Source organism: Erithacus rubecula (assembly GCF_903797595.1).
Source record: "Erithacus rubecula genome assembly, chromosome: 5".
Taxonomy (NCBI): Eukaryota; Metazoa; Chordata; class Aves; order Passeriformes; family Muscicapidae; genus Erithacus; species Erithacus rubecula.
In genome coordinates this window covers 12,914,683-12,975,630 of record NC_136687.1, presented here as the reverse complement: position 1 = coordinate 12,975,630, position 60,948 = coordinate 12,914,683, and the positions used below count along the sequence as shown (strand labels likewise).

At 39.0% G+C, this 60,948-nt stretch overlaps 1 protein-coding gene across 2 annotated transcripts; it reads left to right on the top strand.

The window, feature by feature from the left end:
- The first annotated feature begins 8,148 nt into the window (after positions 1 to 8,148).
- Positions 8,149 to 10,278, top strand: LOC306802842 (uncharacterized protein). 2 transcript variants are annotated; one of them, XM_079307453.1, is made up of 4 exons: positions 8,149 to 8,511; positions 8,960 to 9,030; positions 9,819 to 10,057; positions 10,238 to 10,278. In XM_079307453.1, the coding sequence occupies exons 1-3, from the start codon at positions 8,192 to 8,194 to the stop codon at positions 10,052 to 10,054; spliced, it is 627 nt and encodes a 208-aa protein (XP_079163579.1). In that variant the 5' UTR covers positions 8,149 to 8,191; the 3' UTR covers positions 10,055 to 10,057; positions 10,238 to 10,278. The 2 variants fall into 2 exon arrangements, with proteins under 2 accessions (XP_079163579.1, XP_079163578.1); XM_079307452.1 differs by having other exon boundaries at positions 9,363 to 10,057.
- Positions 10,279 to 60,948: the final 50,670 nt, after the last annotated feature.

Genomic DNA, 60,948 nt, shown 5'->3' with positions numbered 1-60,948 from the left:
TAAAGTGCACATGTGGTAAGAGCAGCCTGATTTCTCTCTGCATTGCTTCAGTTTCACACAGATGCATACCAAAATGATTCCTACTCATCTGGTTTTTTGGCAGCCATAAAATCTAACTCCTGTTCTGTTCTCATGGTTTCTGAGTCTGTGGAAGGTGTCTGGCCCTGTGCTCACCCCTGCAGTGCACAGAAGATCCCTGTCCTGACAGGGGCAGCCTGGCTGCCCAGCACTGGCTCTGGACACGTCTCTGTGAATTCCAGGGACACATATCACAGCCTTATCTCCTGGATTAGGGACAGAAATTCCTCCTCTGTTTCCAAATACTGGCATTGTGCCAAATTCCTGGATGCCTAAAATTAAGCCTCCATGCCATATCTAAACAAGGACTTAGGTACCCAGAGTGGACCTTAGAAGGAATTCAGGCACCTGGGTACAAAACAGTCACAACAGAGTTGTGAAGTGCTGCTCCTCATCTATTTTCCAAGATGAGAGGAGCTCAAGGCCCAGAGATACCTTATTTTCTCAAGATCTTCAAGAACCTAAAGCTGGGTTTGCAGTGCCAATATACTTGTTCCAGAGCTGGCATAAGTGGATATGACAGAACCTAACTCAAGTCTTAGAAACCCTAACTTAGCAATTTTATATTTGAGTAAAACAGTTCCATTTTCAATGGTGTTGGTGGCTTGCAGCACCAAATCTGCTGATGGCCAGCACCCACGGGGAGAAGGACATGAACTCTGATGCTGTGTTCTTATTCCTTTCTTGAAGTAACTAAATTTATAATCTCATTTACATTGTCAATTAATCAGTGCATGTTAAACAAAGGTATTTTAATGTACAGAAAAAGTCTTTACTTTTAAAGCTACCTAAATGTAGCTATTGAATTCCAGCATCTTTCAGGCTATATTGTTAAGCTATATTATATTTGAAATGCAAAGAGGCAATGTGCATAGAAAAACTCTCTGCAGCAAGTTATGCCTGGTTGACTTTCACATTGACTTGATGTTTGCTCATTCAGCATTAGAGAGGTATTTGGGCCAAGGCTGTAATAGGTGAAGAATCAGAACAGGAGGAGATTTTGCGTCAGTGTGTGGGCTGTGAATGCAACAAGGAGGTGATTAAATAGACACTGGCAGCAGAAGATAAAGTTAGCAATTATGAGGCCATTTCCAGGAACAGGCTGCCCAGAATAAAATTATTTTGCTAAAAATCAGCAGGTAAAAGTAAAAAAAGTCTTTCAAAGAGGTCGACTCTTGTGAAAAGATTGGGTTTTCTTTCCTTTTCCTTTAAAGCTGCAAACTACATGGTTGCACAGTTTCCTTTTGCACACATCTTGGTGATTATGTTTAATATTCTTGCCCCTCTTTGCAAAGCCAGTAGGGCTCATGTAGCACGTTAGCTGGAGAGTGATACTGTCTGTTTGCAGTGCTAAGGCATCAGGAAAAGGAGACTGTAAACTTTTTACACCATCTCACCCTGGTGCTGTGAGCTCAGCATGAAGGGGCAGTACCTACAGTGTGGATCCTTACTGTGCTTCACCATGCATAGGGAGAGGGGCAGCAACATCACCAGATGCTCTGCTTAGTGCCAGTTCTGATGTGAAATCATTAGGAACTGGGCAAAGATCACAGGATTCTTCCCTACAGGCTTCCAGATTCATGACAGATGACAACTCTTTTCAGATGTTCCTGACATGATTGACTTTAAAATGCATTTCTGAGAAGTGAAGACCAAATCCTGTAAACTGTGCACATAAGTCATCCAGCCCCCTGCCCTTTGTTACAGAATTATGCATGCACCATTGTCATATTGCAGAAGTCATTTTATATTGATCAACAGGAAGTATTAAATATGCATTTATACATGCTGAGAGCACCTCAGGTGTAGACAAAATTATGTTATGAGACATAAAAGCATGAATTTCCACTGTAAGAAGACTGATTTGAAAACTCAGCTTCCTTTAAATATTGTTACCTGTGCAGCTGACTTGCTGTCCTTACACATATTCACTGAGATTTAAACAGCAGATATTTTTGGAGATTTCAGGAGCAGCTGAGCTTTCAAGATGAATTTAGTAAAAGAAAATATCTGAAAGATATCTGTTCTGTTCAAGATCTCACATTTTTGTTTAGATCTCATAAATATAGGCACTTCATAAATTAGTCTTTAAGTGCTCCCCTCTGTAACCAAGCCCATCCCTCAGAATACAGAGAATCAAAAAAGGTGAATATCCCTGAAGCTGCTCTCAGCTAAATACATCACTAATGATGGTGTGATTTCACAGCATTTGAAGTCAGTGGGGAGAATTACAGTCATCTGGTCTCTTCTGCCCTCTGTGTAAGCAGGCCCTAGCATTTTGTCAGTACTCCCCCCATTTCCCTGACAGATTGACCTTCGGTGTCTAGCCTCGATTTTCTTCCATCACTGCAGGTAACACAACACAATTTCTATAAGAGTCACCATAGAGACAGATCACCACTAAATCCAGAGCCTCATCCCTGCAGTCAAACCTTGATACATCAAACTTGAACACTGAATCTGGAAGCTTTAACTTCTGCAATGAGGGGATTGACAAAACTAGCCTGGAGCTAAGCAGAAATAAGATTACTGAGGTACAAGGTTTTACTCAATGTTAAAGAGATAGCACAAGTAAGCTCTATCCTGTGCACAAGTAAAGCAGTGGAAGGGTTTTGCTTCTGTGATTTTTTTTTTAAGGAAAAAAATATTCTTATACATCTATGCTGTGAGGCATAGGACACCACAGAGCCAATGATCCTGATCCAGGAAAAATTGTGTGGACAGCTGTATGATCTGTGCACACTGCTTTGTCTTTAGTAGAATTGCCACTGTGTTGGAGCACATGCTATGGCATAATAACTACATAATAGCCCAAACACCTACAAGCAGAGTGCAGTATGTGGTTAGAGGACCCATGTTCTCCAATGAGTGGTTTTGCACACAGAGACTCGAGGTATTTTACAGTTATACCAAGTAAACAATGCAGTAGATTTGAGTGCTGAGGGTTTTTTTCTGTGTGAAAAAGTTCAAAGATATTTCATACAGACTTATTCTTATTCTGACAAAATATACAAAAGAACAAATGGTTCAATCTTTTCCACTAAATACAGCTTCAGGCATATAATTAGCAATCTAGAGAGGATGATTGCAAGTGAGCGGGCATAAAAAGTTACACTGTTATCATAGATGAAGTTATAATATTTCATTATCATTCCATGATGCATGAATTAATTGATATTTATTCACAGAGGTGCATTGGAAAAAGTAGTAACTTTTATGATAATTATACCTATTTTTCAATCTGGAGGGGGAAAAAATGCTTTAAATACTATGAGTTATGAGACAGACCTTCAAAGAGGAGCTAAGTGCTTGTACCTACAGAAATACTGCAGTTATGTGCATTTCTTTCATATATTCATGGTTCCCATAGCTATGCCTATGTATATATGCATTGTGTTTATGGCACATAACAACGTATATGAGAATTTGAACATACATCTTGAGGAAAAAATAAGGGGTTTAAGTGTTTTTTAAATGAGTAATAATTCTTCTACCCACTAGTGAAATACTCTCACCCGTCAAGTGAAATGAGAAGAGTTATTTGGCATCTTTGAAGGTTACACAGATCTTAAACAGGATGGAAAAGCATACCTGTTTGTGTGGGTTTCTCTCTAAGGATTATGTTGCTGCATCCTACAGGCTTAACATCAATCCTGAGGTTTAAACTTTTAAATTCTTAATCACTGGAAGCAAATAGCAGGTTGAACTAAGCCATGAAGTTTGGTGTATTTTTCAACTGTTTTGTAAGCCTGGATTGGTTTTGTGATTGGATGGACAATGGTGGCAGACAGGAGTGATACCGAAATAATGAGAAAAAGGACTAATGTAGATATAGTAGTAGTCATGCTAAGGCTTAGAAAACTGCAGTTTTCGGACAGGCCCTGAGAACCTACCTTGTGAAACAATAGTGAAAAGAATTAGTAGAGCATATAGAACATTTAGAACTGTGAAAACAATAATCAAAGGATTTAGTAGGGCATATAGGACATCTAGAAACTTTCAAGATAAGGCTAAAGTATAATAATAATAAATAAAGGGTTCTGGTGGTGGGCAAACATACAAGGGGGATTAAGGGGGGTAGCCTATAGTTCTAAGTAGACAAGCATGCAGAATTTATAACTTTTAGGAATGATACCTGCAAGATTTATGTATCTGTATTGTTTTGAAGAATGTGTATTTCTGCACGTAGACCACTTTGTAAAAAGGTATAAAAACCTGATGGAAAAAGGGAGCTGTGGGATCCTGACTTTGGACGCTAGTCCGCAGGTTCCCCGGGCCCTGAATAAAGCACCGCATAAACTGACTCTGTTAGTTTGTGTTCTGTTTGGGGCATCGGGCAACAGTTTTCTGGCGACCCAGATGGGACTCCGGAGGTGGCTGGGGCGGTTCGTGGGCTGATCCACTCCACGCCGGCACCAGGTGATTTCTGGGGAGAACATCAACCCGTGCCCGACCCCGCGCCTGACGGACGACCTGGAGGTAAGCCCGAAGGTGCTTTATTCTTTTATTGAGGGGAAGGGGGGCCTGCCGATTAAGTCGGAACGGCGATTCCGCACGGGGGTCACAGACGTCTTAAGGTTGTGGAAAAGCCTAGGCGCTGACCGTCAGACGCGGCAGTGACTGCGCAGGTTCAGCACTTGCCACTCGCGGCGACGAGAAAGGCAAGATTAGTGGATTGGTGGAAAAGGGTGTGAGTGTTGTGTGTGGTGTGCAGTGTGGCAAGGTTTGTGGAAAGGGTGTGAGTGTTGTGTGGTGTATATTAAAAAAAAAAAAAAAAAAAAAAAAAAAAAAAAAAAAAAAAAAAAAAAAGGTGAAATGATGTCTTTAAAAACGTTTAGAACTATGGCAAGTTCTGGGATAGAAATCCCGGACGATTCGCCTTTGGGCTGTTTATTACAACATTGGAATGTGGGGAATTTTGGTCAAGAACTAAGTAAAAGGAAATTGATTGATTTCTGTAATTATGTATGGCCTTTATATGAACCCGATGGTATGCAATGGCCTAGGAACGGTACACTGAATCCTGACATTATTACACCTCTGATGCATTTTCTGCAAAGTAATGAAAAATGGGATGAAATACCGTATCTAGACCTCTTTTATTATTTGAAAGATAAACCGGAGTGGCAAAAGGAGTGTGGGATCATGGTTTTGAAAACATTAAAGCAGAATTGTGATGGATGTAAGGGTTGGCAGAAAGAGAAGGAATGCTCGGTTAGGTTTTCGAAACCTGAGGAGGATGTTTCTTTGCTGATAGCCCCTAGTGCCCCTCCGGTGGAGGAACGTGGAGAAAGTATGCCAGAGGTAGAAAGGGGGGATCGGGAAGCAAAAATAGAAACCACTGATATACCTCGGACCCCCTTATGTGAAAGAACTCGGAGAGGGCGGTGGGAGGTGGAAAGGAAGAAAAAGGAAGAAGGTGCTCATTTAATGGTTCCGCTCCGTGAAGCTGTCGGGCCGCAGGGGGAACGGGTCATAGTGAAAGTTCCCTTCTCTCCGAATGATTTACTAATTTGGAAACAATCAGCGGGGGCGTATCGGGAGGATCCTGAACGAACTGCGCGGGTGGTAAAAATGGTAATTAAGACTCAGAACCCAGATTGGAATGATTTACAAGTTTTGTTAGACACAATAATGGATTCTACTGAAAAGGAAATGGTGTTTAAAGCTATGACAGAGAAAGCACGAAAAATGATTAGGTTGCGGCTTGTGGATGGTACAGTAAATGATTTGGTACCTAGGGAAGATCCGGAGTGGGATCCCAACTCGACGGGCGGGTCTCAGAGACTTAAAGCTTATCAGGATTTGTTAACAGAAGGAATACGGAATGGAATACCAAAAACTTTGAATTGGTCTAAGTTGTATTCGGTCAGGCAGGAAAAGAATGAGTCTCCGTCAACCTTTTTAGAGCGGCTTAAGGAGACAGCTCGTAAATACACTAATTTAAAAGTTGAAGGGGAATCGGGAAAATTACAGCTAGCATTAATTTTTATGGGGCAGTCTCAGGAAGATATTAGAAAGAAATTACAAAAACTGGAGGGAGAGGATACTCGGAATTTAGATAAACTGTTGGAAGTTGCGTGGAAGGTATATAATAATAGGGAAAAAGAAACGGCCAGGAAACAGCAGGCTACTATGTTGGCAGTGTTACAGCAAGCGGCTGGAAATAATATGAGAGGGGGGAGTCGTGGACGTGGACGAGGAGGGGGAAGGGGAATAGCAAAAGGGGGAATGCCAATGGGTGCGGGAGGACTTATGGGTCAATTTAATATGGGAAGAGGGAGAATACAACTAGGGATAGATCAATGTGCTCTATGTAAAAATAGAGGACATTGGAAAAATGAGTGTCCTCTCAACCAAGGCATGGGTTTTGGGGGAGGAATTATAGCCAGCGGGAATGGAAATCAGGGATTGATGAATAATACAGGTGCTTTCCCGGGAAATCCCCAAGGTGTCGCCCAAGCCCTCATGATGGGGAATTACCAAAATCAGAGCTGACTAGACCAGGATTTAAAGGTAATAATGGAAGTAGATGGGGAACCATTAGAATTTAGAGTAGATACGGGGGCATCATATTCAGCTGTTAACACTAAGCTAGGACCTTTGAGTGATTCTACTATCCAAGTGGTGGGGGTTACGGGACAAGTTGAGGAACGAACATTTTTGCGGCCATTAGATATAAAATTTGGGGGGAAAGAATTTGATCATCAATTTTTATATATGCCAAATAGCCCAGAATCGCTATTCGGGAGGGATCTATTGTCAATGTTAGAGGCAAAGATAATATTTGAAAAAGGTAGAGTAAGATTGGAATTTCCTGAGGAGAATATTGCTAAGTTGTTTGTAGTAAAAGAAGTTGAAGCAGCAGAAATACCACAAGAAATAGAACAAGCTGTAGTACCATGGGTATGGGAAACAGGAGTACCTGGAAAATCAAAAGCAGCACAACCGGTTGTAATAGAACTAAAGGAAGGAGCCTCCCCAGTAAGGGTAAGACAATATCCTTTGAAATTGGAAGCACGAATAGGAATAGCACCCATGATTGAACAATTTCTTAGCTTGGGAATTTTACAGGAATGTGAGTCAGAATTCAATACTCCGATATTCCCAGTCAGAAAGCCAAATGGTAAGTATAGATTAGTTCAAGATTTAAGAGCAATTAATAACATCACTAAAGATATACACCCAGTAGTAGCTAATCCGTATACATTGTTGACAGCTGTGTCGGAAAGGTTTAAGTGGTTCACAGTGATTGATTTGAAAGATGCATTTTTCTGTATCCCCTTGGCACTTGAAAGTAGGAAATACTTTGCCTTTGAGTGGGAGAACCCAAACACGGGACGCAAGAAGCAGCTCACCTGGACGCGTCTACCACAAGGATTCAAAAACTCACCAACTATTTTTGGAAATCAATTGGCTCGAGAGTTAGAAGAATGGAAGACGACTCAGGTAAAAGAATCACCTTTCTTATATGTTCTCCTACAATATGTTGATGACATCTTTATAGCCTCCACAGAAAAGGATGTTTGCCTCAGACTCACTATTAAATTACTTAATATGCTGGGACAAGCTGGATACCGAGTATCGAAAGAAAAAGCTCAGCTGGTAAGAACCCAAGTAATTTACCTAGGCTGCGAAATTTCACAAGGGGTGCGAAAGTTGGGGGTTAATCGAATACAAGCAATTTGCACCATACCCACACCACGAAATCCACAAGAGTTAAGATCCTTTTTGGGCATGGTAGGGTGGTGCCGCTTGTGGATCCCAGAATTTGGACTAAAAGCAAAACCCCTGTATGAGGCAGCCAAAAGCCCTGTGTTTCAGTGGGGACAAACTCAAGAAAAAGCATTCCAGAGACTGAAACAAGCCTTAAAGGAAGCCCCAGCACTAGGATTGCCAGATCTTACAAAACCTTTTCAACTATACGTAAATGAGAGACAGAGACTGGCAATAGGGGTGCTCACACAAAAACTGGGCTCATGGAAGCGCCCGGTGGGGTACTTCTCAAAGCAGCTAGACACTGTAAGTGCCGGATGGCCAGGTTGTCTTAGAGCTGTGGCAGCAACAGTGCTTCTAATTCGGGAAGCCAAAAAAATTGACTCTGGGGAAAAGGATGGAAGTATTTGTTCCCCACATGGTCATTGCGGTTTTGGAACAAAAAGGGGGGCATTGGCTCTCATCAAGCCGCATGTTACAATACCAGGCACTTCTCCGAGAACAAGATGACATTGAATTAAAAATAACTAATCATCTCAACCCAGCAGAATTTCTTAGGAGCAGCAGCCAGGAAGAAGGAGGCGAATTGACACATGACTGCGTAAAAATCATTGAACAGGTGTATGCCAGCCGGAAGGACCTGAAAGACGAGCCTTTGGAGAATCCGGAATGGGAACTGTTTACAGATGGATCCAGCTTTGTGGAAAACGGAACCAGGTATGCGGGATATGCAGTAGTGACTTTGACACAAATAATAGAAGCTCAAGCTTTAACCCCGGAAACTTCAGCCCAGAAAGCCGAGATACATGCTCTGGTGAGAGCCTTAGAATTGAGTCAAGGGAAAAGAGTAAACATTTGGACTGATTCAAAATACGCCTTTGGAGTAATACATGTACATGGAGCACTATGGAAAGAAAGAGGACTGTTGAATTCTCAAGGATCAGAAATTAAGCACAAAGAACAAATATTAGCACTATTAGAAGCAGTGCATAAACCTCAGGCAGTGGCAGTGATGCATGTAAAAGGACATCAAAAGGAAGAGGGAAAAGCGTTCCAAGGAAACCAGTTGGCTGACAGAGTTGCCAAACAGGTTGCCCGAGAGGTATGGACACAATTAGCTTTATTGCCAGTGCGAATTAACCCTGCAACTTCTTTTCTTGAGCAGAAACCATGGTATACACATGAAGATGAGAAGCTTGCTCAATTTCTCCAGGCCCAGAAGAATGAAAAAGGATGGTATGTCACAGCTGTAGGTCAGGTTCTACTGCCGACAAAAGTAATGAAAACAATTTTAGAAATCGAACATAACAAGTGCCATTGGGGAGCAGACGCATTGGTACAATTTTTAAAACATGAGGTGATTTCCAACCAGATGTTAACAATGGCAAAACGGATTAACGCCACGTGTCCTGTCTGTATTAAAAATAACCCAGTGACACGAAGGCAAGTACAACTAGGAAAGTTACAAGTAGGGCCGCAACCAGGAGACTATTGGCAAATAGATTTCTCAGAGCTACCAAAAGCACAAGGGTACCGTTATTTACTGGTGTATGTGTGTACTTTTTCAGGGTGGCCGGAAGCTTTCCCGTGCAGGACTAACCAGGCAAAGGAAGTAATTAAAACCTTACTACGAGAAATCATTCCTAGATTTGGGATCCCATTAGGAATGTCCTCAGATAGGGGACCTCACTTTGTAGCTGGAGTAGTCCAAGAGGTAGCCAGAGTATTAGGGATAGCCTGGGATCTCCATACGCCCTGGAGACCACAATCTAGTGGCCAGGTAGAACGGATGAATCAAACATTAAAAGGGCAGATTAAGAAAATTTGTCAGGAAGCAAAGATACAGTGGCCCCAGGCACTACCTCTAGCCTTGCTAAGAATCAGGATTAAACCCAGAGAAAAGATAGGAGTAAGTCCATACGAAATTTTGTATGGCAAGCCATATCATGCTGCAACTTACAAAGGGGACCCTCACTTAGTAGGAGATCAAGTATTGTTAAGTTACATTTTGTCTTTAAATAAAGTCCTTACAGCGCTGCGGGGAGCATTGCAGTGGAACCGGCCTCTGCCCTTGGAAAATCCTGTCCATGACATCCAGCCAGGAGATCAAGTATATGTAAAGAACTGGAATACAGAACCCTTGAAAGAAGTATGGGGCGGTCCTCACCAAGTGATCATGACTACCTACACGGCAGTGAAAGTCCAAGGGATCGACAACTGGATTCACTACACTCGAATCAAAAAGGTCCCGTCAAGATGAGAAGTACAGCCTCTGTCTGCAACAAAGCTGGTGTTCAGGGCAAGGACTTAGTTCTTTTAACATTAGTCTGTATAATGCAGGTGGGAGAAGCATTTGTTAAAATTACAGTTCCGGAGCCAGATGTAATGGTGCCAGAAGGTGCGGGAATAAATTTAACCTGTTTGTTTTCTGACAACCAGAGAGCTGGATTAAAAGAAGTAAAGGTAGCCTGGAGACAAATCACCACAGACGAAGTATTTACAGAAGGAATCGTGACATTTTGGGATATGGAACAGCAAAGAGGTAACACCACATTGACAATATCTCATATGCAAGCTGATCAGGTAGGACAATTCTCATGCATTGTGTGGATTAGAGAAAACTTTAATTATGGGGACATAAATGTAGGTATTTTAAAGGAAAATAAAACCCGAAGGGGGTACTCGGTGCAGGTAATACCAGTCAGTGCACGAGTAAATATGTGGAATGGATTGAGAGATACAAGCCTGGCACTACAGAGAAACCAGGAACAACAAAATTTAGTAGTAGGGTTAATTCGAGATTTTGGACAAATACAAAATGTATCAAAAATAACGGCATGTTTACCTCTGCCACAAGCTGCAGGGGAACCAATCCCTTGGGGAGTGATTCCAGTAGGAAATTTACCCCTAATAAAAAGAGGTAAAAATGGAAGTTGTGAATTAAAATTACGAAATAAAATCGAAATTGAAGTAAAATGGGAAAAGGTTGGAGAAACATTAAGAATATTAACCTATAAGGATTGTCTAATTAGCCATGGAAGGTTAGGACAAATTAGGGATTGGAAAATTCAATTAGCGACAGGGGGAAAAGTAAAACCTGAAGATGCTAAGTGGGAATGTTCTCTACCACATTGGCAAAAAAAAAAAATACCTAAAAATGAAAGCTATTATGAAATGATATGCCAGAACTCATCCCGGCAGGAATCCTCGTGGGACAGTTGAAAAACGGTATGGGGCCCCAGCATATTAGAACATTATAGTTACATTGGACAAGTTAATTGGTGTGTCCAATGGACGGAAAGCAGAAATGCCACTCACACAGAAGTATCTCAAACCAGCACATCTACAAAAACTTTGAGCGCCACAAAAGAAAATTGGAACTGCACCCAAATTCTCACCTGTGACACTCCAGAGAATCAAATTAGTTTGGCACCGGTCAGAATGCTTATAAAATAGGGTTGTAAGTGTAGAAAACTTAACCATACAATTCCAGGAAGTGCTTTCCCGCAGGACCAGAAGGGTAAAACTTTGAGCTGTAAGGATACAACTATCAGGAGTCCAGGAAATTTAGTATGGATTATGGGACATGGACAATGGACAACACATTTGCCATTAGACGGGCCTGTAACACAAATTACCTTAGGGGTTCCCACATTATGTCCTTTTTGGAAACAGTCTAAATTAACGAAGAAAGAGATGCAGTCACGAGCAAAGAGAGAAACAAATAAAGTAGCAGAAAAACTAAAACAGGGAAATAAAGATGAATGGCATGAACCCTCATCAGGAGTTAAATTTGGGTGGGTATTAAAATCCTTGTTTGCACCAATTTCTACATATAGAAACCGGGAGATGCTGTACAAATTGCTAGGACAAACTGAGAGGCTAGCTACAGTTACAAAGAAAGAATTTAAGGATCTAAATTTACAATTGCAGGCAACAACAAGAATGACAATCCAAAATAGAATGGCATTAAATTTGCTTTTATTAAAAAAACATGGAGTCTGTGGATACCTCCAAGGAAAGGTTGATCATTGCTGCATACATATCCCAAATGTCACAGAAGAAGTAGAAAAGGACATAAGTCAATTGGAACAAATTGAAACAAAAGTGCATGAAGTCCAGGAAGAAGCTGAACATAACTGGGTAGGAGCACTGTTTAGCTCCCTAAAAATCCAAGTCTCTGGTTGGATATCATCAATTGTACAATATGTAATAATGATTGTATTAATTATTGTAGTATGTATGATTATGTATAGATGTCTTTTAGGAGTGATTGCCAAAGAGGGAACTAATACTCGACGTGTCATAAGAGCACTGACCCGGAAAGAAGTAATCCTGCCAACTCAAAAAGAAGACTCACCGTTCTACATAGAAACCACAACTTGAAGAATTGAGCATCCTTGCAGAAAATCTGAAGAATGCTCAAAAGGGGGGAGTTGATACCGAAATAATGAGAAAAAGGACTAATGTAGATATAGTAGTAGTCATGCTAAGGCTTAGAAAACTGCAGTTTTCGGACAGGCCCTGAGAACCTACCTTGTGAAACAATAGTGAAAAGAATTAGTAGAGCATATAGAACATTTAGAACTGTGAAAACAATAATCAAAGGATTTAGTAGGGCATATAGGACATCTAGAAACTTTCAAGATAAGGCTAAAGTATAATAATAATAAATAAAGGGTTCTGGTGGTGGGCAAACATACAAGGGGGATTAAGGGGGGTAGCCTATAGTTCTAAGTAGACAAGCATGCAGAATTTATAACTTTTAGGAATGATACCTGCAAGATTTATGTATCTGTATTGTTTTGAAAAATGTGTATTTCTGCACGTAGACCACTTTGTAAAAAGGTATAAAAACCTGATGGAAAAAGGGAGCTGTGGGATCCTGACTTTGGACGCTAGTCCGCAGGTTCCCCGGGCCCTGAATAAAGCACCGCATAAACTGACTCTGTTAGTTTGTGTTCTGTTTGGGGCATCGGGCAACAGGAGTATGTAGAAAGAGTTATAGAAAATATTTGAGCAGTTTTTGCCCTACACACAGGGCAAAATTAATCTAAAATAGGTGGATTTGGTGCTGTGCTTTCTTTGCTTGCTGAGAGTAGAAGCTGCTCCTCCCATATGCAACAGAAATTTCTGACATGGCCATGAAACCTCAGAGACACCAGAACACACCAGGAAATCAAAGAAAGGCTGGATCATATCGGGTCAGCCGGAATCAAGGTGAATAAAGAATTTGAAGAGAGGATGCCAAAACAGAAAAGGAGGATTTCATAAGTATAGGAGGCAAAAGGAGTGACTCTGAATATGGTGGAAACCCAGGGAAGTAGAATGCTGGCAAAATCTAGGAAGGAGATAGCTAAGAAGAATTATACACATGTAGAAACATCCAAGTACAACAAGTTTCAAGTAGAAACTGCAGAGGATTTCTTTGCAGATTCATCTGGTCAAATGAAGAACTGCAGAACAGAAACACAAGCTTGTCTTTCAGGGCCACTTGCAAGATGCTAAAGCTGGGTCCAAGAAGGACCCTTCAGTCCAAGATTACTATGCTAAAAGTAATGGAAAGAACAGCTTGTAAAGGAGACTAGACAATAACAAACTGTGCTGTCTTCTTGGAGCCAAGTCTCATGACATCATTCTGGGAAGGCATTTTGAGGTTGGCAGGAAAATTTTCACTGGTGAAATTGCACATTGGCACAAATGACACTTCTGTACGTGATAACACGTGAGGAGATTGAATGAACTGGGTAGTGAGGCAATTCACTGTGATCCTTTAGCCCTGGAGACTCTCCAGTTGAATAGCTGCTTGCTGATGTTTGATATAAAAAATGATGCCCACAGTGGAAGAAGCATGAAAAATGTTCAGTGTCCATTGCATTATGGAAGAAGCTTTCTGCTAAGGAAGAGGCTGGATTATAAAAATGGAAAACCTCCAAAAGTTTGAAGGTTCAGAGAGGACAAGAGGAAGACAAATAGTATTCATTTTATGCCATATCAAGACAAAGGCCCCAAAATTAAGCAAACTCTCAAGGGACAGAACAAAATACATCCTTCATACATCAATATATCTCTACATTAATATCAGGATTCTGTGTAATAATCAGAAAGAATCTGAATTGCTTGTTTAGAACCATATACCTGGTTTAGTCACTGGTACTAAAACAGCAAGATGTGACTGGAATTTTAAAACTGCAAGTACTGTTTTATGTGGCAAGAATGTTGTGGGGAAAAGGGAAGGAAAATTATCATGACCTTTCCATAACTTCCTGATAGACAAATAATCATGAATACCTGTAGAACAAATTTCAAGTACCATGAAGTGAAGTAGTAGAATCTGACACAGATCACTCTAGATCACACTATGGAATTACACAAGAGGATCTGTAAGATTCTTTCTATAATTGAGTGTGAAAAAAAAGCACACTGTGGTGAGGGGGCAATTTCACTTAGGTGTGATAAATTGTCAACTTTGACATTGCTGATGTGTCTTTGGGAATTTTTAATTTTAAAGATGAACATTCTGTAATACAAAAAGTAAGATAAAATTGCAATAATTATAAATTTGAAAGCTGAGGCATACTGAGTGCCAAGTGGCTGACTTTGTTGCCTTTGTCCTGTGTAAACAGAACAAACTCTGTGTATTTGCTATCTTAATGGACCAATTTGCTATATGGGAAATATGAGCTGGCTCAGCTTGATTTCAACTGAGCCTGCAAGAACCTCTGAAAGAAAGAAAACTCGGAATATAGAGTGCCAATCAATGTATGAGAGAAATAATCAAAAAACTCCCTAGCTGTCAGATAGACATATTCAGACTAGAATAAAGATTCTTAGTTCAAACATGAACAGATATTGGGACAATTTATCAGATCTAAAGTCTGGTAGTTCAGTGGGAGTGTGTGGTGTGGTGGTGTCAGAGTAATTGGGCAATTTTTTCCAAGAAACATCCCTTATTTTTTGTATAGTTAGTGAGTCTGAATGAGAAGTTAATTCAGGAAAATCCTGTGGACTAGGTTATGCAGGGAGCTGAGGCAAATGTTTACAACATTGAAATCCTATTTTTTTTGTAAAATTTAGGAAGCATAATGTCAGACCCCACAGGGTCACTGCAACTCAGTCCTCATTATCCCAGTGTCTCTGGAGCACTAGACTTCTTGCATGCTTTAAAAAACAACTGTCTCAAAGTTTTGGTTTAATTCTAATGGTTGTTGTTGTACAAAGATGAACTTTATACAATGTATGGTCTTGTACCAATGTGACAGAATTCTTGGCTAACATAAATTTCACTTCTCTTTTACAGAAGTCCTGCTCTTACTTCTAATATTTTCCTTGGTCTCTTCACTCATTACATTTAAGTGCATTCTGTGTGGCAGGGTAGAGGTATGATTTGTTTGTTTGGAGGCAGGTGCACTTTGTTCAAGTGTTGACTGTATACTTGTATGTTGATTTGGTTGATGAAGATAACATAGTTTTTGTTTAAAACAAAGTGAACTTGGGATTGAAATCTTTCTCGGAGCCTTTAAATATGCTAGTAAAGTTATATGTATGCTTTTCTTTCAGCTCACCTGAGACAGCTGCTGTTTTGGGATCAGCAGTTTGTAACTCTCTATCATGGGGCACACTGAAGGCTCCTGTCCTGCTCATCCCACTGGTCCATCTCACCTCCTTAGGAGGCAGCGGTTCTGTCAACACAAGCAACTGTCCCAAGGGAATTCAGAACAAAGAAAATGTTCAAGTTTTGATGTCATGTGATGGTGATTTGACTCAAAGGAAAGTCTCACACTGTATCCCCAGCCCAACTGAGGGGTGCACTGCCAGAGCAAGCATGTCCCTTGGAGAAGAGCACTGCTGACAGTTTCTTGGCTGTGTGCATCCATACTCCTCAAAACCCTAGTAATCTTATGTTTATGTTAAACACATGATACATTGAATACATTCTGGCATTGAATGGATTAAATTAATTGTAATTCTGAGACCTGCTTAGTTTCAGGATGGTCAAATTGAAGTGGTTTTTTTTGTATCAATGCAGGATCTTATTCAAATTCACTTGGAGATCCAGGAGCAGGTCTTTCTTCTCAGAACTAAACAACATCTTTATGGTGCTAAGTAGATGTTCAGCAAGAGGCACTGTTACCTGTGCTGTAGCTCATTGCTGCCATAAATTGTAGTACCTGTTATTAATCAAGTCCATTTAATCTGCAAGATATTGAAGACAGTGTCTACAGAGATGCCTATTTTTTTTACTGGGTAGGTTGACATCTTTTATATCCATTTTCAGCTCAAGATAGAATATTCTTTGAACTAAGTCTTCAGAGCTGCAGAAAAATGCAGCCAACGTCTTGACAGCTTGTATTGTTACTCTGTACTGCATTCCTTATTACCTTGCAGGTTTTTACCTATGCATATCAATCAGCAAGGAAACAGAAATGAGAAATACATCAGGTAATCATCAGAAAACATCCATCAAAAAAGACTATCAAGAACAACTAAAGTATCCTGATAGACCCCTGTCTAACAAATATATTTGTTTAACTTCTTTAAAAAAAAAGCTCAAGTGATAATGATTTCAGTTTCTCAAGTTCCTGCAGTTGTTAATTATCCTTTATGTCATAAAGTCTTACCTAACACTGACAGTCTGTTGGTCAGAGCATAGTGCTAACACCAAGGTTGTGGGTTCACTCCTGGTATGGGTCATTCACTTAAGAGCTGGACTCAATGATCCTTGTGTGTCCCTTCCAACTCAGAATAATCTGTGAACATTTAACCTGAACTTTTTTTCTTCAGAGATACTTTCATGCAGCAGCCCATTCACAACTAACATAAGGAAAGGATTATTGTCTCCTTGCAGAGTTATTTTACATATTTAAACACTACTGCACTTCGCTCTAGATTCCTCAAGACTTAAAAATTCTGTTTCTTAAAACCCTTTCTCATTGGTCATACCTCAACTCCAACTCACTGCTTTCCTCTTCTCTTTCTCTCCCTTTCTTGGGCCATAAGAAAGACAGTTTTATCAATGCTGAGTAGCACAGAAAGATTCATTTCTATATGATGTTTTCCTGAGTACCTTATACACCCCAATGATGTTGCTTTTTAGCAGTATTATGGCGTTTTGGGTTTATGACTCACTGTTCTTGCCAGGTCCTCCTCTCCCAAACTACTTCCTGGCCAGTTCTTCCTCATTATGCATTTGTGCAGTTCATAATCTTTTGTAAAATATATAACTTTGTACTTGTCCTTATTGAATTGAGTCCCATTTTTTTCAGAACATATCTTCAATTTATCAAGATCATTTTGCACTTTCATCCTGTTCTTCAATCTCATTACAGCCTGGATGATTCTGGATCACCTGCAGATTTAATAAACTCATATTCTATTCCTTCATCCAGACATAAGTGAAAATATTGGCTAGGCTCAGGACAAACTGGGTGAAATCTACTTAGACATCCTTCTACTCTGACATTAAATTAAAAACAGCTTTGTATCCACCCTGTAGCAGTTTCACTTAGTTTTCTTAACTTGCTTATGAAAGTTTTATGTGAAGCTATATCAAAAGGCTTTGTAAGATATATGGCTTCTAAGGTTCCTTCCTTATCCTTCAACCAGTTAAAACAATTTTACATTATTTCTTCTTGCATGATTCAAATAGACATGGGTTTCTCATCCTGGGAAAAAATAGTCAGTCTATAAAATCCTGGAAGCTGGGTAGAAAGTATAAAATGAATGATCATTCACTGTCTGATAAGGCAAACAAATGTCCTTTGATAAGGTTTCCAGGCCATGGCTGAATTCCACAGCTCTCCCAGCTGGGTTCTTGTGTCTCCATCTCAGGGATTATTATCCCTCATCTCCTTCTTGAACAGGATCAACATTGTGCTAATAATTTTCTCTATAGGTTGGTGATAAATACAATTTGATATATCACAAAGGACTAATGAAATGCTGCAGATTTCTTCACTTCATTCCAATACAGTAAATATACTCCTTAAGCTAGAAGGTTATTTATTTACAGAAGAGTTTCTGAGCCATTGATGTTTACCAGGCACTAAAGAACTGTTTTCTGGTCTGCACCATCTCTGATTGAAGAGATTTGCTTGGGTTCCCATGAGAGCCACATAGCCTAGATGAAGACTAACAAGCAGCAGTGTGAGCAGGCTACAGGCAGTGCCTGATTTGAATCAGAAGTGGCTTTCTCAGAGCACATGCATATCTCATCGTGGAGAAAAAGTGTGGGAGCTACAGGGGAATGAAGTCTTTCTGTATCTCAGGATCAACTGAGTGAGGAGAAAAAACATCTGTAGAGAGAGGTTTCAATGGTATTTTCATAAAAACTGAGGGAAGGTTTATAGGAAGAATCAAATATGAGTTCATGTGTTGAGGGCAAAAAACACAGACCAGTTGCTCATCTAAGGGCTATTAATTTATATTTCTGACTTATTCAAAATAATCAAGGGAAAAAAAAAACATTTTTAAGAGAAAGCTTTCACTAAAATAGAAGCTAATGGGATGCTCCATCAAAGCTCCCATCAAAGATGAAGTTTTAAGTGGAGTTTCATTTCAACTTTCACATTTCCAGTGTTTCCCACTGCACAGAGACAGGAGAACTATTTACAATCTGCCACCACTCAACAACCACATAATACTGTGTTAACCTCATTGCTCAACTTTTGGGATTTTTGGGGTTTTATTTTTTTGTTGTTGTTTTGTTTTGTTTTGTTTTCATTTCATTTGGTTTGGTTTGGTTTTATTGTTGTTTTTGCTTTTGGTTGTTTTTATTTTAAATTTTAAATAAAGTCTTTTAGGGAAATTATCTTATGATCTGTTTTGTGTGAATACATCATACAATGTTGGCCAGGCTCAGCTACAGCTTCTAGGTGCTGCAGAGAACAAGTAGATTGCAAGCACAGATGCAGTATCACCTTCATGACTAATTAATATTCCACCAACAAGACTCCTTTCTGTTTTGATTTATAATCTTTTATCATATTCATGCCTTAAAGTCAGCCTTGAATATACAAAGCTTTGTAGGAAAACACAATATGCTTTATTCTCTTCTGTTGGTTATAAGTACAAAGTGTGGGGCCCTAGAGAAACACTGAAAAGTCTGCAAAGCATTCTGAAGGAAAAAGGAAGGATTGCTTTTCTAAGACATTATTTATTCATTAAATTAAGCATGTTAATCAATAAACTGAGATAATTTTCTTATGGTCCACCTGAGTTATTTAGACTATTCCTTTATATTTCCTTTATAAGAATTTTGATACCTTGTTATTCTGAAATATTCAAGTAACCTGAGACTAAGAATAATAGCTCTTTATTTATTCATTTTCTCTGTCAGTCTCATATTCTCATTAGATTCTTGTTACCTATGCCAGGACAAAAATATTCTAATTTATCTGTTTTTCTTTTCTCTGGTAATGAATTAACAGTGATGGGAACCATAGCAACTGAAGCAAAAACTTCATTAAGCAAGAACAATTTTTCAGTTTACACTGTACAACGTGAAATTGCTTTCAGTAACAAAGCCTTCCACAGAACAATTATAACTAAAACAAAGAAAGCAGGAAAGCAGTTAAGCTGAACCCTGTGCAGAGGAGTCTGTATTTCAAGCTGTGAAATGCTGACCAGGTTTCCATCTTAGGAATATTGCCCAAAGATATCCACTAACTGTCAAAAAGCTCCCCAAAACTTCAGAGGTTTCAAGAAAACATTTGGTAACCTTCACTGTGATTCATCCTGAAATGTTATTCTAGGTAAACCAACGTAGTTAACACCACCAGAGCTCTTAAAGGAAACCTTCCCAGCTGAAATAAATGCCACTGGAATAAACTTCCTAAAGTATAGAAGGCTGCTGTTATAAAAGCAGCTGTTCCATCACCCTGTGCTCTTGTTGTTGCCAACAGTTTTTGTACTGTGAAAAGACACAGCCATGGGCATCAGACACCATGACCTGAGGTATCTGGAGTCAGATGACAGTTTAGCTCTTCTAAATTAATTCTCATTTAACATGTTAAGGTGAAGGCCTACTTAGGCATGCAAAAAGGGTGGAGTTAGCATTCAGCTGTGACACAGTGATATTAATGACATCTCACAAGTTTTCCATTCAAGAAATATTTCAGAAGATAAAAGAATTCAGAAGTGAATTAATAGTGGAAGCAAACATCCTAGCCAGAAAAACCAGCTATCCCAGGCTTTCTGTAAGCAACAAACTAAATCATCTGAAACTTGTACTGAATCAAGGGCAGCTCAATTACCCTGTCATTTAATGAGAAGGGAGGACAAGTGACCAACAGGTGCTTCTTGGACATTTCTCTTTTTTTTTTTTTCCTTTTGTATTAAAGACCAGAACAGCAGCCTTCTCTAAGTAATAAGGCAGAACTGATTAAGAACATGACAGAGAAACTTAGACAGGACTACCATAAAATTGAAGAGCTTGTGATTCACAGGGAAGAGAGCAGCAAACAAAACCTTTTGGCACTTGAGGAAGACTGACTTCAAGAAACTCAGAGCTGTGGTAGATACTAGCCCGTCAGAACAAGTGTCAGTGCACATGGCACAAAGGGAGATATGAAGAGAAAGAAACACAGAAATCACATGAAAACACCCTATCAGTAGTGAATAGATAAGAGCAGGAAGGTATATTCTCTGTTGCTCAGCAGGGAGGGACACTGAAGGACACCAAGAAGCCTGAAGTGTTTAGTGGCTCTATCACTCAGTTCTCACTAAAAAGGTCAACTGCAAGTACAGGACTAGCACAATTAATACTGGCAGCTAAAAGGATTCTATCTCAGGCTGGAATATATAAAGGGAAATGCACACTGCATAGCTAAAAAGGATGTTCTCAAATTGGCTAGATTTGATAAATGTGAGAGTGATTAAAGAAATCTTAAAGCCAGTACTGGCTATTTCTGAGACTTCATAAAATGGGTGAGGCACCTGCAGACAGCAAAAGAGCAAATGTAGTACCTGCCCTTTGAAGCAGGAAAAGGAGGCAGTGAACACAAAAGCACAAGAGATATTCCAGATCAGAACAGAGGTCATTGAGCATAGACAGTGTTAAATGTCCAGGTAAAAGTATAACAAGTAGAAACCAAGGGAGTAGTGTTACTTCCCAGCCTGCAGGATGTAGCTTTTTAAAAAGTCTATTCTAACAAGGATGAAAGATTTAAGCAAAAATACAGGCAGTGCAGAAGTATACAGTAAAAAATATCATGAAAACATGGTCAATTACATACATGCATACATACATGTAAGCATAAGGGCTGTGATTCAGTTAACACAATTTTACCATCATAAAATATCTTCTTGTCTTTGAAGTAGTATGCAATATTAACAGAGATCTGACCTCCTGTCTGACTCCAAGATACTTGACAAGGTTCACCTTGCTTGCTTTGGCTCCTAAATTGGAGTGAAGGTGGAATTTGTGCAGCAGCTCATTAAGAGTTTGGCTATTTGGAAGAAAGCTGCAGCCAATGTCTGGATTATGGGGAATAAAAGGCAGATAGGACCTTTGTCTGCTTTTTTACTCTTTTGCTTAGGGGTTTTATTATTTCTTGATACTTTTATATCAAAAATCCTTCTGAAAGGGTGACTACATACTATGGGAATATGAAAATTTCAGCTTTGATTTTCTGCTCCCAATATGAACACACACCATTTTTTCTGTGTTGAGCCATCTTTGTTTCTGGGGATGCTACATGTGCTGACTTTACCAGGGAATAAACAACCTTAAGAATAAACTTAATCCAGCAAGTTAAAAATCTAACTGTGAATGTAATTAACAACCTTTTGAAACATAGAATATTAAATACAACTCTTCTTTTATCTTTGAGGAGAAAGGAAATTTCTCCACACTTTTCTATAACATATGTTGTTGAAGTTAATCCTAATGGATAGAGTCTTTAATTTTAGGTATACAAATCCACATAATATACCTTTTCCTTCTCTCAGGTGAAGTGGCAATGCATTCCCACAGGATAAAGACATTATGATTTCACCTAAGACATTACAGTTTCAAGACATAATACACTGATAATACTTTATGCCTCACTTTTTTCCAGTGCAAAATTATTGTGCTCTAACTTTTGTGATGACACTATAGTGATCATCTATGATTAAAACTTGTAAAACACATAAATAACAATTACAAATTTGATAAATAATATTGTAAATAATAGAAATAAATGTGATTATTACCAATTTTGAGGCAAAACAAGATCTAAATTGGTAAAAATGTTAACTAGGATCATTATGAAAGAACCTGAATTTTCAAGCAGGACAAAAAAGCTCTGTCAAAAACCAGGAAAATGTAATGTAAATGTTATGTAACATAACCATTTGATTATTTCTTGCAACATTCCTAGGTTAATAAAACAGAAGCAGCATCAAATAAGAGTAGAGGAAGAATGTGAATCTTTACTTGTTTATATGCCACTGCAGAAAGACAAACTTAAAATACAAATGCAGAAGGCATCAAAAAATCACTGAAAAATATATACTTTATTTATTGGTCAGGCATATGTAGGAAGCTAGAAGAAGCTCACTTAACTCCAGCATGGTGCAGGTAACACTTCATGAAAAGTTAGGAGTGAAGAATGTGTTCCAAAATTTGTGAAGGTGTTAAAAACAAACCTTGTTTGGGTGTGCCAATGGCTCTGCTGGGTACTTTATAATGGATTCTTCAGGGAATCTGAAGGCAAACTAATAAAACTGAGGGTTTTTTGACTAATTAAATCCCCTTAAGTTCAGGAAGGTATTGAAAATTATGCCCAAAAGTTGCTTTCCAGATTTTTAACACTTCAAAAAGCCAAAAGTATATTGGGAGCATGCCTCAACTACACTGTTTTATATATATATCTATATATGTATATGTATATAATAGCATGCCTGCTATTAACTCTGTGATGTAAGGAGTGAAGACAGATTTTCTAGGAAGATGTTGAGTTATTCAAAATAGCATATTTGACCTCCAAAAAGAGCTGGCTCATCACTACCAACAGGATGCAAAAATGTTGAAAGAAGCCTACATCCTCTACTAAAAGCAGTGAAAGAAGTGGCTGTGACAGTGGGAGTTAGAAAACTGAAGGTTTTCATTGGACCTAGAAGCTTTCCATGCTGGCCTCAGGCTTAAATTTTTTATCCCTTCAACCAGGAAACTTCTCTCACCAGATAATCACCTCATGCAGAAAAAGTGAGGTTCTACCCAGGCTATTTGGAGGCTGCTATTTACATGCTGTAAATAGTCTCTGTGTGTTTGCTAGTGTTTGCTGCTGGAATATCAAGGGGTCCACTACTTTCAAATGGCTTCACCAGTAAAGTCAGACTTGAAGAATTTAACCACCAGCTTTATCCTGCCCTTGATGCATTATCAGCTGTATCAAAGAGTACTCAGGCAGTTAGAGTTTCTGCTATTAGTTTTATTACCTTTAAGAGCTACCCAAGAGACAGAAGCTTTACTAAAAATGTTAAATCTCCATGAGCATGACTGGGAGGCTGGAGTATGATCTGATCTGGCAGCTACCATGAAGATCTGTTTGGAGAAAGATAATACTTCTGTGTAGCAAACTCAAGGTTAGCAGAAAAAATTGGCTGTGAATTTACATGTCTAAACATGTCTGCAGATAAATCCAAGCTATCCTGGACACCTTGTAATCTGCTCTGAGAACCCTGAATTTCTCCTGACCCTCTGTGCAACTTTCAGAGTTATTAGAAGCTATGAGGGCAGCTTTTTGCAGTGCCTTCCATCTCATACACCTAAGTTGTGGGAGAAGGTTACTGTAAACTTCTGGAAAACCAAATGTGATCACAAAGCAGAGCAACAGTCTGTAAGGACTCAAGCTTTGTTCATGTAGCCAGTCAGCTGCTGGCCAGGAGCATCAATGTAGATCCTCAATGAAGGCAGGAAAGGTCAAGGCATCTTGTTTAGTGAACAAGCACAATGCATAGCTTATTTCTGTAAGAGATAAGGTATTAGGTTATGATGGCATTGTCTTAAAAATTTCTGCTATATTGTTTCTGAGTTCCTTTGGCAAAATTTATATAGGGAACAAAAATAATTGATATGGCCCTTAAATATTATTTCTATCACTAATTTAAATACTGGTTTTTTTAGATGCATTCCAAGATTTCTTGCAAATGTTTTAATATATTTGGAAAGTAAATGCAAACATTTTTTGAAGGATTTTTCTCAGAACTGCTTTTGTGTTACCCATATATGTCCAGATGTGTAATCTGCTGCAGCTGTTACAGGAATAGTGTCTGAACCTTTACATGGCTTTCATGATAGCTGTGAACCTCTCCTTATGGAAAGGACCTGACTAGCTATATTGCCTAAGAACAGAAGAACCTTGTCACCAAGGTGAGCAAAAGGAGGAAAGCTGAATGGCCTGTAGGAAAACTGAAGGCACTCCTTTGTCTGAAGAGTCTAGACAAATTGTTACCTTTGAAAATTTGAAAACTTCAGTCTGTTTGCTTAGACCCTCCACAGGATCAATGTGGAGACAAAATCACCCAACAGCCAACCCACATCAGGAACAGAAGATTACTAATAGAAATTAAAAGACTTTCCCAAAATGTATTCTTTTTTCAGGCATTTTTGAAGGTTAAGTAACTATGTGAAACTTTTTTCTACAGAGAAAGGAAAGTTAGAAAATAACAACCTGGCATTCTTTCTGCTTGAAAATGTGGTAACAGGTATTTCAAACACCAGTAATTTTGGCATTAGGAACCATTTTTGAATGTTTTTTTTTTTTTCAGTTTATGGAGGCCTTTTATGGATACAATTGTTTGCAGTCAGTGTGTGAAATGCAATTAATTGTAGATGACTTGGATGGATGCTGTTTCTGAAAGTGATGAAATTCAGAAGAGACTTAATCATTTGTGTATGAGTATCACATTCCATGGATCAGAACATATATAGCCAGGCCAGGGAAAAAAAAAAAAAAAAGCTAAGCACAGTGGGTATTTGGCTTTTAAAAATCCTTAGAAACAAGGTGGAGATCACAACCCTGATCAGCAAGTGAACCTGTCAATCTTGAGCTCTCTCCAGAAGCTTCTGAAGATGACACCAATGAGCCAGCTAGATAGCTTTTCTGTGGCAGAACTGAGACATTTAGGGCTTAAGAACTGAGCTATTCCCTTCAGGCCAACTAGCAGCTGAGGCTTTGAAAAAATCAACAATAGAATATCAAAAGCAAGGACTTCTTTGTTGGAGGCTTCTGGGTCCCTGAAAACACGGCTCTGTTGAGAGATGAGAATATGCCTCTTTTGCAGCTCTGTATCAAGGCCCTAAAGTACCCATGGCTTTTGACTCCTGGCAATTTAAATAGTAACCAACTCACAAAAAGCTCTTGGGGTATCTTAGGAGAAAGCTCTTGGGGTCTTACTTTCATCACAATACCAGGCAACCAGCCAAACAAAAGAGCCAAATTACTTGAAAAACAAAAAAAAAAGCAAACCAGACTTTTAGAAAATAAAACCTCTTTTGCTGGTTTAGCAGGGTTTATCAAGACCATTAATTTTTTGCTGTCCTTCTGATAGGAGAGCTTTTGACCATGCAGTGGTAGAGCATAGAGAACATGGACACCCAGCCTGCCTGAGACCCAGCCACGTCTCAGGATAATTAGGAAATTTCTCCTGCAGAGGAAAATACCAGAGGCACAGGCACTCTCAGCTCCAGGATGCTGAAACAGAGCAATCTACAAAGAACAGCTTAAACTGAATGAGTAAAAAGCCAAACTTCCTTCGTAAATATCAGATGTGTGTGGGGCAGGATGATCCACACAAAAGAAAAATGAAGTGACTCTGCAGACCAGGCGACACACAATTGCCAAACTCTGGGAATGCCAAGCAACTGCAGTTCTGCTCTCCAGGAAGTATTGGGAAGTGTGAATAAATATTACAAGAGATGGAAATGCTGAAATACTACTAAACACACTGGGCTGATTTCAAATACATTTCTTAGAATGTTAGATGAGGTTCTGCACATAAGAGCTGAGTTGTTAGTGATTTTGGTGTACTAATATATATTATCTAAGCTCTTTTCACACTTATAGTCTAGGAAAGCTTTGCACAAATGCTCTAAGATATATCTTAACTAAATATAACAATAAATGTACTTTTGAAACATCAGAAAAGTCTTTAAACACACATTGGACTGATTTGAGATCACTTCTGTTTTGTTCTGTCTTCTCTTTTAAAATCTGAAACCTAGAAATGTTTCTAACTCAGTATAAGATGCAAAATTTTTAGAACTTTTTTAATATTGAAAATAAAACTATGTTAAACTAAATTTATTCTTTCTGGTTGCATTGTACAATACCTTTGAACCAGTCTGTTGGAATAAAGAAACACTATGTCAGTGGAAGGAAAGCAAAAGTCTTTGAGCCTACCACAGAAGTTTTATTAAGTAAGATGAAAAAAAAAAGCATATCTGTTACAAGAGCATAGGTCCAGGCTGGCTGAAGTACATTTGAGAAGTGTAGGCATGCTCTATCTTAGTTTTACAAATTGTACCATCAGCCAGTTGTGCTGCTGAAAACCTACAGAACATAGTCCTTAACACTGTTTGGAAGACAATCCTTGCCATGGGGATGTAGAAAAACATATGGTGAAATACAGAGTCAACCAAGCAGGGATTTTGCAGTAGTTGAGTATCTAATGTAGTACCAGAGGCATTTTTGGTTTAAATTCATGGCCTTTCTAGGAAAGGAAACATAGGTTGTGAATGTTCATGCAAATCAAGATATTTTCAGCAGTTGTTTTCTGTGGGGCACACAGCAAGCCACCCTCTGTGCATTCAAGTGGTTTTCCAGGACCATAGGCAGATTGTTTCCCAAGTCCAACTCTGCTGACTGGAAGTGGTGCTGTCCCTGCATCCCCTGGCAGAAGGCACTGCCCCACAGCTCTGGGGGAACTTCAGATAATTCCTACCCTACCAAGGTAAAGCCACCTCACTCACCCTCTCTGGCAGGTCAAACTCTCTGTCTGGCTTTGCCCCATGAGGTGTGGTCAACAGACCCTTCAGCTGGCAAACCTGTGCAGAAAACAACAGTGCAGCAATTGCAGCCCACTAGGATGGGGCCATCTTCAGCTGCTACAGCTGCTTGCAAAGTGAACATCTACCTGGGATTTCTGTATGTGGCCTCAAAACAATAACCTAACAGGGAAGATCTTATGTATCTTGGTAACATATCCCACATTTGCATGTAATGGCTTCACATGGGGCTTTAGTCTTCCCATCTTATTTTTGAAGTCTAGCATCATTTCCCTAAAAGACAACAAAATTAGTGTAATACAAAGTGTAAGAGATTTTTAACACAGTCTTCACAAACATAACTATTCAGAAACCTGGTGAAGACCAGGTTTGGTCCAGGTTTGGACCAGGTTTTGGACCAGTGGTCCAAACCAAAATTTCCCAGTAACTGCTATAATGGAGGAGTGATTTGCATCACCTTTTTCACAAAATTACTAAGCTCAAATCATGAAACAACTAGGTTCTCCTCTCTCAGTGGTCCAGAACACCAGTGCACTCATGGTTATCAAGTCTTTTTCTGAATTCAGTTGATTTCCTCATGACCTGGTGGAAATCACTTAGCACTTTCAAGGACATTTTTGCCTGAAACCAAAATATAAACATGACGGGTTATATCCTAAAAAAACCTTTTCCCCAACTACAGTTTTAAGTAGCTGTTCTTGATTGATAAAACTCTGAATAATAATGCAGAGGATGTCTTAAAAGTGTGGCACAGCAGTGCCAGTACCTGTATCTCTTTTCATGTCCATGACAGACAATAAAGTATTAGCTTCTCAACTAATATTTTTTCTTCAGAGACTCTGGAACCTTCATCTTCCTTCCATGTGCTCACCATCTCGTGTGTTTTAAAGCCCTCTTTCTTTCTCTCCATGGTCATTGGTTCATGGGTTCTGTGCAAAAGAGCAGGGTGCAGCTGTGCAGTGAAGGTGTCCCCATTGTAATTGGGCATCGATTATTTAAAGAGCACAGTTTTTACTTTGGTTGATGACACCATCTCTCAGACTGACATCCACTCTGAGAACAGAAACTTGGGGTAATTTACCAGACCCTTTTTATTCCCCTTACCAGGATTGGTTTTACCTTTTATAAATCTGCAATACTACAGTGCAGGATTAGGTCCTTGCACCTGATGCTTTACTGGATAATAAAGACAATGTTGACATGAGCAAATATATGTAAATATTGACCTGTAATGAGAAACATGTAAAAAAAGCTCAGGTTGGGTTAGATACTGAAAAAAAATTGCTTAGCTGTGCTGGAAATAGAAGATTTGATTTCATTTTATTTAATTTCATTTATTTTCCGAGGGAAAACTTTCTCCCTTTCTATCATACATCATCTTGATCTTCCACTCACACTGACAGAGAGAGGATACAAATGATTTTTAGAGCTCCACAAGGATAAAAATCAGCAGGGATTATTAAGCTCTTTCTGAGCTGGAAAATGCTATGCTTCAGCATCTGGTTAATAAATATTTATTTTGCTTCTATTTCTGCGTGTGAGTGAGACCCCATTATGTTTATTTGAACAGAGATTATGGCTAAAAACACATTTCCAGAGGAGGATATTTTAAAGAGAATGTGTCACACCTTGGGTGAAACTGAGATTTTAAAGAGTGAAACATCTCTCTTCTTTTTATTTTTCTTTTTTCAGCATCCAAAAAATACAGAAAAACTTTGAACAGAAAGAAAATCACATCTTGACTTTTGGACTAAGATTCTCTACAATCTAGAATGAAAAGGCTCTTTTGTCAGAGGACACACATTGGCAGGAGAATTGAATATGCAACAAAAACACTTACAAAGTGGTGATGAGAAGTGTCTTGCAAGGGATGAATGTTCTATGTCATGTGCTTTGGCCTTAGACATAAAACACAAGACAGTTTTAAAGTATCTGTAGCCTTGAAAGCTACTTACAGGGTATTCACACATTTAGTCTGCTGTTTTCTGCTGTTGACTCAGTTGTCCTAAGTCAGCAACACACAGAATGGAAATTATTATTTTAACAACCTTAATATATTAAACAATGGAAAAATAAGATTAAGGAAACGCTGCAGAAGTGGAAAAGATGCAGCTGTAGCCCAGAGGTATTCATCTCAGCATCTCACAAATAGTGGAGGACTGGAAAGTCTACAGCAATCCCATTATAGTCAGTACTGCTGAGCAACTGAAATACAGGGGTTGCTGCCAAATTCACAACAATAAATGAGTTAGATGTGTTTCCTGCCTGGGAAAAACTGGGTGGAAATATATGTACATCATGTGAGTAAACTGAAAAGATCTAATCTTCAAGATGTTACACTGACAGATCATTTAGAGTTACAGATAATAGCAATAGGTGAAATTTTGTCTTAGTAACTGCAGCTGTAAATCCAGGGATGGAGCATTGTTAGCAGCTACTCAGATTTCCATTGATAGGGATGTAAAAATAGACCATTTTCAGCTGTTGTGTACTGCTGCTGTTTCTGATGGGCAAAATGCTGAATTTGCTCTGTGGTGGTTTTTTTTTATTTGTGATCCAGAATTATATAGTGCAGTCACACTGACATTTAATAGTGGTCTTATTATTGAAATACTTGATCACCAGCTGCAAAACAACAACATTTTATTCACCCTCACATGCTGTGTGGCTTCCCATAGCTGAAATGGTATTTATGCTTGACTGTATTCCAGTCAGTACCTCAGGTAAGCTGATGTGCTTAGCAAGAACTGAAGCCCATCAAAATGAAGGTTAATCTACACCAAGACAGGAGCTGTCATTCAATCATTGCTAGCAAGGCTGCAGGAGTCTCAGCAAGCAACAGAAATGACAGTCCTTTAGGGATGTTGGTTTATTTGTTGTTCTTTATTTTCTTTTTTCTTTTTTTTCCTTTTTTTTTTTTTTCAGAGAATAATGTGCAACCAAGTTATGGTACAGACACATCTTACCTGGTGGTGTAAAATAAGCTGCTGCAATACTCTACAGACTTGTTTTTTGGAAAACAAAAAAACATTCTGATTCCCATGCTAGTCAGAGAATGTCTGGTTAGATTGGAGTCTGGACCCTGAAACACTTGCTCAGACATCAAAAATCCTGGAGTGAACAAAGAAAAGGCTGATGTTACAAGGGAGGAAATTGGCAGATGGAAGCCAAGAGAACTGCTAGCTTATGCCTTGCTATTTGTGTATGAGAAAAGGTGGTTTCTTTGTCTACTACTAATTTTTATTGTTTGTTTTAGGGCTTACTGCAGGAAAGGAAGTGAGTGTGATGAGAAAATGTTGACTATGGTGCAGATGAAGTGTTTGTAAAAGGGCTAAATTCACTGCCAATGTAATTCAACATAAGTGCAAGCAATGGAACTAACCCAGGGGTGAATCTGGCACTGGTACTTCTCAGCTGAATTGGTACATACTTGTTAGACAGAGCACTTGTATTAGTCCATTAGTGTATGCCATATTTCTAATCTATATATATTACATTCCTTTTGGTTTAGAAGTATTAATTTTTAGGATTGAGAGAAGTAGGAGAATTAATTTCCTTTTTTAAAATTAATTTATTCTGGATGCATACACATTTTTAGGTTTTTCTCCCTGCAAGCATTCAATCAATTTGTCTTAGGGTCATCAAACCTGAGGGAGTATGGAGAGAGCCTCTGTCCACACTGCAATAGATGGATCCTGCTCGTGCTCTAGGCTGGCTAAACACTATCCCTGCCCTTTGACAATGTCAATCTGTTCAGGTTCAGCATTGTCCAGTGCAGCTACCTGCAAACAGGCTCACAGCAGGTAATTTAGTACACCAACTTGTGTTCTGTTACTTTTTACTGTAGGGCCCATGTGTCTGCCAGTCAGGAGTAACAGAAAAACTCCTTGCATGGAGAAATTTTCATGAAACCTCCTGTTTAATCCCATGCTCACCACAGGAGTGGAGCAGGGATGGAATGCTCCACTTTGCTATTTCAGTTTCTTGGTTTGTGCATGTCCTTTTTAGGCTTCTGTCCCTAAACATTCCCTTTTCTTTGCTTGTCCAAGCAGAGAAACAACAAAAGCACTTCAATGAAACATTCCAACATCTGATTGCAGAGAGGATATAAATATATCTCCCCTCTAGGACACAATTTTTTCTCATTTATTTGTCTTACTTTTCTCTAGTCTGCAGCAAAAGGCTGCTGTGATGTCCACCATTAAATATGCTGCTGTGTCAGGTTTTCTTAGGAGATTGTGAAGGAACTTTCTTCTAAGTTTCCTCTGTGAGAAATTTTTCTTGTTTCATTCAAATGTTTTGCAATCTTCCTCTCCTTGCAATGTCTGTATCTTATATTTTTACATTTTTGCCCTATGCTTCATTTTCTAACCAGAAAATCACAGAGTACAACAAGAAAGAATACATTTTGAGATTTATTTTCTACCTAACTTTCAGTGGAATTTTTTTGCTGACTAGTGGTCATGTTGGGTTTTGGTTCATTTGTAAAAGGCCTGTAAAGAAGCAGCAGAGATGAAGGATACAAAGAAAGCCTCCTGTAGTTTTGAGATGACATCTTTACGCACCCAACTCATCAGTATTGCTCTATAGGGCCTGAACTCTTCAATCACACCTGAATTCCCTTCTGGCAATGAAAAAGTCCACCCTCTGTGCCAAATGCTTCAATCCCACCAAGATCCACTCTTAGACAGCACCACTGAGCAAACTAGCATTATGGTAACTTTACACCAAGTTCCCCTTGACTTATTCTTTCACAGCTATCTTATGGTCTTGTGCCATCTGAGAAACCATGGGCATTGGAAACTCATGGAAATAGTTTCAATCAGGACCAGTAAGAAGTCAGAACAGTTTCATAGCAGGATGATTTATAGATCATTCCAAAAATTCACTCTCATTTTCTTGTTCAGATTCACTTATGTCATAAAAAAAGAGTAATTCTGGATAGTTTCGAGTGATTAGATTATCAAAGCCTTGTAACCTAGAAAGGAAAATGCTAGAAATTCAGATGAGCAAAATGTAATGTTGTCTATTACTCTGTAACTGGAAGAATTATCTTATGTTGTTTACTAGTAGTATATTTAATAATAAAAGACATAAGCAAGCTTTGCCAAGCATAAGACTTATTGTTGGGTGAACTCTGGGGAAAAGTATCTATAAGAATGTTTGTGAATTCTTAATTGTATTTTTTGTAAAGTTTTTTTCCACTGTTTGTTCACTTTTTCCATCTAGTCAACTGAGGAAAGATGTTTTTTCTATAAATGTGCACAGAAAGTAAATTTTAGGCCTGATTATCATTTAATTATGCAACAAAACATAAATTAATGAGAAAATATCATGTTTATTGGAAATAAAGTGCAGAAAGAAAGTTAAGTTCAGCCAAATGAGGAAGATAAAGTCTATCTATACTGACCTACCTCCATACAAGCCAGTTCCAGTCCTGGGATCAGGACAGCCAGGTCAGCACAGAGCTGTGCCAACTGAATTGAGCTAACTCATTTATACAACCCCTGGGAGCTGAATGAGTACACAGAGTGGCACCATGCCAGGCAGACATACTGTCCTTTTTCCTGGGCTATCTTGGCTATCTCTCCCATGACATAGCATTGTGTAATGTAGATGTGTCCTTAGGTGACCAACCAGCACGCTCAGCAAGCAAAGCCCAGACAGCAAATGCTCAGACAAAGGGCTGTAATCATTTATGAATGGTCTGTGAGCACTGATATTTGTTCAGATGAACTTCTAAATAACAAACAAAAGGGAAAAATCTGGGGCCTAATTACAGACAAGCTATTAGCAGAGACAGGAACTAATTTCAGACCTCTCTCTGCAGTTTATTTGCTGCTGGCACATCAGTCAGTTGCCAAAAGTATAGCTCCATTTTGAGCCTAGTCTTAATATTCAGAGGCATTCTATCTTGCATGACTTTTTTAAAACTTTTATTTGTTATGGTAGCACATGCAATACATTGTGCCCTCACTTTTAAGTGTGAAATATACAGCAGTTGCTTTTGATATATTTCAAACACACTCTTGTGTTCACCCGTACAGAAACCCTTCAGCGAGTTCTGCTGTTCTATTCATCTTAATGCAAAGGCCTGCTTGGAGTTTCACACTCTTCAGTCATTACTTACATGCTGCAGTACACAGTGCATCACTCAGTAGTGCCTGAAGATCTTTCAATCTTGGCCAAAAAAGGTTTATTTCTAGATTGCAAACATTAATAACAATTCAAATTGACACAAGCCTTTGACAATACCCTTGGATGTGCATGCATTGTGCATGCATTTTTGGAGAGAAGAGACCTGAGAACGTGCTTGATTGCCATCCTTAAAGCCAGCTCTTTCCATTGTTGTAACACCAATGTTTTGCCAGAAAAGGACTGATAACAGTGAGATAGATAAAGCATTTTGAATTTGCATGTTATATCTAACTGTTTCATTTCTATGGGTGATCTTCGGAAAGAATGAAAAAAAAAAAAAGGTACTATTTCAAAATATAATATGTTATTTGGAAACATTAAGTTTTAGTCATAGAAAACATTTCATACGTAGTCTTTTATAGTTACAGTTTGTTTACAAGACAAAACTAGAAGTAAATCATTTAGAAAAACTTCTATCTAAACCCAGAAGCCTTTTTTTTGTCCTAGATTTTTATAAATTTCATACTGACTTTCCCTAATTCAGAAATGAAGCTACTCTGGTCCTGTCAGCCAGTGCAGTGAAATCAGAAGGCCCAGGTAATTTGGGCCATCATCCTTTTCCTCTGTCATTTTCTCTCTTCAGCAGAAGGTGATGGTTCTATTTTGTTCCCTCATAAAATGTTCTGAGATTTGAGTATGACTAGAGCCTCGTGCAAGTGTCAAGTGAAACCACATTTCTAATATCTAATTACACCAAATTCTACTCCTACATATAAAAATATGACTCCTGTTAAACGCAAAGGAAGTAGGAGAAAGTTTATATATTTAGTAAATGATATACAAATCAGTTTTCAAGCTCCATAATAAACATTTTTACATCTAAGTAACACTTAACCTGAAGCATCTTGATGGACTGAATTTTGATGTAGAATGTCCATTCTTTACTGGATGCAGGGGGAAACAGGATGGAGAAAAGGCTGAAGTAATTCATGCCTTCCTTGTCTCAGTCTTTAGCAGCAGTTCAGCTATTCTCCAGGTACACAGCCTCCTTAGCAGTAAGGCTGGGGGCAGAGAGGATGGAAAGCTGCCCACTGGAAAAGGACCTGGGGGTGCTGTTTGACAGTGAACATGAGCCAGCTGTGTCCAGGTGGCCAAGACGACCAAAGGCACCTGGCTGGGATCAGCAATAGTGACACCAGTGGGACCAGGGCAAGGATTGCTCCCCTGTATTTGGCACTGATGAGGCCACACCTTGAATCCTGTGCTCAGTTGTGGGCTCCTCATGACAAGAAAGACATTGAGGTGCTGGAGTGAGTCCAGAGAAGGGAACAGAGCTGGGGAAGGGTCTGGAGCACAGGTCCTGTGAGGAGCAGCTGAGGGAGCTGGGGGTGCTCAGCCAGGACAGAAGGAGGCTGGAAGAGATCTGAGTGTCCTCTACAGCTCCCTGAAGGAGGCTGTAGCCAGGTGAGAGACAAGTGACAGGATCAGAGGAAAAAGTCTCAAATCATGCCAGAGAATATTTGGATTGGATATTAGGAACAATTTCTTCATCAAAAAGTTTTGTCAAGCTCTGAAACTGGCTTCCCAGGAAAGTGGTGGAGTCACCATCCCCAGCTGTATGTGAGAGGTTTGTGGCACTTAAGGACATGGTTTAGTGCTGGTTTTGTCAGTGTAAGGTTAACAGAGGGACTCAATGGTCCTAACAGTCTTTTCCAGAAACCATTTTGTCCTATTCTTGTATTGAATTTCTGCCTTGTACATTGGTAAGAAAGTCTTTTAGAGATCTTAGAGCTTTTATTTCTGTAATTTTATGCCCAGTGATGCTGTGGGACCAGCTCATACTGTGACCTGTGGGCAGAGGAGATGCCAGTCCTGGCAGCCCTGCTCAGGGCTCACCAAACACAGTGCTCTTGGATGGTGCCAGGGAGAATTCCCAGCCCTGCAGCTGCTGAGCAGCCACTCTGAGCCTCTCTGGACACATTCAGGATCCAATTCCCAAATGCAGAGAAAAGCCATGATCCTGTGCTGGGAAGACAGTAGCTGCCAGAGCTATTGGGAAAGAGATAAAGTCTTTGTCAGCCCCTGAGGAAACACATATCTGAAATGACCAGCTTGATGTTTGTGGAATTGAGGCCAAAACTACATAGAATTTACTGCAAATCAATGTGTTGTTGCAATAGCTGTAACTTTCTACTCCTTGTGAAAAAAATTCAATCTTCTGTGACCCTGGTTTACAACTGTAAGGTAACACAAAGTTTAAATTGGAGCAAATTTTTCCAGTTTGGATCAGAGTTTCTACAACAGAAAAATCTTATGGACTTTTCTCTCTCTAACATGTAGAAGGTTTTATAAATATTATTTAGGTTTCCTGAACACTCCCAGCAATTCCTCTGCTTCAGCTGCTTTTCTCAGAGCAAATAAATATTTGCAACAAGTAGAGCTGTGTGAGCTAGCAGAGGGGGGAAAAAAGACAAAAACCTGGCAAGCAAGATCTCTGTTTCTTTGAAAACTCTCCAACACCATGAATCCTGTGAGAGCTTAATTAAAATGAAAAAGGAATTTTCAAAGGGAAAAAAACAAAATAAGCTTTTTTAAATGCTATTTTTGTTCTGAGCTCAGAAAATCTTTCTCTTTTTCAATTGCTTTCCTCAAAACATAAATATTGGCAGCTTTAATGTTTGTTTTTCATCCTCTTGAACAAGAAGCAGTGAGTTCAAAAGCTTTTTCCAGTGAAGCTTAGAGGGTTTGCTCACCAGAGCTTGGATTTATGACACAACTAGTGAGTCTAGAACTGTAAACACTACCATGAAATCAAAGTTGCCATTTCAAGGGAATTATGATTAAATGGTAACATTTTTATTTTTGCTGATAATTAGAGGAGCCTGGTTTTTCAGATGCAGCAGTGCATAAGGGCCAAGGTCAACCAAACCCTACACATCTTAGGCTCACATGATTAAAGGATATTTCTACAGTCAGTCTCACTCAGGAAGAAATCACTTCTCATTCTCAGCTGCCTCTCTTTAACCAGTGGCTGGGTGTTGCTTTAACATGAGTCCGTATCAATATTTGCTTGTTTCAGTCTACATAATACTTACCTGCACCAGCCATCTGCTGGTAAGATACTACTAGTTGATATTTCAAAGTTTTAGGGACAGAAATTGCTGAAACTTTAAATGTTTGGGGTTTTTTTTTGAGTATCCACATTCTTGGCAAAAATGCATGATCCCCTTCAACCCAAAATAAGAAGAATTACAAGTCAATATTTAAGTGTCAAAATTTTCATATAATCTGAGTGATTAGTTGGTATGGATCAGTTAGCTTCAGCCAGCTCTGCAGCAGACTGACACTGAAATGTGAAATCTTGCATGTTAGCTGTTGATACAAACACAATTGTTGATACAAACACACTACGTGACCCTGCCTTGGCAGGGGGTTGGACTGGGTGATCTCCAGAGCTCCCTTCCACCCCCAACCACTCTGTGGCTCTGAGAGTCCTTTCCCACTTCACAGGTATAAATCAATAAATGATTGCTGTTGCTGCTGTGGGTTTTCAAACGCTCTGGACATATGTGGTGCTTTTCAGCTCAGCCATGAGCTGTTCTGAGCACAGTGACCGTGTGTTCACACCCAGTGTGACTGTGTGTGAGAGCAGAACCAGCATGTGCCATGGAGAGGCTGCTGGTACTGCACCTTTGGTGTAGGGCTGTCTCCTGAGCCAAGCAATGCAACATAAAGGCTTGTGGGAAAGTGTGGAGCTAGCTCTGAGTTTTGTCTTTGCACAATAGTGTGTTATACCCCACCAAAGGCATCCTGCAGAGCTTGGTCCTGCTGCCTTTGACATTGCACTTGAGCACACCAACCAGTAGAAACATATGTGCAGAGTCATTTATGTGTCCAGTGTCAGACACAGTAATCATCAGGGGCAAGTTCATTTTAAAATTGGAGAGGGAGCTGGCCCCATGGTCTCATCCCTCTAGACAGCACTGCTGCATGCATTCTGAAGTTCCCTCAAAGTGTTTTTAAGTAAGTGTATTTTCCTGTGCAATGCTTGCCAGTCCTATATGTGGTGAACATCTTTCTACTTATGGAAGAAAGTGCTGTGCATGTGTTTTTTCTTCCAGAGGTCATTTATGGGACAAAAAATTCATTCTTCTAGATGACTAGCTTAGGATTTTAAAAACACAGCTTGTGCTAGATTTATTTTAAATATTGATGGCAAGATTTAGTCAAGGTTGTCTGAGGATAACAGTGGCTTATGCAACTAGTCAGCACACAGCTACAAGCTGATAGATTCCTCTGTTTCACAAGGAGGGGTTTGTAGCTGGTCTAAAGGCCAGCCCATTCTTTCCCCATTTATTTGTAATTTAATCTGGGTATTTAATGAATTATAAAAATGAACAGAAATTAGCTCATCATCCCATAAAGAAAATACATTTCTAATTAAAAACTATGTATATGGGTCACACTGTGAAGAAGGAAGCATAAGTCAAGCATCATTCTTCTTGATTTGTTCCAGGTCACTGTTTTTGTCTGCCTGGCTGCAAAACACTAATGGCTTGTCATGATAAAAATTTGCCTTTGTACCCATCTGTTACTTTGCACTTTTAATGTCTATTTTACTTAATGTATCTTATTCTACCCCACTTGCAAGTGAAAGCACACCACACTTTATTAGAATAAAGTTTTATCCTTTGTGGTGCTGTAAATGAGAGGAGATGATGTAGAGAGTTTTCTTTGCAGCACTGGCAGTTTTAACATATGTTAGTATAATAAATTCATTCAAGACATTTTTCGAGTGCACATTCCTCTCAGAGTCGGTTTTCTAGACACTGCAGTTGGTGCCTCAAATCTAAGTTTCTTTTATTAGCATTAACAGAAAGCTTCTATAGCAGAAATGTTTTAAAAATACAAAGTCAGTAGGAAAGATTTTTTTGTGTTTCAAGGAATATTGAAGAGGGGTGCATGAAAAGGGAGCTGGAAGTGGGACCTAAGTAGATGCCTTCTAAAATAAGCATATTTGATGACCATTGAAAGACAAGAGCTTTTGGACTACTCTGGCATTCTGCTGTTAAAAAAGAAAATATTGAAGAGGAAAGAAACATGTGATAATGAGCATTAAAAAAAAAATGTCAACAGAATACATCCCCAGAGCAGGTGATCTAATGCTGTTATTATCAACCTTTTTTCTATTACTGACTCTCTTGTAGATCAGATATTTTCAATCAGCTCCAGATACAAGTGTCAATAGCAGATGAACAACCCTGTAGGGATTATGGTCCTTAGATTGGAAACATTTGGTCTGATGGAATCAGCACTGGGACAACATCTTGGGGCTTGAGGTGGATCATTGTGTTACCTCAAATAAGCACAAAAAAATTGGCTCAAAGAGCTTCTAAATCAGATTTTAGATGGTAGGTAACACCAGATTGGCAGATTTTAGCAGGCAGGTAACACCAAGACAATTCTGACAAATGTAAAGCATGACAGTTACACTACTGGCCACCCACCTTTTGCCAAATGTTTCACAAATTTTGTGGGATTAATATATTGAAGGCCATTTTCTTCTTGGCAGGTTCCATGATTGTTTAAATCTGTGTGTTCTATGCATGTTTCACCTATCATGGTGCCCAGAACCTCTGTAGGTAACAGCAGCACATCCAAGGTGCTGTTTGAAAAGCCTTGGAGCAGAGGAGGGAGAAGCAGAAGCTCCACAGACTGCTCACAGGAGCTGAGTTTGGGGCAGGCCTGTTCATGTGATCCCTGTGTGTCACAGCATTCCTCTCTCTTCACCTCAGCTTGGGTTGGACTTGAGTTGCCATTGTGTGCTACAAGCTCGTACAGAGCCCCTACACCTGCCAGCTTGTGACACATCCTTTCTTCACATAATGTTCTGCAGGCTTAACCATAAACATTTCATCGAGGGCCCATCCTCTGGAACTCCCAGCAACTGTCAGCTCTATTTTATTCCTGGGAATGTCAATGCTCTCTCAACTCAACCCACTCTAGAAATAGCAAACCTGATGGAACTGAGGCTCCCAAGCCAATGAATTATTTTGAAATATCTGGCAAATGAAATTTGCAGGTAAACTCCCTGAACTTCCTTCTGAAGCTTTTATTTTAGGGTGGGAATAAAAAAGTAACATTAACTTGGTCAGGCATGGAGAGAGAGCAGCTTCTGGGCTAATAGTGAAGGCCTTCACCCAGGATAAAGAAAATTAGACTGCTACGCTCTACTTCAAAGGACAGTTTCCCTAATTTACATTGCATACATTTAGGAACAGAGATTCATCCCTTTAAAGTGAATGTCCTAACCAGAAAGCTGTAGACTTGAATATAGGTCTATGATATTTTTTTTTATTATCTCTCTTAATGGATATTTAATTAAACTTGTGCAATGTGGGACAGTTCAAAGGCAAAGGACTGAGAATACCTCCATCCAGAGTTTTCCTTAAGTTGTCAGGTTTGGGCATTTCCCAGTGGTAGATGGGAGTTTTGGTTTCACTTTCTTTGGGAAGAAGACAGGTTTTCTTCATCATCTGTGAATAATTTAACTGACTAACTTTTACTGAGGGACATGAAACTACTTTTAATGTATTACAAAGCTTTGGTTGGCTCAGTGGTAGCTTCTGAAAAAAAAAAAAAAAGGGGGTGGGGGGCATTAGGCACCCATCTGCAGAAGCAGGCTCAGGGCTGAGCAGTGGGAAGCTGCACCACTCAACCCAGGACCTACATTTAGGGCACATATTTTTCCACCTGCACAGAGTGTGACCTTCTGGCAATCTGACTCTCAGCAGATTAAGTTTCAGATGCAGGCTTAACCAATCCATCATTCTTGGAGCCTAGGGCTGTTGATTGAGAGCTGTGAATCCCATTAAGCTTCCACACACCTAAAGGTGAGGAATCACAAGGTTGTGATTCATCCTGTTCCTTCTGGAGTTATTTTGTTATGGAAAGAAGCAGTGGTTGGAAGAAGGAAAAGCAATGGCTGGGAGTTGCTGTTGGGCTTGTTCCTTCAAACTTTCAGCAAATTGAATCTAAATAGAGGAAAGATCCATTACCCAGAAAGGCAGATGCTGGGGAAAGCACTGAGACATATGGATCATGAGGCAGGTTTGACATATTCACCTAGTCTTCTTGGAAGTACTCCCACAGCCAGGGGACAGCTTAACTGAATGAAACACAGTGCCAATGGGATCTCTGTCCATCTGTCCTGATGAGGCAGGATCCCCTGGCAGCAACAGATGTAAGACCAATAAGATCAGATTAAATATAAAGAAGGAGCTTGATTATCTCATATCTCTGAAGAAGGTACTTCAATAGAAGGATGAGAAATAATCTTGGGTACTAGACACTGTTTATAAATTTCACTTTAAAAAGCCATCAGAGAAAATACGTAAATATATTTGCGAGCTGAATTGAATTCACAGACTTTCTCCCAACCCATGGCAATGAACATGGGGAGGAGCACTTTCAGTTTCACAGGAGAGTGAAGTGAGGTGCAAGAGGATGCAAGTGAGGTTTGCATTTTCTTCTGCCAATTTTACATCCTTTTGAACTGCCCTTGAATTTAAAAAATTCCTGATGTGATATAGAGCAGTCATTTGGCCCTGTTAAGAGTAGGTGCTATGCATTACTTGTTCTGAAAGCCAGCAGTTGTGTTACTTCAATACCAATAAAGTGCTAGATTCCAGTCTCAAGAGCATAATGGATAGATTACAATAGAGCTTGAAAATCTGACCACCCTGCTTCTATACAAAGCTATAGTTATTGAGGATTTCAGGTCATGCAACTCTTTGCATACACTGCATATCTGAAAAGTGAAGCTGGCCTTGAACTGGAAAAGGATTAAGTCAGTCTCACTCCTTGGTAAAACCTCAGGCTCCATGTGACACTACTCGACTGTCTGAGTCATACCATCATATTTATAAACCATAGTTAGTGTTTTCACACATTTCAGGATGAAAATACACGTATTTTAAAACATTCCTTCAAGGAAATTTGCCAAATTCAAAGTACATATCTTTGCTCTTCTGGTTATCATTTGAAATGAAAGGTTGCAACAAGTCTCTGACAAGGCTTCTGGTTGTTCTTAGTCATGTGTTTTGGTTTGGGGGGTTTTTAGCATAGGGTCTATTGCATAAGGTTCCAAAAATTTTGGAATTGAAGTTTTTCCATGTCTGTTCAAAAATATGCTGAGAAAGATATATTTTCAGCACTTAAAGAAACGAAACATAAAAACTATTTTTCAAAGATGTTCCAATCTTATGTAGAAATAAAAAATGTCTTGCCAGTTTTATGTTGCAAATTTAATTTCATACAGTAAGTACAATAATGTAAACCTGTGCTTTGCAAATGCTGTATTTCTATTAATCAAATGGCTGTAAAATCAATTTGTATAAATTCTGAGATATACTGGGAAAAAATCTGTGACTTATGAATATGAAAGTATGACTCAGCCAGCCTATTAGTATCACAAGGAGCCTACAGTTTTATGAAGAAACTGAATTAATATTTGTTCAGCACTTTGAAAATGTAAAGAGCAGTGTAAGTGATTTCTAATTGTTGACTTTACTATTAAAAATTGGAATGAATGCAGGTGAAAAATTATTATATTTTGGAGTAATTCACGGGAGAGTCCACAGGTAAACTAGAAACTTAGTGGAAGCCTCACATTTTGTAATCTGAATAGAGAAGTTGGTGGACTTGAACATTGCCCCATCATCTGCAGTTCCCTTGCACAACACTTACCTGAGTTTCAGGGTTACCTCAGGAACCCCTCACTGAGTTCCTTGAACATATACCTGAACCTGGGAGTTGTGAGAGAGAAATAATTAAAGGCCAAAAACTTTGATATTTAGATGCTATCATACTTAATATTTAAGGGCTTGAGCCATACTTCCTTAGAGTTCATGAGCACTCTGTGATGCTGCTGGAGGACAGAAATCAGATGAATATCCACACCCTGAAGAAAAAAATTAAGATTGTTCTTGCTCTTTATATCTGCCACTCAGTACTGAATTCTTTTCTGTCTTGTATCCTGTTACTGTAGGATTAGTGGGGCATATCTGCTTCTCGAAAGACTAAAGTTTGATGATCTGGGAATGTCTTGAGTCACCTTGACTCTTTCTGCCCTCAGCCTCTTAGAGAGGATTGGCAACCTTTTGCAAGATTACTGTGACCCTTAAGATAGGAGGAAAAAAAATTTAAGAAAAATTAAAAAAAAAAAAAAGATACCTGTGGTCATATTCAAATAGAAAGAATAATGACAACCTCCAGTCTGGTCAGCCTTATCTACTGCCTTAAGGGCCCTCTAAGGATTTAGACAAGGGAACTCAGCATATGGACTGTGGTTAGATGCAGGAATGAATGACACACCAAAATGCTAATTAATTGTAGATAAAGTCTGTTACTGCAGCAGTTCTAAATAGTGCATTATTCAAGACCAGATACATTGAAAATTAAAATAATGAGCTTCTGAGGGAGTTTTAACACTCCTTGGGTTAAATAGAAGCTTAAACAAAGATTTTCAAGATTATACTTTTCTGTCTAGATACCTCAATTCTGCCTAAATTCCATATTTGGCATCGACATCCTTCTTGGGCTTGGCTCCAGGTATTTCCCTGCATTGGGGGATTATATATATGGTCCTTAAAATACAGCAGCTGATGTGTTTGAATTTTACTAGCTAATTTTCAATGATTATCTGATCCCACTGTATTGATAGAAAACACATGCTTCAGGCAATACCATAAAATTCACAGCCAGTGAGTTTTACAGACACCAAACAAATACCCAGATAAATCTCAAGTATTTAGTGTATAGAGTAAGTAGCTGACTTAATTTCTCAGCTGCCATAGATTTATTCATTTTAAAGATAATATTTAAAATAATTTTGATTTATGAAGGTCATATCAATTTAGTATTATGTTGAGAAAATGCTGTTAATTTATTACAGAGAGTAGATGTTGGCTAAACTCTTGCTTGCAGAATTACTTTTCTTTAAAAATACAAAAACCATGTCAGTGTAGAAGACCTCTGCACATTCAGCTGTTCAGTAGAGAATGATTACCAAAATCTGAACTCACCTTGCTTAACTGACCTGAGGAATCTCTGCTGCTCTATCTGTGCTTTTTTGGGGTTGGATGGGTGGTTACCATGCCAGCATTTTTGTACAAAGCCCTAAAGATACTCCCAAGCCATCAAAAATTTTCTGTGGCAGGTTAATAAATGTGAAACTTTCTTAAGGAGCCTGTACTTAAAAAAAAAAAATGAATAAAATAGCCAGTCAAGCACATACACTGGTATCTCCAGTAGTGTTTGTTCCGTGAATGTTTTCTGGGGAAAATCAATTCAACCAGGAGGCTGAGCAGAAGAGGTTTATCTGACTGCTCACTCTCACTATCTCAAGGGCCAAGTTCAAAACAGCACTTTGAGTGATGTGCTTAGGTTGAAATATGCTTCCAGCTTTTGAGCACCCTAGTCATCTCCTATCTGCATCTTAACAAATTTGAAAGTGGCTTCTGTGTGAATACAGGTAAATCTGTCTGTGCTCACATATTTTCTGCATCAGGGACTAAGGCTATTAACCAAAGTGCCAGGAACAGCAGGATTTACTTTCTGAAGTGATCATGCATAAGAGCAAGGACTTGCTCTCCACTCACAGTGTCCAAGTATTGAGAGCCAGATTTTAACACCAGCTCTGAAACTCTTTGAGTAATTAGGGGCTCCCAGGTATGGAGGGGAATGCATGTGGGGCACTACCACTTGCTGGTGGAATAATGCTTTTAATTTCTGAGATTGTTAATTGTTTAAATGAGTCAGAAAGAGTACCTGTGTCAGAATGCTCTGTTTAACATATGCTATATAACTGTCCTATTTTATTTCATTTAAATGTAGATAATTTTATCGAAAATATATATAACACTAGCATTCTCTTCGTCTTCCAAAACTTTCTTTTCGTTCTAATATTGCTTCTCAAATTAGGGAGCTCTTTATCTTCCCTGCATATCCATTAGAGATTCTGTTCAGCTTGCCAGGAGCCATGTTTTTTATAAACTAAACTAAACTTAATTAGCTACTGAAATTCTTTGCACTCAGATTTTTGAATCACTGTCACAGATCTCAGGGCCCCTTCTAACTTCTCAGTGCCTCTGTTGAGCTAACCAAGGATCCCAATGGCATGGTGTCCTCACCTAACCAAGTCTCCTCCACATTCCTGCCTTTGCTAAAAAGCACACTGGGCCTTGTTGGACCAATAATTGGCAATATTTGTTCACATCAATCTCCAACAAAGACTTTCACTCAATCCACTCAAATCACTCAAACCACTGTTTCCATTCAGTGGTTATTGGTTTAGAGTCCCACACTCTGTCTGGGAGTTTATGACTCTCATTCCTAGAACAAAGTTCAAAGAACTCTGGATCACTCGCAGTCAGGTGCTCATACCTTATCCAAACTACACTAACACAAAACATGTTTTATTTTGCTTTTACTTGCTTTTACTTTTTTTTTATTTGCTTTTACAAATGATGGCTGTGCTTTAACTTTTTTTTGCACTCCAATATCAGTAACATTTAATTTGCCAGGAATACTGCCTTATATTATTATCCTTCTAATATAGAGGTTAATGATTTTATCAAAAGCCAGCCAAGTCAAATAAATAATACTGTATAGCTAATTGTTCTCCTGCCATTTGCTTTAAGAAAAACATTGTCTTATATTGCCAAATAATACTACTTATACTATTGCAAAATATATAATTCTGAAGATAAAGCTGACCAGATATGAACACACTACTTTCCCTCTCTTTTATCAGGTCTATAAGTTATAGATTCACAATGAACTGTTCACCCCTGCAAGTTACAATTGAGAAAACTGAAACTGTCGGTAGAGAAATCAACACTTGTTTGTTAACCAACTTTGTACCATTAAAATTTGTCTAAACAGAACAACTTAGAAAAAATTGTTATACCCGTGCACAGAATTCATCACAGTTTCAGTTGCACCTCCTTCCAATGAATCATAAACACTGTTTGCACACAATGGTAGTTTGTTCTAACTCATGAAAACTTTAAGGTCTGAGATACAGCAGTTGTAGGCTGTTCCTGGTGACCATTTCACCCCAAATAGAGAGAGGAGTAGCTTGGGCACAATCTTAGTCAGAATGTCCTTAGTCACAACCCCAGAACTGTCTCTCCTTGTCTGTACCTTAACTTTGTAAGAACCATCATCCACAGATTAGTTAGGGCTGACTTCTCTGTGCATGCCAAGGTATCTGTTCCAGCAGAGTCTCCCTAACCTGTGCAATGTCACCTTATTTTTACTTGCTGTATTGCTTGTCTTATCATCAGTTTCCAGTGCCCCAAGAGCAGAGCCAAAGAGCATCCTTCAAAACTGGTAAAGTCAGCACCATTTATTTTGGGAAAAGGACAGTAGCTTATATTTAATCATGGTTTATTATCTGTCTACTCAAGGTTCTGTATTGCTCCTGCTATCGCAGCATCTGAGTGTTTTACACATAAAAAGGTTTGGCAAGGGTTTAATTCCCAGGGGAACAAATAGAGCCTCTGGCTCTGCTCCCTGCTATTACATTCAATAGCTGGGATTTCCAAGGGACCTGTGGGTTTAGGTGCTTTACTCTCACAGAAATTGAATGTAAATTTTTCACTTCAGTTCTTTAGGCTGTTTTGAAAGAACCTTCCCATACTTTTTCTAGGAAAGAAGAAAACTGAAAAGCAGACAGTGTGCAGCACAGGAAATATTAGTGAGCAGAGGGTTTTCCTATGTGCTTCCATCAGCTTTTGTTTTTATTTGCCTCTGTGGTTCTTTTTGAAACCTGTGGAGAGCATATCATATGAGAAATTAAATTTGTTCCTTCTTCACAAATGACAAAATAATGCTCATTCCTAAGTCCTTGTTCAAGGAAGGCTCTGCTCACACTGGGGGAGGTCAGTGCTCCCTACACCTATCCTTTGGATGACTCTGGCCCCACTCCAGACTGAAGAATCAGAAAGAAAAGGTACAAAGAGTGCCAAATAAGCAAATTTACATGTTGCCTGTAGAAACTTTTGGGCACACTTAAGCAAATAATTTAATAGCATAAACCAGCATTGCAGGAGAGGAACAAAGTATATTCCATTGAAGCTGCTGAGGGATATGTAGATAAGACTAATGCAATTAATAGAACAGTAATTTAGTCATGATGGTAATACTCCTAATCTCAAAAAACAACAAAAAAAAAAACCCACCAGCCCCAATCCCAGGAAAAACAAAACAACCTCACATCTTCAACAGATATTAATGAAAAGAAGTGGTTAAAACCTCAAGTTTTATGTCTCATTTGAAAGATCAACACAGTTGTTCTGGGCTAGGCAGTGTAAAACTTTCCATAAAATTAAATGACAAACAAATCATTATTTGATTTTATATCCACTAGGAGCAATAAACAGTGAGGCCTCACAGCTTCTGCAGCATCTGAGTAATTCTAAAAATTTCAAGACTGCAGCATGTAAGTGGTAAAACATCTGTTTGGTGTGGAGGGCTGTATATATTCTTTGTAGTTGTTTTTGTCATCTCTTGCTAATAAATGGTTTCTTCTTTAAAGAAATGGCTAAATGGAGAGTTTGCTTTTTCAAAATCTTCTCTGACTCTTAAAAGTGGAACTATCATGTCCTCTTTTCCACTCTAGATCTCAATATTTTTAAATTGTTTGAAAAGCCTTTTACTTTAAAATATTCTGGTTGGTTATATAGATGATAAATATACACATGCCATGGCCTGACCTTACGTCTAAGACTTTTGTTATAATGTTTCCAAAGAGCTAATATTATTATCTACATAGGCAGATCCTGAAATTGTACACAAATTTAAGAATTTGCATTTGTTCTAGGGCTGGAGAACAGGTTCAGGTTCTAGGTTGAACATACTACACAAATACTGACATGACTTTCTAAAAAACAGTTTTGAAACTGGCCATTGTCATACATTGTCTAACACCAAACTATACTACACATACTACTAAAGAGGTAGAATTTATATTAAAAATTGCTTAATTTTTCAGAAAGTAAACTCAGCATTTTAGTGAATCAACAACTAAATTTTTCTCATTCGAGCCTCATTCTACATTCACAGCACATAAAAAATGAAAAGGTGAAAAATCTTTGCCTTTTTACCTCAAAAGTAATTTTTCACCTAAAAAAGGTATAATAACCCACTCCCTTCCAAGAATTTGAAGTTTCCTACCAAGCCCCCTTGGAAAAAAATTGCTAAATTTTACACCCTGCAGAAGGGAGGTGGTTGCAGAAAGACTTGCCATAGTTACCACATCTATTTCTCTTTCAAAATGCTGTAGTATTAACAGCATGGCTTGCATGGCTGTAAAGTATAATACTACACAATGTAGCAGACTCCTTGCTTCTGCAGCAGGCACTAGTGACATATGTTATGTCACTTGAGACAGATGAATTAAACTTATGTCGGTATTTGGAAGTTGTTCACATCTATCTGGATTGTTTACAGAGGGAAAAAAAACAACTTCTTGCAATAAATTTGTGGAGCAATATACTGCTATGTAGGACAGAGGGGATCTGTCTTAGTTTCTCCTGTAGAAACTGTAAATACATTGTGCAGCTTCTTACAAAACTCAGGCTCTGTTCTTTCAGGACACACATTGTTTTTCACGTATTGCTCTTTGTTATTTATTAATTGCAGTTTCTCACCAAGGGCATTACTTAAGAGTGTGGGAGCACGTTTTCAATATGAGATTGACCTGTGACTTACCAGGGTGAAAAGCTAATGAAGGCAGCAGGAGTAACCAGAATGAGGGGGGATTTCTGAAACTCTCACACTTTTAAAATCCTCTCAGGGTAAAATTAATTCACTGTGTCTTCTCACCTCTGCAAGCCACATGGATGGCAAAGAAATGGTGGGTAGGAAAAGCAATATATTTCCTGATGTTCTGATTTGGTTTATATACAGGTCATGCAAGTTTATGTAATCTGGGCAGACTGCAAGCATCATATTTCAGCACGAAATCTGATGTATCAGAGCCTGTTCTTGATGCTATAGCACTCAATTTTTATTTTTTTTTCTAGATTTTTCTTGGAGAAAAAACATGTTGCATTCCCAAAGAAGGAAATCTAGCATGTGAAGTGATGACTGGATTTTTTAGATTGCTTTCAGAGAGAAAGGATTTTAGGGTGGGAATATTGTGAAGTAATTTCATTACCTTTTGGGAGCCTGCTATCACTGGTATTCAGGTTATAGTCAGATCTCATGCTGCAGATGCTTCAGTTGAGCAAGAGAAACTCTTATGACTCTGGGAAAGGAAAATAACTAACTGGTAGAGAGTGAATGAGTGCACCATCAGTGGGACAAGCCTTCTGTAACCTGAATATATAATATATTCATCAGCCACTCTCTCCTAAATAGATCCCTATACAGCTGCAAGCAGAATATCAGGTTTGGGGTTTTTTTCCTGGATGCTAATTTCTCATCTTAGTCTCCTCCTCCTGCATCTTCCTAAAAGTATTTCAGAACATCCATATTCAGATAGTTACTTCTGAGTGACTGGAATCAAAGAAGTCAGAGACTTCAAGATACCAGTTTGCTATTTTTTTTTTTTTTTTTTTTTTGAGATTTGCAGAGGTTTAGTGTAGGATATAAAGAAAATAATAAAATACCCAGCAACCAAACATGATGATGGTCAGTTATCTTTTAAAAGGTAGTTAAAAGTACTAATCCTGTTTTCAGCACTTTGTGTAATCACCATGAACTAAGTGGCCATTAGAGCACTTTTCTAACAGAAACTAATATGGGAAAGAGCCATGCAAACCCACTTCTTCCCAGCCAATGTGAATACTGAAAAGCAAGAAGAAAAAATGGCTTAAATCCTATTAGGACAACGATCCCTGTACATTCCAGTCCAAGATTAATTTTTTCCCACAAGGGCATATAGTACATGGCTTCAGCCACCTTTTCAAAAGAAAGAAGACATTTTGAAGAAAAAGGAGATAAATCCCAAATCCTCAAATCCATTAAACATATGTTTAAGTACATGTGCAATATTCAGCAAAGCAGAAGTAAAAATTATAGATTTGTTTTTTAATCATTTGTTGATTAAGCTGAATGCAGTATGCAGACATGTGAGAAAGAAAAGCAGGTTGAAGGGTTAGTTATTTAAAAGGCCAAGTTAAACAAGATGCAATTATGGCTTCACTTAATCTTTTCATTCTACTTCAAAGCTTCCATGTGTGGGAAGGAATTTGACAGGTTAGATTCAGCTTTGGTGTCTTGTTTAGCTTGACTTTTTTTCAATGACCAACACTTTTCTAATATGCCTATTTCCTTGAAATACCACAGGATAAATTCAACTTACCACCTCCAGAGAAACCACACTGATGCCAGTTAGCCCAACCTCTTTATAAGGCTGAGCCATTATATTGCTAATTTGGATTTTATTACTGGCATAAAATCTTTAAAATTATAGACAGAAACAAGCTTTAAGGCATTGTGAGAAAAGATAGAGGGCCAGGACCATATACTCTGAATCCTTTATCTTAATATCTAATAATAAACCCACAGGTAATAACACGGCCTGTGAGGCCTTCTAGCTAGGTGCTTAATTAAAAAGCAAGATCAAAGGTCATTGCTTCATTTAGAATACAATCTGTGCCTTTGATACTAAAAGGGAGGGGGCAGTGTGCAACTGCTTGAAATGGAAAGCTTTGGTTCATCAGTCCCATGCCAGCCCTCCCCAAGGTCCCTGAGGCTGGAATGCACCAAGCACATCCACCCCTGCCTAAGCTTTCCTAAGGACAGCATCTTGGGCTGGGACTGCCTGAGCCTGGTCTCAGAGCCTCACCCTGTCCTGCCTGGGCCAGTGTGACCAGCACCAGGCTGGTGCCCAGGAAAAGTGTCACCCCAGCACACAATGTGTAGGGGTAGGAAAGGGTGTTTTACAACAAAAGCTGCCTGCACAGCTGACAATAGGAAATACTCTGTTTCCTAGCCTCTTCCTAATGTAACATTAAAAAAAAAAGAAAGCTGGTCATGACAATATTAAAAAAAATTAGTTTAGTGACAGACGTAGCGTAGGTAACATTTTAAGTTCAGAGGTGGGCAGGATTTCATTAGGCACAAGTGAAAATTAATACTGGGCTGGTTGTGATGACAAAAAGCAAATCTCTATGTAGCCTTAAATCTGCTCCCCATGTGACTTGGAGTTGTGAAAACACCCGAAACATGTTTGAAAACTTGAATTTAACAGAAGTTAGTACTCTTATTTAACTCAGCCAGACTATAATTTAACATGAATCCACAACCTTAATATATTATAAAATTCAAAAAAGAACCTATCCATCTTTTTTTTTTGCCTGTGTAATCTCTCCTAAACCTTCTACTTCAACAGCAGCTCCCTGCTGGTGTTGTTCTTCCAGTGAAAAACAAGTCATGACACAAAAATTAGTGACTGAAAGTATCTATAAAATCCTAAAATAAGTTGATCAGTTATAGCATTAATTACCTCTGCCACAACGTGCAACAAAATTTAAATAAGTGTAGACTAACTTTGTTATTATGCAAAATCCTGATAATGTGGACCTGTTGTTATAAAATTAGATTTTGATCCTTGGGATTAATTTCCTATTATTGCTGGCAGAACTGACACTGAAAGTTAAGTATCCTCAAAGTAAATTCTTTGTTTTCAGAGATTCTGGAGGAATAAGCCTTTGTTTGGGCTGAGCCTCACCCCATTCCTCAACATGGCACTTAGGGACAGAGCTAGAGGTGACTGGGCAGTGCTGATTTTCAGTTGACTCAATGGTCTTAGAGAGTTTTCCAACCCAAATGATTCTATCATTCATTGTGAAATAACACCTCTTTCTGCCACATTAAAAAGCTGAGGGAAAACTGTTAAGGGGTATAATTTTACCCTGTTTTGCAGTTCTTCTTCCCTCACCTAATGGGATTAAAATCCAGCTCTCATTGCACTAACAGCCCAAGCCTAATGGTTTATGAAAGTCTGACATAAAACCTCTACTAATTTGATTTATTTCTAAACACAATGGATGAAATTTTCTCTCCTTCCCAACATCAACATCATTTAATTGTCAAGTTTTTTAAAGTATCATTTTAAGTGTCAGTATTCATTGACAAACCATGCCATTCTCTTGATTTTAACATGCAGAGTATCTCTTCTAATACATCCTAAGGACAGCTGGTCACTGTCAGAGTTAGAAGCAGCTATATTACTGGTCTTCTCTGGTTTTTATATTTTTGGCAAATATTTTCATTTTATCTTTGTGTTGATCCACTCTCCCATCATTAAAATGAATATATAGTGGCTCATATTCTATGGTATCAAAAAAGTTATCTGAATAGTTAACTGATGATGTCTTTATTTGCCTTCAACATCACTTTCTGTGGTTTGCACAATTCTGGGCATGGATGTTTTATTTTAAATAATAATTGAATTCACTGAGTAAAATGTGTGATTAATGTAGGTGTAAATTATTCCAGGAGCACTAGACACTGGTGAATAATCAAAAAATATATTTTCTGAATAATTTATTTGAAAGATAAGAATTGTAAAATAAATTATTCAACCAATATAATTCAACCACTCTTTTGCAATTTTTAAGGTAGCATGCACTCCCTCTACTGGATGAATTGGTGCTTCTAAAGGAAGCTAAAAAACTGTAGAGTCATGATTTCAGAATTATTTTCCCAAATACACTTGGCTACAGGACGGAAGATCTTTCAATATTTATACATAAATTCAGAAGATCATATCTTATTGGGCAGCCATCTTCTTAAAAGGCCAAAGATTTAGACATAATTACTTGGCATTTTAAAGGCTGATTTAAAAAAAAAAAAATAAATCATCCTTAAGTATTATGTAACACCCTGTGATGAACCATGGCTTGGCCAGGATAGACCAAGGCATAAGACACCTGAGAAGTTTTTATTCAAAAGATGACTGGTGGCATCATTGACCATGGGAATCCCAGGATGTGTGCAGCATCTTGAATTTGCAATCCTAATGCTGGTCAAAGTCCTCAACAAATATTTCACTGTATGACCACAGTCTATTAAATATTAATGACAGGAAATAGTGAGGGGATGCAGATGGGATTAGATAAAGGGTGGGCACTGACAGCTCAGTCTGCTCATTAGGTCACCCCCTAAGCACAAGAGAAATCCCCTGTCCCCACCCTAGTCCTGACTGTGGCAATGGCTTTGGTGTGGGTCATACATTAAGGCAAACACATCTCATTTCTTCTCCCAGTTTGACTGGAGACATCAAGCATGGGGCTGTCTGACAGGATTATATAATTTGAACTATATTATCCTTTTTCCAGTTACTTAGCCTCTCATTTCCCTGACCCAGGCTCCTCACAAGTTAGCAACTCATCCACATTTACTTTTTCTGCATCAGTCCCATTTTTGTTCTATCAATACACAATTTGAGGACTTTTTGATGGGTTTCCCAGTCATTTCAGCTTTGTATGGTATTTCTGATGTGCACATCTGTCCTTGCAAGGTACAACCCTCAAAAGGCTGCTGACAATCCCCTCTAAATTCCCATGAAGTTCAGCCTGCTGTCACTAACTCATGCTAACTCTAACCTTTGACAGCCTCTTACTTTGTTCTGTTTCCTAAGCCGTGCCCAGCAGTCATTCATAGTCATGATAACAAAAGGCTACGATCTGGTGGTTCTTCCTCAGCACAAGATGCTCATCTTTTCTTGACTTGCCCTTCAGATCTTTTGATTTCAGACCATGAAAGGTCCCAGGTCTTTCCAATAGAGTTCATCAGACTCCACTGAAATCTCTCTCAAAAGTTCTCCAGACACTTCTGCAGAGAAGCATTTTAAAGTTTGTGATGAGCCTGTTCCAGCACATATTGAAGGACAGTCTTTCAATATTCTTTTTCTCTGAACTTCAATCATGTCTCTTGAGAGTAATTTATTCTGGCAAAACCAAATTCAATCTAATTTTTAACTTACATTGAAATCAGTGTAACTTCAATGAAGTGACAGAATACAGATACAATAAATGAAAGAAAAAATCAAACCTGTTTTTTGTGACAGCCAAGAAAAAAGTCCCTAATTGCTGACATTAGGATTGGTGCTTTAAGTGATGGACATCAAACAGCCAAATATATTCAAAACCCTTTCACTTTCATGCTATGTTCTTAACCCCATATACCAATAAAATAGCATCAGGCTGCCAATCACACTGCTATCAATGGTCTTTAGATTGCAGCTTTTATGGTGAGAGAATGGATAGCATCCCTTTGGAGAAATAAAGAGAACAGGAAATATATTCATGGCTTCATAAGCAGAAATTTAGAGTGGAAATCTTGAATTAATTTACTTAGTTCAGATGTAAGATTGTATAAATGTTTGTCATTATTTCTTGTGTAAAAATGAAGAAAGATTCATATAAAGAGAATTTGTCAGAATACTCATCACATTTCCATTATCTAGGAAAAATGTGACTTGGGATCCATTAAACACAAAAGAGTGAACAGCTAACTAATTTCCTGATAGTTATATCAAGATTAGTTAGAGTAATATAACTATACAATACATAGGAAAGTGTTATAGATTTATTTATAATCTCTCTAAATCTCTTTTTTAGCAAAAAAAAAAAAAAAAAGAAAAAAAAAAGCAACTTATAAATTAAGGGCATAGGTTTTTACTGTTGAAACAATCCCTTTTTTTCATAACTAATATAAGTATTCTCATAGATATTAAGATCCTGGAATTCGAGCATCATTAAAATGGACAGGTTTTTTTCTTTAATGACATCATTCTTGTTCTTGGCTTGATAAATGCATCAGACTCTCCTCAGTGGTGCCCAGTGACAAAACAAGGGGCAAGTGGCACAAATCTGAATATGAGGGAGAACTCCTTTTCTTTAAGGATTACTGAAAACTGAAGCAAGTTGCCCAGAGATGTTGTGGGATCTCCCTCCCTGCAGATATTCAAAACCAACCTGGAAATGATCCTGTAGAACCTCCTCTAGGGGAACCTGCTTTAGCAGGGGGTTGGACCAGATGATCTCCAGAGGCCCCTTCCAACTCCAGCCATTCTGTGATTCTGCAATTAATATCACCAAAATTCCACCCATTATTTCCTTCAGCCCAGTAGCTAAGTGCATCCTGAGTGCAAGTATTTTTAGATACAGTCTTATTATCTCTCAAAAAATACATCTCTAAGAGCATGAGCACATCTAAAACTGGAAATGATAACTGATTTTTCTGTTCAATTGGATTTCTGTAGGAAGAAAGGAGGCCCATATTGTGATCAGAAGTTTTGCTGTCTTCAGATCCAGTATAAAACCAGATGCAGACACGTCTAAAAATTGCTAAAGAGTGCACATATGGCACTTGAGTTTATCTCCAGTGGGCCTGGGATGTGTCAGAGAGACAGTGCATGTGCATTTTGCCCTGTGCATGAGAGAGAAATCTGATGCATTTGAGATCTATTGCAGTTGTGATCACAAACAGATCACCTGCTAGGCACATGTCCACTGAGCCCATCACATCTGAGATAGTGGAACTGGCAGGTTGAGTTACCCCACCAACAGGTGACAGGTGACAGGCAAGAGTGAAGCCATGGCAGCTAGTTAGGAGCTGGCCAGGTGGTGGGCTGGCAGCCTTTACACTTGCAGTCATCTGACAGATAGGAAAATGCACCAGAGACAGAGAAAAGCCACCACATGGAGCATTTTCCAAGCAGACATGGGAAATAATTCATATGTTCTAAATTCCATGTGAATACCTAAACCACAAGACCCTTCTTCAGCTAAAAAAAAAATAAAAAAAGAACATGTTGGGAAAATATTGTATAGAAAAGTAAATATATGAGAATACACGTCAAATTTTTAACATAAATAATATTTCATTTTGTCCAGGACAGCAGTGAAATTTTGGAGGACTTGAGACCCATCTTTTTGTCACTGAAATATCTGAATTTCAGGAAAAAGATTCTAAAATATTTAAAGGCATAAGATTTCCAAACCTGTCTAAAACTGACTATTCCTATTAAAAACCCATCTTGTTAAAGGTTTGAGAGGCAGTATTTTTATATTTGTAAGGAATAGAGAAGCATTCACAGGACAAATTTTTTTTCAGGACTGAAATAGAAGCCTACACCACCCTTAGGTTATCAGGCAGAACACTTTTTTTAGTGCTCTTTGTCTGAAAGCATCAGCTGTTACTATGGTTGCTAAACACTGCAGTAAAATGTTATTGTTTGCATGTGAATTGTCAAATCCTAGTAATACAGATTGAAATGCTATATGTCCTATGACTGCTTCAGACTGAAGTTTTGTGGAGCATTCTGTCTCTAACCATTCACAGTCTTTCTCTGAATGAGGTTAGGTTTTGTTTGTGTTAGAGATGCTGGTGACCTCGTCTTTCATAAGCTCTTGTCCTTAGAGAAGACACTTGAAATTTGGTAGGAAGGTGAGAAACTGAAGATTCACAGCTGCAGTGGATGTTAAAAGAAGAAGAACTCCATGTAAAATACATTGTCATGTTACATACTTGAAAAAAACCACTCTAAAATGATTCTCTTTTTTGCTTTATTTGCTCCACACCTTTGTTTGACAACTGCAAAATGCAGCTGACAGTACTTATCTTTCAATATCATTGTGAAAATAAAGGAATGTTTGTGAAAAGTTAAAAGTCTTTACTAATAAGCTCCGCTTTAAAAATCCATAAGAAATTAATGATTCTATTCATGGGAGATGGTTTGAAAAATGTATGGTAAACAAAGTAGAAGCCACTACAAAGAGCAGAGATGAAAAAGTTTTCTATTATTGCTGTCTGGAGGAGCCTCATCCTCTCTGTTTACTGAGTCACAGGTTTGGGTGAGTAGGCACAGTAGATGGAAACACTGGTATGTAATAAAAACATGAGTACGATGTATCATTGCATTACTTAATATATAAGACAGGCAAACAAATGTAATACAGCTTGCAGAAACTCTGAGAACAAAAAACCTAGTTCCTCTGACAGCAGATGGAATTCCTAGGTATAAAATATGTCAACTGATATTACACATGGATACTACTTTCAGCTTCTCATCCAGTCTTCATCAGCCTTTTAATGTAAGTAGGGATCTTTCTGTGAATATGAACTTTTTTTTCACATCTCTTCTCTTTAATAGATCTGTTCAACTCAGCTCCAGGAACACGAGCATCATTGAAATTTCGAAAATGTTTGCATCCTATTTCAATCATGATATGTCAGAGATCTCAGTTTTTTCAAAACACTGCACTTTTTGAAGCCTACTAGTGAGATAATTGGGCTCTCCCTGCATTCTTGATCAATTCCTCAGGTTTTATTAGCTTGTACAGAAAGACTGTGCAACATTATGAAACACATGCAAACTAAATGTAGCAGTGTAACCACATTAGTTCAGATGTTGTCTGTGTATGTGCAGTTTGTCACATGGAATAACAATAATTGCTAAGAATTAGGGCTTTTATCTGCTCTTGCTTTAATATCTCAAATCTGAAGGTTTAAGCATCACCCAGTTTCTCATCAGCTGCCTTACAAGAATTGTTCTCTAAGGACCCAGGTCTGTTGCAGTAGAACCTCCTGGTGCCTGGCTTGCTAACCATGAGGACAGCTGTACACCCATGAAACTGCAGAGCTGCACAGTATTTTTAGCCAGGAACTCCTCCATTACCTTATTTCTACATCACTCCCAGAGGATTGGGACCAACACAAACTACTTATAGGGTTTTTTTGCAGTGATGGGGTTGCCCTCCCCAGCTAGGGATGAGCACTCATGGAGGGCATGGGAAGGTCATGTTTTTCAGAGCAACAGAGCACTGTGTAACACAACATTCATTTCTTTTGTAGGCACTTTCTAACGAAGACCTGAGGGTTTCTGGAAATCCTCATCTCTGGCAACTGTAATCAACTGTCAGCACCACACAGCAGAATGTGACATGAAGTTCATGGAGACTCAGTTGCTCTTGCATATATCAAGGACCATAACAACTATACTGGGCTCAGACCAGCAGTATGAAGCACAGTCTATGAATGCCATGTTCATCTGCAGAGGGAGCCATCTCAGGCAAACCTACTCTAATTGATTTGCACTTTACTGCTCTCTCTTCTTTTATTGTGTCCATCAGGACAGCTTATAAGCATCATGGTATCCAGTGATTCCTTAGAAACAAATCATTCTTTTCTTTAAATTTTATATGGCCAGGCATACTTGACTGAGAGAGTGTATGAACCAGGAAAGTCTGTCTGCAAGTAGAAAATTAAATTATGCATAAATATAAGAAAAATGTGCAATGTTGATATGATAAGAATGATTTCTGGTGAGATCTGGAGCCTTTTCACTGTAACCTTTCTGATGCTCCTTTGACATTGACAGTGGGTATTTTTAAGTTATTCATGCCACCACTTACTAAATAAACATCTGAGGTATTTTTTAGATCTAGGATAAACTATATCAATTTCTCTTTCTTCTCCTCTGAGGTTGCTTATATTGAGAGGCCCTGTGACTCAGTTAATCTTTGCAAAGGACCCATTAGATTGGTAATAAAATGGGAAATGAGTGCACAGCAAACAGTGCTTCTATTCAGAGAGTCTAGAGGTGCAAAACAATTTCAGAGAACTGTAGCCATTAGCAAAAAGAGCAGATTACCTGTGACAGCCAGCCAGATATGTGCACAATATATTTGAGAGGGCTTTCAAAACTAACAACCAGCTCATTGTTGTAGAAAACGCACAATAGGTTTTAAAAGAATAGTGACCAGGATGAACACTCTGGGACTGTAACCACCATCATCAACCTCTCAGGCTACAGAAAATCCATGGAAACAGCCCAGAGTGCCTCTGGTGGGTATGATCCTAACTGTGCTATAAAGCAGCTTTTGCTTGCCCCCTCTCACACCAGTCAAAGGTAAAAAGGAGACAGAAAGGGACAGGTAAGGGTTTGAATAGCAATGGCTTGAGCAGTCTTTGGGAATCAATGGCATCTTTAGATGTTTTAAGTCTACATGGATGCCATCAGACTAATAAACACAAGAAAAATCTATCAGGGGTTCCCAATTATGAACACACCTTTTCTCATCCCTCAGGTTCCTGAGCCAGAAGTGTCCTGAGGCTGGGAGATCACCATAAGGAAGCACCACCAACATACCCATCCTGTGCTTATGTTTCCCCCTAGATATCCACTAAACCACACAGTTGGAGCCCAGACACTGGAAAAGGGGGTCAGTGGGTCCCAGTCTTTCTGGAGAGGAGCTGCCAAACACTCCAGCAGATGTCAAGGCTCCTCTGAGCCATGGCAGTGCCAGGGTGAGCAGCAAGGCAGCCACAAGAAGCACATAACCCTGAAACCTGTAGAAATCTCCATTTCATGCTTTTTGAATTCCCAGTGACCATGGAACTGCAGGCTTTGTGGCTCTGTGAACCCAAACCTTAATAACAGCTGGGGGCTGAGGCTGAGGTCCCCAGCACCACTGCTGGCCCACATTAGAATGGTGTGGAGACACCAGTGCTGGTGCAGTGCCATGCCTTTTCCAGGCCAGTGTTCCTGCAGGTGTGGGCTCAGTGGCTCTCAGAACCCAACCCTAACCAAAATGACAGCAGAGAGCTGAAGATGAGCTATCCACACCATTGGTGGTCCAGACTGGTACACGGTGGGTGCCAGTTGTATAAGGCTTAATTTGTGAACTCCTAAGTTGTAGGGTAAGATTTATGCAGGGCCAAGACTGGAAGACAGGCATGCTTTAGCAGACAGGAGATATTTCTAGGCAGCTGAGGAACTCATAAGAAGCCTCAAATTTTGGCTAACCTTTTGCTGGAAGCTGTTTCATCCCCCACTGAGCAGAGAAAGTGAAAAGCACAGCGGTAAGGAAAAGCAATCCTTGCTTCTCTCTAGGACTTGTATTTCTGAGGAAGTCAGAAGAGAAAATATCTAAAATTCATAGTAAATCTCCCTTCCAGGTGATTCACAGCAATGTGCTAAATCTGATTGAATATAAATGTAGTTACACCACCCTGTTTCTCTAGGTTCCTTCAACAAGTCATGGGAGACAAACATGTTCAGGGTGTGATTCATCTCATCCTAAGGAAGGTATCTAACTAGGCCAGCTACACCACAATTTAAAAATGCTAATCTCTTTTATTCAGATATAAAATTAGGTCATGATGGTGTGTTAAGATACAAACACCTGGAGTACAAACAGGTAAACTTAGATGTTATAACTCCCACCCATCATCACACAGCTTAGGAAAAGGCAGTTGTAGTGCTCCATCTCAAGGCAGTTGTAGTGTTTACACTTTACTCCTTTTTTTGGCAGCTCTGGTCTTGCTGCAGTCCTGGGACACAAAGCTCTAAGGAGCTGGTACCTTTTTTTCAGAATCCCCTCTGAGACAAAAGTCTGTTTACTACCTTTCTCACGATGAAAATTAGTGATGGGGTTTCATGCTGCAACCCTATGCAAAACACATTGCTCTTCTATAGCTACAAACCCTTTTTAATTAGTCTCACCATAATGGCTCCTTTAGTCACAGAAATACAGCAGGGAACAGAAGAAAATCCACATATAAAACTGTTTCTGAATGCACTGCATCAGTCCTAAACCCCATTTGTTTTCTTTTCTCTTTTAATTAGGTTTTCTGCAGGCTCCAGCCATTAACTCTGTTTTAAAACAAACTGTCCAAGGCTTTTCTTTGATAACGGTTTAATTTTAGCTTTTTCACCAACCTCCGAAACACAATTAACTCTCATGCCTGGTATCTCTCATCAGATTTTCCTGCATCTCCTCCCTTGGCAGTCCTCCAAATCAGGTTCATTTAACACCCACAAAGTTCCCACAATTGAATCCCGTCTCTACAGATCTCACTTTCCCTGCACATCAGCTCACTATGGAGAGCAACGGCTTCCTGTATCGTTTACATCAAAGCCATCTGATGCTGTGAGCAGCAGTGCCTGTATGACACTGTTTAATCCAACCCTCACTGCTTAAGTGCCCAGCCAGGACATGGAAGGAGACTGCTGCCACTTGCTCTAAATGAGCAGCACAGATACTCTGCCAGTGCTGCCACCCTGCAAACCACAGCATGGGTTTGAGCTTGGAGTTAATTATGTTCCCTTTTCCCCCCTGCACGGGCAAGAGATGATCAGTTCATTCAGATTGTTCATCGAGTGCCCACACAGCCCCTTTACAAGCTGGTTTTTCCTGCTGCCCTCAGCCATCTGTGCAAAGGGACACAGCACAGCCCTTCCTCCTTGAGGCACATATCACCAAACCAGCACTGCTGTGCTTCGGAGGAAAGCGTGGGTCTGATGGGGACAGGAATACTCAGCATCATTCCCTGCATTCCTGGAGAAGCTTTCTTCTGAAGGTTTCAAAGAATATATCTTTTCTCAGCATTTCATATAAGGCACAAACCTCACAATGCCATTGACAGGCTGGGCAGCTGCACTTGTTCCAGATTGTTGAGTCCCTGGGGAAGCTAACACCAGCACCATGTAAACCAGAGGCACCTCAGTCTGAGGGCACTGGGTTCTCAGTTCTTTGGAGAGCCAAGACAATTCCCTCCTTGGCAATTAGGACTAAAAATCTGGACCACTAAGTAGCACAGCAAAGTACTGAATTTTGACACAGTGGAACCAAAATGCCTTTGCTTAAGAAAGAAGAACAATCACACATGATGCACCATGGCAGAAAATTGTGTACAAACCCTATGCAGCAGTGAACTGAGGGCCTGCTCATAATTTTTTATTACCTACATCTCCACTTTAGGGAACTCATCCCTCTAGAGCCCTGGAAGAGCAGTGAACTCTGCACCTCAGTCCTCAGATCATCAGTCTTGTTTTTGTGGGGTGAGATGTCTTTCTCTTGATAAGGAAGAGCCCAATGTAATATTTCTTCTCAGGTTTTCTGAAAGCTCAATTTAATGTTATAAGACCACTTTTCTCTCAAGATTTACATAATATTTGGAAAAAATAATAGACAAAGATTAAAAAAATAACA

Excerpts from the sequence above, each read along its gene's own strand:
- LOC306802842 (XM_079307452.1), top strand. The coding sequence starts at position 8,192 with ATGGAAGTATTTGTTCCCCACATGGTCATTGCGGTTTTGGAACAAAAA. Across the intron at positions 8,512-8,959 it reads TTTGTGGAAAACGGAACCAG|AAACCATGGTATACACATGA; the intron begins GTATGCGGGATA and ends TTTCTTGAGCAG. Across the intron at positions 9,031-9,362 it reads CAGAAGAATGAAAAAGGATG|GGTGGCCGGAAGCTTTCCCG; the intron begins GTATGTCACAGC and ends GTACTTTTTCAG.